This window comes from Bombina bombina, chromosome 4 (assembly GCF_027579735.1).
Source record: "Bombina bombina isolate aBomBom1 chromosome 4, aBomBom1.pri, whole genome shotgun sequence".
Lineage (NCBI taxonomy): Eukaryota > Metazoa > Chordata > Amphibia > Anura > Bombinatoridae > Bombina > Bombina bombina.
The window spans coordinates 532,321,047-532,393,135 of record NC_069502.1 but is presented as its reverse complement, the minus strand read 5'-3'; positions in this window follow the sequence as shown (position 1 = coordinate 532,393,135).

Sequence of the window (72,089 nt, the reverse complement as noted above, 5' to 3'; positions counted from 1 at the left end):
TGCATATCTAAATATACCCATTGATCAATGTTCTTAAAAGAATACACACAAACCACATTTTGAAGAGCAGCTGTTGACAAATCTAAACAAACACATGTGGCACATCGAGCCATTTGTGCAATGTACAGTAATCTTGTTTAGGACACAACACATATTTATCACAATACAAAACAAAATTGATTATTACAAATATATAATCATGGTGCTGTTAGAGTATGCTGATATCTATAAAGTAACTCCAACAGTGAATATGTGAATTATATATCAATATTGTTTAATCCAAAGAATGTAAAGATGAATGAATCTATTTTGTCTTAAAGGGACAGTGACATGATTAATTTAAATCATTGATTTCTCTGTTCAAACTGTTCAAAATGATTTAACATTGACTCCTATTATAATTTGAATGTTGCTAAATTTTAATCTTAAAGGCAGATAAGCAATATTGGATTCAATAAATATTGTTTGTTGAAGGTATCCACCAATCATCAATAAAAACCCAGGTTGGTCAACCAAAATTGAGATGCAGATAAACGTACATTCTTGATTTTAAAATACATTTAGCAATAGAATATGTCACATATGATGATAGTATTATATTTAAATGTTTATTAATATTGCATACTCTATCTGAATGACAACATTAATAATTGTAGCTCAGTATCCCTTTAATATAAAATTAAATTGATTTGACAATGTTGGTGTTAATGAATTCTCTACTCCATATGTTGATGTAATGAATGGTATTGAGCATGCAATTCAAATCTAATATGTTATTTAAGTATATCCGAAGAATTATTTAAATTTTCATCTATTAAAGGGACATTACATATAAATATTGAACAATGTGGATTTAGTATGTAATGTTCTGTCCATGTTTCTAAGACAAATGTCAATTAAAATGAGACATACCATACTGTGACAAGCCCTGGCTTGAGGATCCAGCAGCAACATCCATATCTGTAATATATTAAATGAGGATTGCATATCATTAATACAAATCATGCCATGTTTAAAATTTTTACATTATTAACAAATCAATTTAAAACTATTAATCCTTTGGTAGTCCCATGAGTTAATTGTTTCCTCAATTAAATTCATGATAAATATATCCTGGACTCTTATTTTCAATCATTTGTGTTGTTTACTGTATTTTTAATAATTTTTTGGTGTTATTTCATAATCATCAATTGATGGCCATATGTTATAATTTATTTGTATTCTTCGTTTTTTATTAGCTATAATATTGAAAATAAGAATACTTTATTCTTCACTAATATAATAATTCACATTTAATTTTGACCAACATGTGTAAAGCAATGCCACTTACAGCAAAGCCATGTTAACGTGGATGAGAAATTCCATTTTCGCGATCATTGCGCAATGATTCCAAGCGGAATTACGCATCCGTCATTTGACCAAAATGTATAAAGCAATGCCACTTACAGCAAAGCCATGTTAACGTGGATGAGAAAATCAATTTTCGCGATCATTGCCCAATGATTCCAAGCGGAATTACGCATCCGTCATTTGACCAACATGTATAAAGCAATGCCACTTACAGCAAAGCCATGTTAACGTGGATGAGAAATTCCATTTTCGCGATCATTGCGCAATGATTCCAAGCGGAATTACGCATCCGTCATTTGACCAACATGTATAAAGCAATGCCACTTACAGCAAAGCCATGTTAACGTGGATGAGAAATTACATTTCCGCTCTGTGACGCATATTCTGTAGAGCGCAAGAAACATCATTCCTATTTCATGTGTCACTAATCTAAAATCAGATATCTAAACATCATATGTAGTGTATGTTGTGAGATCTGTATAGGTTTAGTATCTGACTATATACACATATTTGGATAAAAATAACAAATAGTAAGATATTATATGAAGTTGGATAATTACCTTGTTCAGATTCTCTATCTCCTCCCAGGCCACCGGACGGAGAAGCATCTGCCCTGGCCCCCGCGTCAGGACTTTCAGATCCCGCAGCTGGGAGGGAAGAAGAGGAGGCCGAGGATGGCGAGGATCGAAATCTTTTGGGGACCCGGAGATTGATGAGCTCGCATAAAGTCACCTCATAAGGGAGTAGGTACAGTTTCCGCGGGCCTCTCTTTTGCCACCTCTTTTACGGGCTTGTACCCAGTCCCTTATGAGGTTGACTTTTTTGGATAACCGCAACCTCATATCTCCGAATCTCCTCATGATCTGATCCTGGGTCCTCTGGACGTCACACACCAATCTAACCGCAATGGTGATAGACTCCCAGAGGGCCTTCTTAACAGGCGCATCTGTCAACCTCCTCTTGTTCCCAAACAGCTGGGGATAAAAGTCCTTGACGGCGTGGACCAGTGCAGCGCTCTCCTCCTTGGTGAACCTGGGAACTGACATGCCTGCTGGGTTTTCCAAAATATATATTATTATAATATATACTGCCTGCAGGCATTAGAGAACTGACAAAGATGGCAACGTGTAATGGACTTTTATATGGTGAAGTAAACATGAGATGCACCATGGGACAAGTTATCTGTACATCTGATTGGATAAAAGTTTGAAATATTGTTATAATGTCTGTGAGACCATCCTGACTCAAGTTGTGTTTGTGTGATGAACTCGGATTGGCCGTTCCTTAATGTTTCATATCTTAGTAACTTCCTTACACATACCGCTTGGTGGTGCTGTTACTTCATGTTACTTCATTTTTCATGTAGACTTATTTGTAACTCATGGGCCTGTCATGCGGATATGTGTGACGCAGATTTAATATCCGTGATCCGTTAAATATTAATGATTAAATCCTCTTTAAAATCTAATACTGTCACATTATTAAATGTTGTAGACATTTCTCGGTTTAATAACGGTCTGATTCTTTAATACAAATACACATTTAATATTGTATGTCTTTATTGTTCTTAAAATAAATTTGTTGACTTATTGAGAATTATTGACATTGCTCTATTAAATGTCTTTATAACGCACATTGATTGTGTGCTATTGCGTGATATTAGACTAATGTTTAAAGATGCTAATCTGGTGTTTCAAGATGCGTTTCCCACGCAATATTTCTTAATGTTCAAATTCAGGTTAGAATGTCATTAACTTTGATAATCTGTTTATAAATGTTAAACTACATGTTTGTTTGTTATTAGCAAATAAACCTCGAGCTTGTATTTCTCTGAAGTGCTCATATATGTTATTGTGCAATGGCGTCTTTAGTTTTAAATAGACATTACAAACAAACAATTGTATCAAATGATCTGTAGAGATAGAAGATTGTTTAGACTTTAAAATGTAAATCAATTTCTCTTAGTATTTATATATCCTCAACAGAAGAAATTTCAATGCACATGGTTGAGCCAATCACATAAGGCATCCACCAATCTTCATCTACTGAGCCGATCTCGATATGCTTTTCAAGCAAAGTATGTCAAGATAGGAAGATAAGTAAATACACTATTTAAAGCTCTTAAAGGGACACTGTCCAAACAAATTTAGCATTGGTGATTCAGATTGAGCATGAAATGTTAATCAACTTTATAATTTAATCCGATTATCAAATGTTAACAGTTATCTTGTTATCTTTCTTTGCAAATCAATAATGATATTTTATATTACGGACAATTGTTTCCAAAAAACCTGGGTTGTCCTTGACGATTGTTGGATCAATTATTCCAAACAAAACAAGCAAGTTCTGTCCAGAGTACTGAAGCAAATAAATTATCTTTTTAATGCCTTTATTTTAAAGTAATGATAGCAACATCACAAGGAGCATTCATAATACAAGACAATTTTTAAAGTTGCTTAAAATAGAATACTCATTCAGAATGTATAAATCATTAATTTTTTAACTGTCTACCTTTAAGTATATTTTTAGTTCATGTCCCTTTAAAGAAACATTTCACAATAATGCTTAAAATATCAGAAACCTAGGCACCTTCCTTTTGCTAAATTAGTCTAACATATGAGTAAAGCAAATTTAGATTAACTTCTAGATTGTTTTACACACTGACTGAAATATATTTATTAAAGGAGGTATTTTTGAGCCTTCAGCTTAGAGGGACATTAAGCTATATGTTATGTATGCATTTTGTATAATATTCGAATATTTGACCAACTTAATATGTTTTGTTATTCAATCATTATATTGTAATTATATATATTCTTGGATTAAATACATATCTACATAGGCTATTTTGATGCTGATTGTTGGTTGCATATAGATGCCTTATGTAATTGACTAAGATATGTGCATTGATGTATTTTTTGAAAAGTATATTTAAAGACTGAATGTAATTCTATATTACTTTATAAATATGTTTAAATTCTTTTATGATATTTTTAAAAATCTATACACAATATACTTTGTGAATGTCCCTTTAAGGACCCAAACATTTGGAATGTTGATTTAACATTGACAAAATAAACTAAAGGGGACTTAAAATTATATATAGATATTTGATGTCTAACCCAAGAGGTAAGATTTTTAAAAATACATAATATTACTAACTATAGTTAAATGACTCCACTAGAAAATTACATAGATTAACCTGGCATCCAATAACTAGCTTGTGAAAAATATCAAGTTAAATGACCTACCATTTATACAAGTAAAGTTTTAAATAATTTATCAAAGAAATGTTTAGAGATACCTAAGGAAGATACAAGATCTTATAAAATTAATTTTACATTCAACAACAATGTCACTTTAATGTAATTGAACCACTTCCCCTTCTTAAAAGTTAAAAAAAAAAAATTTTTGACTACATATCCAAAATTAATTTAATATCTACGATTTTCAAAAGAAAAGCATCGAAGGATCTCACTCCCCAATTAATGTTATAAAAGATAGTTTAATGTAATATTCTCGGAATCAGTTGATTTTCTAATATTAATGCATTATTTGATCTTATGCATGTGCTTGTCAAATAGCCAACTACCAGTCATGGGAGTCAAACTTTTTTTTATTGACAGATTATATTGATATTTATTATAATCTGTTCAAAAGAATGTATTTAATAATAAAATGTTTATTATTAACATGTAAAAAAAAAAAAAAAATGTTTATTGAAAAAATAAAAATATTCCTGGAAGTCATCAGATGCCAATCTGAAATGACAAATAAAAAAATGGAACAAAGTTAATACACACGTTGTCAAATATTCATAAAATACATTTACAATCATCTTGTGTCTATGCTCTAACTTTGTTCAACATTTTTGAAAGATATTTATTAAATTGATTTAAAAAAAATACAAAACATACACCATTATATTGTTGAATCAAAATTCTATTTAAATATCCAAATTTCTAATTATACATAATAATGTATATCACATTTCAACAATATATGTATGCTGAACATAAATGTAATATTTCATGTCCATTCAAATACCTCTATATCAACTATATTATGTATTCCTTTTTCTGATTGTGATCCCTAAATATCTAATGATGAAATAAGTATGACTAATGTATGTAAGCTAACAATAATCAACATTCTTCCTGTGATTCTTAACTAGCATGCACCAACCTGGATAATGCATGGTCTTTGAAAGTCAATTCAGGGGTAAACAGTTGATCTTCAATAGGTGTCTTATTCATCAGTTCATTAAATAGAGGACTGGGAAATACCATCTAAAAAAGTAAAATCATCTAAGTGTCTGATTGTGATCCCTAAATATCTACTAAAGAACTAAATATGACTAATGTATGTAAGCTACTAATATTCAACAGTCTTCACTAGCATGCATTGGTACACCAACCTGGACAATGCATGGTCTTTAAAAGTCAATTTAGGGGTAAACAGTTGATCTTCAATAGGTGTCTTATTCATCAGTTCATTAAATAGAGGACTGTGAAATACCATCTAAAAATTAGAAAATCATCTAAGTGTCTCCAATAGGATGTCTCCACAGCCTTATTCTATCAAATAGTTTGCACTTACCATGTGAACATGTCTTTGTATGGTTTTCAAGGTCAGCAGAATTGAAAGATAATGCCAGACATGATCCCATTGGTATACTTCAATTTCAATCTTGGCTTTTTCCCACTGTCAGTCTGGGCAATCTTCACTGTCAGGCTTCTAATTGTTCCCTTTCAGTCTTTAGATTAAGTCATCTCCCTAATGGAAGAAATATTTTAAATAAAATTCATACAAGTGTGTGAATCAGTTCTGTACCCCTCTCCCACCCCCCATTTCATAATAAATTTCTGTCACTAGCTTACTAAGCGTGTGTAGCAACTTGTGTTATTTTCTATCAAGTGTGAAGATGAGTCATATTGAGCAGAACAAACCTCTAATGTGTGACATTGAACCATAGTCATTCTAGAGGATCCCTTTCTGAGTATGTACATTTTAAGTAATGTGTAAACTAAATACTATTTTTGAAAATGTATGCCATATGATGTATTTGTGTACAATTCATGCCAGCAACAGTCCATACATTTCTACTTACCATCTGATGTCCTCTTTAAAAACCAGGTGGCAAAGACTCGCTACAGGACCCAATGCCCAGAGCATCACCTATATTAATAAATGAAAAAAAAAAAATTAACATTTGATGAACAATCCTAACATGTTTGCACAATTCTCTACTTGTCATTTCCCTAGAGTTCACATCTATTGAAAATACTACAGTCTAACTTATATTCTTTACCGTCTAAAGTGGCGGTTGATGACGTCTGCTCTGACATCGAGTCCCTCGTCCTGGAATTCCCCCTCTAGAACAGGATCATCCTCCTCATCTCTGAGGAGGTCTCTGTCCACCGGGACGGCCTGCAGCATCCCAGCCCGCTGTGCAATATTATGCAGGACGCTACAGGCTACAACAATCTTAGCCACCTTCTTTGGGTTGTACCGTAGTGCTCCTCCAGAACGGTCCAGGCACCTGAATCTCATCTTCAGGAGCCCGAACATCCTTTCAACCACCGCCCTGGTTCTCTTATGAGCCCTATTGTAGCGCTCCTCAGACACATCAGTCGGGCTACGCAAGGGGGTAATGAGCCAAGGCCGGCTCATGTACCCAGAATCACCTATAAATTATGAACAGAACATAATTCAAACAGAATCCTTAAAATAGTATATTGTTTTAAAAATAAATTTGGGTACACGATAATCCATATAAAAAAAAATTTCTGAAAAATCCAAAAATCAAGTTCTATATTATTCTGTATCTTCCCATTTCAGCTAAGACATGCTACATATGCGTATTTCTCCTAAACCAAACCTTGTGTAAAATGCTAAATACATGGTTACATTGCATTCTCTATCTGAGCATTTAAGGTAAGACATGCTACATATCTGCATTGAACTAAAAGTAGACATTAGCGGAAAGAGACAATGACATGGTTAAATTGCATGAGCTAATATCTTCCCATTTCAGCTAAGACATGCTACATATGCGTATTTCTCCTAAACCAAACCTTGTGTAAAATGCTAAATACATGGTTACATTGCATTCTCTATCTGAGCATTTAAGGTAAGACATGCTACATATCTGCATTGAACTAAAAGTACACATTAGCGGAAAGAGACAATGACATGGTTAAATTGCATGAGCTAATATCTTCCCATTTCAGCTAAGACATGCTACATATGCGTATTTCTCCTAAAACAAACCTTGTGTAAAATGCTAAATACATGGTTACATTGCATTCTCTGAGCATTTAAGGTATGACATGCTACATATCTGCATTTAACTAAAAGTAGACATTAGCGTCGGAAAATAAGAAATGGTTAAATTGCATCCTATAGCTGAACATGACGCTAACATTTTAAAACTACAGTGGCAATTGTCAAACTAATTAACCATGTTGTGCACAAATACTCACCAATGAGATAACCAGGGGGCATTTGTCTTTCCTCAAACTGTCTCCACAGGGACGACAGAGAGAGGATGCGGGCATCATGACAAGCACCTGCAAAATTCGCACACACATGCATAATCCTCATCCGTGCGTCACAAACATACTGCACGTTGAGGCTATGAAAAAGTTTGCGATTTCTGAAGGGCAAGTCATCAATTGGAGCATGCAGCGCAATGTGGGTACAATTTATGGCTCCCAAGACATTGGGCAATTGAGCAATATCAAAGAATTCCCGCTTCAGGCGCCTCCAATCACCATCATTCTGTGGGAATCCTATGTATTGCTTACTGATACGTACCATGGCGTCCAGAAAGTTATCAAACATCACAGAGAATGTACCTTGAGCCAGGCCATGCATGTACAGTTCTCCGGATTGAAAACTCCCGGAGGCCAGGACGTATAGACAGCTTAGCATCTTACTCATGGGGGGAACAGCAGTCCTTATTTGTATACGTGGCTCCAAATGAGGTTTAAGAAGCTCGTAAAGGCCAATGAGCTGTTCGCGATCGAGCCGATACTTATCAAAAACCTCAAAGTCACTCATGTTTTCCAAGGTGGGTCTCACCCTGTAGACACGAGGACCTCGAACCAGACGACCCCTTCGTCTCGGTCTGAGCCGCCGAGGCTGCCTGATTCGACCAACAGCTAGTTCGCCAATAGCAGCACCAGCAGCGTCTACCATGTCATCGTCATCCATCTTTCAAAACAGCGTAACAAGGTAAGCACTTTATCTGATGTGGATCACAAGTGATGCATTGGCCATGTTGTTTGTGGGATTTATAGTACTATTAGTCCAATGGTAGTGAGTTTGTAATGATTGCTAATTGTATTCACCTGTTTGTATGTGAGCCGCGCGAATGCTTTCACAGTGGGCTTTTTTTTTGGATGAAATGTTGTTTTCACCCAATGAATCTCAATGTGAAAGTGTCAAATATCACACATACAGTGCATGTTTGTAATGTTTGATTATATGCGTAATCAATATTTCTTAAACGCGATCTTATAGTAACAAGCACACGTCCAGGCTAACATGAATGAAAGTGCATAGTTGTGTATAATGTGCATCGAATGTGATCGATCAATGTTGCTGCAACATTGTTTGTAAACAATAAAGTAACATCTGTCATCTGTAGTATTGTATATATAAATGATTGTCGAGATGTCAATATTGTACGCGTCCCTTTAAAATCACAATAATAATTCCGAACTTCCCGTCTGCCATCTGTAGTATTGTATATATAAGTGATTGCCGAGCTGTCAATATTGTACGCGTCCCTTTAAAATCGCAATAATAATTCAGAACTTACCGTCTGCCATCTGTAGTATTGTATATATAAGTGATTGCCGAGCAGTCAATATTGTATGCGTCCCTTTAAAATCTCAATAATAATTCCGAACTTCCCGGCTGTCATCTGTAGTATTGTATATATAAGTGATTGCCGAGCTGTCAATATTGTACGCGTCCCTTTAAAATTGCAATAATAATTCAGAACTTCCCGTCTGCCATCTGTAGTATTGTATATATAAGTGATTGCCGAGCTGTCAATATTGTACGCGTCCCTTTAAAATCTCAATAATAATTCCGAACTTCCCGGCTGTCATCTGTAGTATTGTATATATAAGTGATTGCCGAGCTGTCAATATTGTATGTGTCCCTTTCAAATCGCAATAAGAATTCCGAACTTCCCGTCTGCCATCTGTAGTATTGTATATATAAGTGATTGCCGAGCTGTCAATATTGTATGCGTCCCATAAAAATGGCACTAATACTGAATAACTTCCGGCTGTCATCTGTAGTATTGTATATATAAGTGATTGCCGAGATGTCAATATTGTATGCGTCCCTTTCAAATCGCACTAATGCTGAATAACTTCCGGCTGTCATCTGTAGTATTGTATATATAAGTGATTGCCGAACTGTCAATATTGTATGCGTCCAATAAAAATGGCACTAAAACTGAAGCACTTCCGGCTGCCATCTGTAGTATTGTATATATAAGTGATTGCCGAGCAGTCAATATTGTATGCGTCCCTTTCAAATCGCACTAATGCTGAATAACTTCCGGCTGTCATCTGTAGTATTGTATATATAAGTGATTGCCGAGATGTCAATATTGTATGCGTCCCTTTCAAATCGCACTAATGCTGAATAACTTCCGGCTGTCATCTGTAGTATTGTATATATAAGTGATTGCCGAGCTGTCAATATTGTACGCGTCCCTTTAAAATCGCAATAATAATTCAGAACTTCCCGTCTGCCATCTGTAGTATTGTATATATAAGTGATTGCCGAGCAGTCAATATTGTATGCGTCCCTTTAAAATCTCAATAATAATTCCGAACTTCCCTGCTGTCATCTGTAGTATTGTATATATAAGTGATTGCCGAGCTGTCAATATTGTACGTGTCCCTTTAAAATTGCAATAATAATTCAGAACTTCCCGTCTGCCATCTGTAGTATTGTATATATAAGTGATTGCCGAGCTGTCAATATTGTACGCGTCCCTTTAAAATCTCAATAATAATTCCGAACTTCCCGGCTGTCATCTGTAGTATTGTATATATAAGTGATTGCCGAGCTGTCAATATTGTATGCGTCCCTTTCAAATCGCAATAAGAATTCCGAACTTCCCGTCTGCCATCTGTAGTATTGTATATATAAGTGATTGCCGAGCTGTCAATATTGTATGCGTCCCATAAAAATGGCACTAATACTGAATAACTTCCGGCTGTCATCTGTAGTATTGTATATATAAGTGATTGCCGAGATGTCAATATTGTATGCGTCCCTTTCAAATCGCACTAATGCTGAATAACTTCCGGCTGTCATCTGTAGTATTGTATATATAAGTGATTGCCGAGCTGTCAATATTGTATGCGTCCCATAAAAATGGCACTAATACTGAAGCACTTCCGGCTGCCATCTGTAGTATTGTATATATAAGTGATTGCCGAGCTGTAAATATTGTATGCGTCCCATTCAAATTGCACTAATACTGAATAACTTCCGGCTGTCATCTGTAGTATTATATATATAAGTGATTTGCGATCTGACAATATTTCTTAATTGTCCCATTGAAATTTCCATAATAATGCTGTTCCAAACTGTTGTTTACGTATATGTTGTATTGTAGTATTGAGTGTTAAAGTTCCTAAAGGGGCGGTACAGTGGTGAATCTGTGATGTGTATGGTTGAATCTTCTAATGACGTCATGATATTATTAACCTGCCTATGTAGTTCATAAATCCTCATTGTGTTGTTGTATTTGACTACATTGTTATTGTGTGCTGAATAAAATCTAAATGTGTGCTTTGTGGTTGCGTGATGGGTGATGCGTGTTATGTACATATACGTATATATTGTGATTGTGTCCCACATATGCTGACTTCTATATAGCGGTCTGGCATTGTTGTTCCTTCCCATAAAGTGACATCTGTAATCTGGTGTAATGATGTTCTTGTTGTACGTAATTCCTAATGGTTTCTGGTGATGGAATCATGATGTTAAAAGTACAGTAAAATCCATATGTTGTGTTTTGTGATTCCTCTAGAGAATGTAATGTGTTTTTCCCCCATCATTTGAATGCACATGTATGAGTGAATGTTAAAAGTAATATTTGTGCATCCATGAGTGATCATGTGTTAAGCCTATGTAGATATGCAGTTGCTGAAAGCATATGAGTTGAATAACTGAAATGCAATAATAAAGGTAAATGAGAGGTGTTTCCCATTGTGTACTGTTTGTGAATCCAGAAATGTTTAATGAATTTGTTTTAAAGTTTAAATGTAATTTTATTTAAATAATAATGTGTTACTAGTGATGTTGATTTGTAGTTGATGTAATCTAAAAGTGTGAAACAATTTAATGGTGTTGTGAATATTCAATAATTAAAATCCATAAATCCACCATAGGGAAATAGTCATTTCTTGATCTATTTATCATAGCTGGGTCTAACGCTGGTATTTGGAGTTTTTCTGTCTACGCTATTTGCGTGCGTTAGGGAAATGAGGGTTTCGCGTGCACGAGCACGTCTTCCCAATAGAAGTCTTTTTTCTAAGACTGGTTTTCCTTGTAAAGTGAGTGACGTCATGAGCTTGTGTGAAAAAGTAACTAAATTGTGTTCTTTTTGTAATAAATACATATTTTTTGTATGTCATGTGGTGTATATTGTTTGTATGCATCGATGAGTGTATTTTGTGATAATGTTATTAGTTAGATGTAGGTATATGAGGGTCTTTTCCCGTGTGTCAATGTAAGTCAATGGGAAAATGGATTTGTGTTGTTTTTTTTTCAAACACCCGAGATCTCGCAACTTTAATCCTTTGTATTTTGATGAAAAATTATTAAATATGAAAAATAAACATAGTGTAGTGTTTGTATGACTGTAAGTGTAGTTTGTGTAATATTTTTTATTTGATTCGTGGATGGTTTTTTTTGTCTGTATATGTTTACTACTGGGTCTGAGGTGTCGGTAGAAATTTCAGCGTTAGGTGATTTTGGAGTGTCGGTAAATAAACTCTAAATACCGGAGTCCGTAAGAAACCCGCGTTAGGGGCCTCTAACGCTGGTTTTCACGGCTAACGCCGAACTCTAAATCTAGGCCTTTGTATTGCTGACATTTGACAAAGGTGTTTTGTAAACACCGAAACGTTATGTCTTTTTAATTTTTGCATATTTATTAAAAGTTTAGGCATCCCTGACAATTTCCATGATTTTCATTTATAAATATTTGGGTGTTTGGATCAGCAATTTCATTTTGATCTATCAAATAACTGAAGGACACAGTAATATTTCAGTAGTGAAATGAGGTTTATTGTATTAACAGAAAATGTGCAATATGCATCAAAATGAAATTAGACAGGTGCATAAATTTGGGCACCCCAACAGAAATATTGCAATAATATTTAGTAGAGCCTCCTTTAGCAGAAATAACAGCTTCTAGACGCTTCCTATAGCCTGTAATTAGCGTCTGGATTCTGGATGAAGGTATTTAGGACCATTCCTCCTTGCAAAACATTACTACCTGATGAAAAAGCCAAGAGCTTTGCGGCAGAGAAACGCGTTGTACAGCTCTAATAAATACTTTTCCTATACCACACTTAGACTCTTTTCATATGATATATTATTTTTGGAGAAGTATTTGTCCGACACACAGAAACTTAACAGATTATATTGGTCTGGTTTTTACTCCTCCCAGTGCAGCGTCAACGGCGTTGTTTCTCACTCCCTGCTAAGAGTATCACCTTCCTCCACACGCTGGTCACAGGAGAGCAGTATTCGGCTGTGAGTGCTCAGCGATTTGGCTTGTTACTAACAAGACTGGTCCCTCCAGTGATTCGGCTTGTCACTAATAAGACTCGTCCTTCCAGCGTACTGACTGCTGTATAAAGGTCAGCCTGCTCGAATGCACTTCTTGTAATAAGAGTGCCACCTTGTTTGTGAGTACCTGTCCACTTACCTTCTCAGCACCGTCTCACATTTGTTTGTGATTAGCAAACCATGAGACGCTTTCTTGTTTTTGTTTTCACCTTCTAGATTTCCTGATTCACCATCGGTCTCAAGAAAAGCTGCCCATCTTTGAACTTTTTCATTCACCATGGATATCCACGTATATTATTATATGAACGTTTTTTCTTTTATTGAATATCATTATTATACACACATTGTACATTTTGTCATATTGTGTTGCTTTATATATGTATACACAATTTGTGTTAATCACGATATTGTGATTCTAAGTTATTAGGAATCATTTTTGTACTTCAGATTATTTATCACTTTTTTTATTCCTTAACACATTTTGTATGCACTCTCATACCGGACCGGGTACACATCCCATGACCCTGCAACATGCTCAGCCCTGGGTGCCACTGGCACTCACAGGAAGCTGTGCTGTCCCCAGAGCCACAAGCAGTTAACCCCAGACAGGTCTGGGTGCAAGAACCATAGGGAAAATTACAAAACAAATTAATACAACACACAGAGAAAACCCAGCACTCACTTACAAGCTCTCAGCTAAGATTTAAAAGCAAAAATGGAAAGGTTAGTCACCGCATCTGGCCAAATGGGACAAACTCAGGTACCACGTCAAGGTCCTCTCCAATACCTGAGACCCTAAAACAGCCACACAATGCAAGCTTTCAAATCCAAACAAACTGAAACAAGGGAAGGGTGCACAGGAATATGGGGACAGCACAGCTTCCTGTGAGTGCCAGTGGCACCCAGGGCTGAGCATGTTGCAGGGTCATGGGATGTGTACCCGGTCCGGTATGAGAGTGCAGTTCCCTTCCGTGTTTTGTATATGTCTAGGGTGGTTACATATTCCTGTGCACCCTTCCCTTGTTTTCAGTTTGTTTGGATTTTAAAGCTTGCATTGTGTGGCTGTTTTAGGGTCTCAGGTATTGGAGAGGACCTTGACGTGGTACCTGAGTTTGTCCCATTTGGCCAGATGCGGTGACTAACCTTTCCATTTTTGCTTTTAAATCTTAGCTGAGAGCTTGTAAGTGAGTGCTGGGTTTTCTCTGTGTGTTGTATTAATTTGTTTTGTAATTTTCCCTATGGTTCTTGCACCCAGACCTGTCTGGGGTTATCTGCTTGTGGCTCTGGGGACAGCACAGCTTCCTGTGAGTGCCAGTGGCACCCAGGGCTGAGCATGTTGCAGGGTCATGGGATGTGTACCCGGTCCGGTATGAGAGTGCAGTTCCCTTCTGTGTTTTGTATATGTCTAGGGTGGTTACATATTCCTGTGCACCCTTCCCTTGTTTTCAGTTTGTTTGGATTTGAAAGCTTGCATTGTGTGGCTGTTTTAGGGTCTCAGGTATTGGAGAGGACCTTGACGTGGTACCTGAGTTTGTCCCATTTGGCCAGATGCGGTGACTAACCTTTCCATTTTTGCTTTTAAATCTTAGCTGAGAGCTTGTAAGTGAGTGCTGGGTTTTCTCTGTGTGTTGTATTAATTTGTTTTGTAATTTTCCCTATGGTTCTTGCACCCAGACCTGTCTGGGGTTAACTGCTTGTGGCTCTGGGGACAGCACAGCTTCCTGTGAGTGCCAGTGGCACCCAGGGCTGAGCATGTTGCAGGGTCATGGGATGTGTACCCGGTCCAGTATGAGAGTGCAGTTCCCTTCCGTGTTTTGTATATGTCTAGGGTGGTTACATATTCCTGTACACCCTTCCCTTGTTTTCAGTTTGTTTGGATTTGAAAGCTTGCATTGTGTGGCTGTTTTAGGGTCTCAGGTATTGAAGAGGACCTTGACGTGGTACCTGAGTTTGTCCCATTTGGCCAGATGCGGTGACTAACCTTTCCATTTTTGCTTTTAAATCTTAGCTGAGAGCTTGTAAGTGAGTGCTGGGTTTTCTCTGTGTGTTGTATTAATTTGTTTTGTAATTTTCCCTATGGTTCTTGCACCCAGACCTGTCTGGGGTTAACTGCTTGTGGCTCTGGGGACAGCACAGCTTCCTGTGAGTGCCAGTGGCACCCAGGGCTGAGCATGTTGCAGGGTCATGGGATGTGTACCCGGTCCGGTATGAGAGTGCAGTTCCCTTCCGTGTTTTGTATATGTCTAGGATGGTTACATATTCCTATGCACCCTTCCCTTGTTTTCAGTTTGTTTGGATTTGAAAGCTTGCATTGTGTGGCTGTTTTAGGGTCTCAGGTATTGGAGAGGACCTTGACGTGGTACCTGAGTTTGTCCCATTTGGCCAGATGCGGTGACTAACCTTTCCATTTTTGCTTTTAAATCTTAGCTGAGAGCTTGTAAGTGAGTGCTGGGTTTTCTCTGTGTGTTGTATTAATTTGTTTTGTAATTTTCCCTATGGTTCTTGCACCCAGACCTGTCTGGGGTTAACTGCTTGTGGCTCTGGGGACAGCACAGCTTCCTGTGAGTGCCAGTGGCACCCAGGGCTGAGCATGTTGCAGGGTCATGGGATGTGTACCCGGTCCGGTATGAGAGTGCAGTTCCCTTCCGTGTTTTGTATATGTCTAGGGTGGTTACATATTCCTGTGCACCCTTCCCTTGTTTTCAGTTTGTTTGGATTTGAAAGCTTGCATTGTGTGGCTGTTTTAGGGTCTCAGGTATTGGAGAGGACCTTGACGTGGTACCTGAGTTTGTCCCATTTGGCCAGATGCGGTGACTAACCTTTCCATTTTTGCTTTAAATCTTAGCTGAGAGCTTGTAAGTGAGTGCTGGGTTTTCTCTGTGTGTTAAATATATATATATATATATATATATATATATACAGGGAGTGCAGAATTATTAGGCAAATGAGTATTTTGACCACATCATCCTCTTTATGTATGTTGTCTTACTCCAAGCTGTATAGGCTCGAAAGCCTACTACCAATTAAGCATATTAGGTGATGTGCATCTCTGTAATGAGAAGGGGTGTGGTCTAATGACATCAACACCCTATATCAGGTGTGCATAATTATTAGGCAACTTCCTTTCCTTTGGCAAAATGGGTCAAAAGAAGGACTTGACAGGCTCAGAAAAGTCAAAAATAGTGAGATATCTTGCAGAGGGATGCAGCACTCTTAAAATTGCAAAGCTTCTGAAGCGTGATCATCGAACAATCAAGCGTTTCATTCAAAATAGTCAACAGGGTCGCAAGAAGCGTGTGGAAAAACCAAGGCGCAAAATAACTGCCCATGAACTGAGAAAAGTCAAGCGTGCAGCTGCCAAGATGCCACTTGCCACCAGTTTGGCCATATTTCAGAGCTGCAACATCACTGGAGTGCCCTAAAGCACAAGGTGTGCAATACTCAGACATGGCCAAGGTAAGAAAGGCTGAAAGACGACCACCACTGAACAAGACACACAAGCTGAAACGTCAAGACTGGGCCAAGAAATATCTCAAGACTGATTTTTCTAAGGTTTTATGGACTGATGAAATGAGAGTGAGTCTTGATGGGCCAGATGGATGGGCCCGTGGCTGGATTGGTAAAGGGCAGAGAGCTCCAGTCCGACTCAGACGCCAGCAAGGTGGAGGTGGAGTACTGGTTTGGGCTGGTATCATCAAAGATGAGCTTGTGGGGCCTTTTCGGGTTGAGGATGGAGTCAAGCTCAACTCCCAGTCCTACTGCCAGTTTCTGGAAGACACCTTCTTCAAGCAGTGGTACAGGAAGAAGTCTGCACCCGTCAAGAAAAACATGATTTTCATGCAGGACAATGCTCCATCACACGCGTCCAAGTACTCCACAGCGTGGCTGGCAAGAAAGGGTATAAAAGAAGAAAATCTAATGACATGGCCTCCTTGTTCACCTGATCTGAACCCCATTGAGAACCTGTGGTCCATCATCAAATGTGAGATTTACAAGGAGGGAAAACAGTACACCTCTCTGAACAGTGTCTGGGAGGCTGTGGTTGCTGCTGCACGCAATGTTGATGGTGAACAGATCAAAACACTGACAGAATACATGGATGGCAGGCTTTTGAGTGTCCTTGCAAAGAAAGGTGGCTATATTGGTCACTGATTTGTTTTTGTTTTGTTTTTGAATGTCAGAAATGTATATTTGTGAATGTTGAGATGTTATATTGGTTTCACTGGTAAAAATAAATAATTGAAATGGGTATATATTTGTTTTTTGTTAAGTTGCCTAATAATTATGCACAGTAATAGTCACCTGCACACACAGATATCCCCCTAAAATAGCTATAACTAAAAACAAACTAAAAACTACTTCCAAAACTATTCAGCTTTGATATTAATGAGTTTTTTGGGTTCATTGAGAACATGGTTGTTGCTCAATAATAAAATTAATCCTTAAAAATACAACTTGCCTAATAATTCTGCACTCCCTGTATATATATACAGTGGGGAAAAAAAGTATTTAGTCAGCCCCCAATTGTGAAAGTTCGCCCACTTAAGAAGATGAGAGAGGCCTGTAATTTTCATCAAATGTATACCTCAACTATGAGAGACAAAATGTGGAAACAAATCCAGACAATCACATTGTCTGATTTGGAAAGAATTTATTTGCAAATTATGGTGGAAAATAAGTATTTAGTCAATATCAAAAATTTATCTCAATACTTTGTTATATATCCTTTGTTGGCAATGACAGAGGTCAAACGTTTTCTGTAAGTCTTCACAAGGTTGTCACACACTGTTGCTGGTATGTTGGCCCATTCCTGCATGCAGATCTCCTCTAGAGCAGTGATGGTTTGGGGCTGTCGCTGGGCAACACGGACTTTCAACTCCCTCCAAAGGTTTTCTATGGGGTTGAGATCATGAGACTGTCTAGGCCACTCCAGGACCTTGAAATGCTTCTTACGAAGCCACTCCTTCATTGCCCGGGTGGTGTGTTTGGGATCATTGTCATGCTGAATGACCCAGCCACATTTCATCTTCAATGCCCTTGCTGATAAAAGGAGGTTTGCACTCAAAATCTCACAATACATGGCCCCATTCATTCTTTCATGTACACGGATCAGTCGTCCTGTTCCCTTTGCAGAGAAACAGCCCCAAAGCATGATGTTGCCACCCCCATGTTTCATAGTAGGTATGGTGTTCTCTCTCCTCCAAACACGACAAGTTGTGTTTCTACCAAACAGTTCTACTTTGGTTTCATCTGACCATATGACATTCTCCCAATCTGCTTCTGGATCATCCAAATGCTCTCTAGCATACTTCAGACGGGCCCGGACATGTACTGGCTTAAGCAGGGGGACACGTCTGGCACTGTCGGATCTGAGTCCCTGGCAGCGTAGTGTGTTACTAATGGTAGCCTTTGTTACGTTGGTACAGCTCTCTGCAGGTCATTCACTAGGTCCCCCCATCTGATTCTGGGATGTTTGCTCACCGTTCTTGTGATCATTTTGACCCCACGGGGTGAGATCTTGCGTGGAGCCCCAGATCGAGGGAGATTATCAGTGCTCTTGTATGTCTTCCATTTTCTAATTATTGCTCCCACAGTTGATTTCTTCACACCAAGCTGCTTGCCTATTGCAGATTCAGTCTTCCCAGCCTGGTGCAGATCTACAATTTTGTTTCTGGTCTCCTTCGACAGCTCTTTGGTCTTCACCATAGTGGAGTTTGGAGTGTGACTGTTTGAGGTTGTGGACAGGTGTCTTTTTTACTGATAACAAGTTCAAACAGGTGCCATTAATACAGGTAATGAGTGGAGGACAGAGGAGCCTCTTAAAGAAGAAGATACAGGTATGTGAGAGACAGAAATCTTGCTTGTTTGTAGGTGACCAAATACTTATTTTCCACCATAATTTGCAAATAAATTCTTTCCAAATCAGACAATGTGATTGTCTGGATTTGTTTCCACATTTTGTCTCTCATAGTTGAGGTATACCTATGATGAAAATTACAGGCCTCTCTCATCTTTTTAAGTGGGAGAACTTGCACAATTGGTGGCTGACTAAATACTTTTTTTCCCCACTATATATATATATATATATATATATATATTTATATATATATATATATATATTAAACTCTCAGTTATCCGGAACTTAAGCAACCAGCACTCTCAAGCAACCGAAAAAAAAATAAAAAGGAAATATGTTAGAGCATAAAGCCAAACAGTCCAGATCTAGATATGAGTTTGAAACTGTTCCAATTAACAAGACCTATTCAGGAGCTGGGGTAAATAGACTAATAGACAACATCAGTAATTGTATCTATTGATGTCTCAGGACTCTAATCTGCTACACTAACCCTTCCCAGCCGTATCGTACACATGCAATACCTCTCCGGTGGCCTTCTACTAACTGCTGCAGGGTGGAGCGCCTGTACTGCCGGTCCAATGGTATACCTTTCCGGTCAGGAGTGTGTTTCCTGTTGAAGTCCGCCTCAGAGTGATGATTCCTCCTGTGTCACTTGCATCTAGTGTGCACCCCTAACTCTCCCCAACCGGCTCCTGCCCATATGATCCACAAATCACTAATGATTAAATAGATTAGCCCCAACAGAAAAATGCAGGGATAATCATAGGATACAAAATTAAATTGAAAAAGCCAGCACTGATTCAAAGTAGAAAAATACAGTATAAAACCAAAACGTTTATTGATCACTGGATAAAAGCATAATCAGAACTGGATACAGTACTGTACATCTGACATGTTTTGGATAGAACGCCTTAAACATAGATGTCACATCTACTGTTCCTGATTCTACACTATCTTCCTCTTGTGGACCATACAAATTACTGAACAGTGTCTGATTAGACACCTGCAACCAAATTTTCACTACCCACAAGTGTAAACATCTACTGTATTGTGCTCTCATCCAACACAAAGCAGCTTGCCGAAAGTAAGCGCAAACATGTAGTGCTTAACCTCAAGTCATGCAACTATCTGTGACATTAACGCTCAGTCTCAGAAAATAAAGGAGTTTTATGTTTAGTTGGAGAGTGACAAGAGTGTAGAGAAGCGTCATACTCTTCATACACCAAGAATGGAAGTGCTTGACCAGGCCCTGTATGAATGGTTTTCACTGAAAAGGTCTGAGGGTACTTGTATTTCAGGACCCATGTTGCAGGAAAAAGCAAGAGAATTTAATGAGAAAATGAATATTGAAAGCAAGTGTTCATTTTTAAGTGGCTGGCTTACCCGATTCAAGGTTTGTCATGGCATCCGTAAGCTGGACTTGTCAAGTGAGCAGAAATAAGCTAATTTTGAAGCTGCAGCTTCATTTCCTGATGCGTTTAGCAAATTGGTTGCAGAAAATGGCCTGACCCCAGAGCAGATTTATAATGCAGATGAGAATGGTTTAATGTGGAAGTGTCTGCCCAATTCTACTTTAGCTGGTTGTAATGAGAAGTTAGATCACGGGTTCAAGCTAAATAAAGAGTGTAGATCACTGTGCTCATTTGTGCAAAAGCTCGGGAAATCATAAAATAAAATTTTGTGTGATTGGTAAATTTGCTAAACCAAGGTGCTTTAAAAGGCATAACTAACCTCCCTGTAGATTATCATGCACAAAGTAACAGTTGGCTGAACGCAGACATTTTTAAGTGGTTTAATTATTTGTTTGTTCCCAGTGTTAAAGAAAATTTACGACAGAAAGCAATACCAGAGGATAGTAAAGTTCTGTTGCTCCTAGATAACTGTCACGCACATCCTTCTGCTTCAGAGCTTGCTAAAGTGAATGTAAACTTTCATGAATTATTATTAAAAATAGTATTAAAAACAGGGACACTTTTAATCATGGAAGTTTACATTGCAGAGCATTTTTACAAATACTTACATTTCTTTTCAGCAAAGCCGGATCAGCAATTCCCCGCTCGCTGCTCCTCTGTACTTACGTCACAATGAAGAAACTGGCTTCCTCCAATCATGGCTTCCCCCTGAGAGCATCCATCTCATGAGGCCACGGCATGATTGGAGGAAGCTGGTTTCAACATTGCTGTGTAAGTACAGCATGAGAAGCAGGCGGGGGATCGCCGATCCGGCTTTGCTGAAGAGAAAGGTAAGTATTTGTAAAAATATGTTGCAATGTAAACTTTAATGAATGAAAGTGCCCCTGTTTTTAATAGTATTTTTAAAAAACTAATTCATGAAAGTTTACATTCACTTTAACCCCTTAATGACCGAGGACGTGCAGGGTACGTCCTCAAAAAAAAGGCAGTTAACGCCTGAGGACGTACCCTGCACGTCCTCGGTGTGGAAAGCAGCTGGAAGCGATCCTGCTCGCTTCCAGCTGCTTTCCGGTTATTGCAGTGATGCCTCGATATGGAGGCATCCTGCAATAACCTCACAGGGCCATCCGATGCAGAGAGAGCCACTCTGTGGCCCTGTCTGCACCGGACATCGATGGCCGGTATCGTTGGTGGGTGGGAGCCGAATTGGGAGGCGGGTGGGCGGCCATCGGTGTACCGCGTGACGTCAAGGGGGGCGGGATCGGGGGCAGGACCATTGGGGGCGCGCACGGGCGCGCGCACGTGCACGGAGGGTGGCGGGCGGGCGCGTGCACGGGGCGGGAGCGGGTGGGAACCGCTACACTACGGAAAATCTTTTAATAAAACCTGCCTAATCTTGTTTGTGCAAAAGCACAAAAAGTGATCGTGGAGGGGTGGGGATTGGTTTTGTGTGTGGGGAAGCTACACTACAGAAACTTTAAACAAATTTAAAAAAAAACCATTTTTTTCTTCTAAACTGGGTACTGGCAGACAGCTGCCAGTACCCAAGATGGCGCCCATTAAGTTAGAGTGGGAGGGGATAGAGCTGTTTGGGGGGGGGGATCAGTGAGGTTGGGGGCTAAGGGGGGATAGTACACAGCAGCATATGTAAATATGCTTAAAAAATCATTAAAAAAAATATATAGCTTTTATTTTAGTACTGGCAGACTTTCTGCCAGTACTTAAGATGGCGGGGACAATTGTGGGGTGGGGGAGGGAAGAGAGCTGTTTGGGAGGGATCAGGGGGTCTGATGTTTCAGGTGGGAGGCTGAGCTCTACACTAAATCTAATATTAACCCTGCAAGCTCCCTACAAGCTACCTAATTAACCCCTTCACTGCTAGCCATAATACACGTGTGATGCGCAGCGGCATTTAGCGGCCTTCTAAATACCAAAAAGCAACGCCAAAGCCATATATGTCTGCTGTTTCTGAACAAAGGGGATCCCAGAGAAGCATTTACAACCATTTGTGCCATAACTGCACAAGCTGTTTGTAAATGATTTCAGTGAGAAACCTAAAATTGTGAAAAATTTTATGTTTTTTTTAATTTGATCGCATTTGGCGGTGAAATGGTGGCATGAAATATACCAAAATGGGCCTAGATCAATACTTGGGGTTGTCTACTACACTACACTAAAGCTAAAATTAACCCTACAAGCTCCCTACATGCTCCCTAATTAACCCCTTCACTGCTGGGCATAATACACGTGTGGTGCGCAGTGGCATTTAGTGGCATTCTAATTACCAAAAAGCAACACCAAAGCCATATAAGTCTGCTATTTCTGAACAAAGGGGATCACAGAGAAGAATTTACAACCATTTGTGCCATAATTGCACAAACTATTTGTAAATAATTTCAGTGAGAAACCTAAAGTTTGTGAAAAAAATTGTGAAAAAGTGAACAATTTTTTTTATTTGATCGCATTTGGCGGTGAAATGGTGGCATGAAATATACCAAAATGGGCCTAGATCAATACTTTGGGTTGTCTACTAAAAAAAAATATATACATGTCAATGAATATTCAGAGATTCCTAAAAGATATCAGTGTTCTAATGTAACTAGCGCTAATTTTGAAAAAAAAAAATGGTTTGGAAATAGCAAAGTGCTACTTGTATTTATGGCCCTATAACTTACAAAAAAAGCAAAGAAGATGTAAACATTGGGTATTTCTAAACTCAGGACAAAATTTAGAAACTATTTAGCATGGGTGTTTTTTGGTGGTTGTAGATGTGTAACAGATTTTGGGGGTCAAAGTTAGAAAAAGTGTTTTTTTTTTTCAATTTTTCCTCATATTTTATAATTTTTTTATAGTAAATTATAAGATATGATGAAAATAATGGTATCTTTAGAAAGTCCATTTAATGGCGAGAAAAACGGTATATAATATGTGTGGGTACAGTAAATGAGTAAGAAGAAAATTACAGCTAAACACAAACACCGCAAAAATGTAAAAATAGCCTTGGTCCCAAACGGACAGAAAATGGAAAAGTGCTGCGGTCATTAAGGGGTTAATGGCAACTTTTCCGTATGCTATATTCCAGCTAATGTTTCAAGTCTGATCCAACCAATGGATCAAGGAGTGATTCAAAATGTAAAAATGTTTTACAGGCGTGACTTCATGTGGAAAATGATACATTTTGACGGGATGATTCTGGACTTTCAAAAAAAAGTTTAATCTCAAAGATGCTATCTACACTGTCACTTGTGCTTGGAATTCTGTGAGAAGTAAAACATTATGGAAATATTAGAGAAAGTTGTGGCCAGCTGTAATATCTGAAGAATGCTCCTCTGTCGACTTTGTGGGAGTTCCAAACAACAGTGCAGCTGCCTGTAGCCAAGTTTAGGATGAAATCTATGAGTTTGTTGACTCTGCTAATGACAAAATTAATTTTTTTTGGGATGAACTTGACGACTGACTTGTTGTGGATGAAGCTATTCCAGTAACGCATACACTAAATACAGAAAACATCATAGAAGCTGTTATGAATTGTGGAAAAATGAATGTTGCAGAGGAGGAAGAGAGTGATGACGATGGGTGCGAGGTGGAAAATATCTTGGCAGAGAGCTACTGAAGCATTTAAACTGCAACAGCTTTTGCAGAACAGCAACCCTTCTTCACTTCTCAGCATGTTATGCAGCTGCACATCATGCAAAACCTAACTTGGCATGAGAGGCGTAGGGCTTCAAAGCAAGCTATTTGTTAATTTTTTGATAAAGCTGCATGCAAGATTGCCAATACAGCATTGTCTACTGATGTAGATCCAAAACCATCTACATCCACATTACGTTAAGTTTATCTTTACAGTATTTGTCTTAATTTGCTTTTATTTACTGTAACATTTTAACTAAAATGGATCTAGAATGAAAAAATAGAGGGCACCAAATGGTGTAAATCAAACAGGTAACCAGTTGGTACAGGTGCAGGTACAGGTGAAATCTTACTCACGTGGTGGAGGCCGGAACCAATGGGTCGTCCGGCAGACGCCTAGGCACACTAAGGGTTAATAGTATCCTTGTCCCAATTAAGAGGGAGCCTAGAGATGTTCTTTGGTGCCACAGAAGATGTCACAGTGTTCAGTGATGATCCGCTCTCTTTGAGGCACAATGGCAGTAAAGAGAGATGAATATTAAAAGTTTATTTTAAAAGGTTAAAACAGTAGCCACTTTTAAACTTTTAATATTCATCTCTCGCTGCTGCTTGTTCTTGTTGGCCCAAATTTACTGCCATTGTGCCGCAATGAGAGCGGATCATTACTGAACACTGTGACATCTTCTGCACCAAAGAACATCTCTGGACTCCCTCTTGGATGGGACAAGGATACTATATACCCTTAGTGTGCCTAGGTGTCTGCCAGACAACCCATTGGTTCCGGCCTGCCAATATTGCACTACTGTGCTCTCCACCACGTGAGTAAGATTTCACCTGTACCTGCACCTGTACCTGTACCAACTGGTTAGCTGTTTGATTTGCACCATATGGCGCCCTCTATTTTTTCATTCTAGACCTATCTGCTTTGTGTCGTGGTGTGACACACCAGAGGAGCTGCCTGGAGCCGTGATATCTTCTGTCATTTGGATAATCATTTTCACAGGACATTTCATTTTATTTTATTATATACATCACATTGTAACATTGTTACTCTTTGTAAATTTCAATTGTTAAATTTTGCTATATATTATTGGTTTGAATAGTTTATTTGCTTCTTTAGTATATACTTCTCTGGAATCATAGCAATTTATTTATACACACACCATTATATATTACACACACCATTATATGTTTGTCAATACTAGCCTATATGCACACACTTTCTGTATATATATACTTGTATATTGATCATCAAGTAGATTCACATTAGTTTTCTCCTTTGGCGCCTCTTATAGCTACCAGCTTGGCGCAATATAAGTTAATTATTCGCTTGCTGTGTATCTTATTTATTTTAACTAAAATGCATAATACAGTACTGTAAAACTGTGTTACATAAGGTTAAGTTTATATTTATTTGTCTTAATTTGCTTTTATTTACTGTAACAACATTTTAAATAAAAATGCATAATAAAACTGTTACATTAAATTAAGTTTGTCTTTATTTGTATTCATTTGCTTTCATTTACTGTATTTAAATATTAATATCAAGTAAATACAGTGTTTATAGTATAGTATGGGTTATAGAACAAGTTAGGCCGATTTTTAATAGTAACTCTCAAGCAACCAGAAACTACACTTATCCAGAATCTACCAATCCCCATGGGTTCCGGTTATCTGAGAGTTATCTGAGAGTTTAAAAATATACAATTTATGAGTCGCCAGATCCTATTGAGCATGTGCAAGAATTCACAGACTATACGTATATGCATTTGTGATTGGTTGATTGCTATCACATGGTACAAGGGGAGTAGAAATATACATAACTTTGAAATTTGTTATAAAAAAATCTACTACTCATTTGAAGTTCAGACTAAGTGCTATTGCATTGTCTTGTTATCTTGTATTTGTTGATTATGCAAATCTAATGTGTTGACTGGTCCTTTAAGGTCTTATCTTTCGACTAACTTTTATTCATAACTTGAAGACTCGCCAGAAACACAGGCCCACAAGCTCCCTACGGAGCTTTTTAAATGGGGCCCCCATGTCTCAGAAATTAAACAATTAAAAACGTAAAAATTACAAGCTTATGAGACTAACAAAAGATGGAGGCCTCCCTGCTAGATATCATACATTCATGCTTTGAGTGTCAATAAAAATAAAAGACGCAAAATAAAAATTTTCAAGTTCAACAATATTTCAGACAAATCATATACCAATGGAACCTCATATTTTCTTATATAAACCTCCCAATTTGACTATAAGCCGCTCTTGGACTAATACATAATAGTTGGAGTCATTGGAGGTAAATTATAATGATACAGAGCCACGTTTGGGCATGGTGACTTAACATGGTGACTTAACATAAAGAAATATAAATACCATGAATCTTAGGCCAGCATTAATATATTGCTATACTGTGTGTCATATCCCCTTATATATTAAATCTTAGCAAATATTAATTTCCCCTTGTTAAAATGTACTACCCATGTAAGGGCTGCTAGCTGCTGAATTTAATTAGAAGGGGGATTGTGAGGGGCCATGAATAGAAAGGTTGCTTGTGGGTTTACTTTCAGAAATTAATAGGCATAATCGGTAGGCGACCGTCAACAGATGAAGCAGAAGTTTGACCATAATACTCTAGTGAGGTGCCAGATGAATTTTAAAGTTATAGTTATGCATTCAGATTTTTAACACATGTACAGATGTACTAGATTATGTTTCTAACCTATGTCATATCTCTAATTTTTGTGGAGAGACTATGGAGCGACAAAGTTAAGCTCAGTTTACATTTTTAATTGTGTGATATTGCCAACTTATATTAAAGATATAATTGCAGAAGTATTAAAATTAGTGATTATACTTTTTGAGATGTGCTATCCAGGCCGCAGATAACACATTCATCAGTATAGGATAGGTTAGAGCGACCAACCTTCATTCAAAAAAAACCTGTCAGCAATATATGATATTAAGAAGAGGGCTAGGTTAAAGCAGGCAATATGTGGTAATAAGTCATAGTTCAATAGTACTTGTCCCTCAGAGCTGCATTGATCTATCAAAGTGTGCGTCCAGATAGGGTTCAAACTAGACTGCATATATGGGAATGAACAATACTATACCTGACTACATGTTTCCTTACTAATATAAAAAGGGAGCTTTCAGTTAAAGGGACTTGGCAACCAGATGTCTATTGCCCATAACAGGTCTAGTATTGTTTGAACAGGAAACCTATGAGAAGCATCTTAGTTAAAACACACAGCAAAACAAAACAAAACACAAACATATGTGCGTTGTAAGTCTCTTCACTCCAATAGAACTAATAACATAGGGTATACATAAGAAGAAAATGTAATGGAATATAAGCAAGAATGGTCCATAACAAGCAATAAAGTCTCAGACTGAAAATCTTCACAGACCCAGAACCTTAATTATCGATTTCAGGACTCATACTAACAAGGATATACCTGAGCAGGAGTAGCATCTCCCTCTAGACCTCACAAGCCTAGTATCACTATCACTATCCAGGGCTCAATAATATTAGTCCTGGTTCTCACTGCATACTTATCTGACTCCATGTCGTACTATCTGGGGCACAATGCAGTCCAGTGAGCTTTCCGACAGCCTGATCCACTGTGTGAATTTATTGCAGCATAACTCAAATCTGTGCCAGCCTCCATTGGATTATATAAGGTCCAATGTACCCATTATCAGCCATCTATTCAGGTGCAATGTATCTGGCGAAAATGCTTGCACTGTACTTCCAATTCTTGTCGGATGGGTGGCATCTTGTTGAAGTAAGATCTTGAGTGAATTGTGAGGGGGTCTATGTTTAGTTGGGTTTTCCACATCTAGTGAGTAGCAAGCCGGAGTAAAAGCTGATATCAAATGTCGAGATACTAATGTGTCATCATCCGTAGTCTGTGCATCACTATGGCCAGTGATGAGGCTCTCTGTGGGGCTGTTATCATAGGAGGGGCCAAATGTCTCATGGATAGTTTGAAGAAAGGCTTTGTAGTGAAAATCCAGCAAGTCGCTTAGTTCATTTAGCAGAGTGACGATCTCCATATTAGGTAGGTGGTGAAAGTATAGTTTTGATAACAGACCAGTAGCTGTTCACCCCTGAATAAACAGGGTGCCGAGGTTTTATAACTAGGCCAGCCCAAGTCCTCAACGGTCCGGATCAGGTCCCAGTCTTTACATATATTTTGAGTTTGGTATCAACCAAATCAGCTGGTCATAAAGGTGCTATATCTGTTCTTACTTAGAAAGGATCATATATTAGTTATAAGATAATCGACAAATTATCCTCATTTCTCTGGGAGCTTTTAAAAATGTGACCAGAGATGGCCGCCGGCCGGATACAACCCCCAAGTTGAGATCTTTTATAACTTTAAACTTGTTAATTTTTGCTACTGGGCTTAATGACAGGCCTTTTTTTATAGAAAATTAATGTGTGCTAAATTTAAAGGAAAGTTTGAGAGGTTTACAACCTAGAATTCATCTTTATCATGGGTACTTAAAAGCCCCTCTATCGTCCTCTCCCAGGTCTCCCTCTCTTTTCTTGTCTCTCCTAATCTGCAGCATGGTGTTAGTCATGGCAAAGTGTTGTCGGCTATGTTAAAGATGGCGGTGCACTAACTTCTGAGATCCGCTTTACTCTAGGAATCTCTTATTGAGAAGGGGATTAGAGTGGTTATGGTTGCTTGTTCCTAACCCTTTTCTTCTTCATGCAGTACCTCCGTTATTATAGAGGTTACTCCGCAGTCTCAATTTTGGGTTGGCTTTATTAGTTCAGCTTTCTGCCCCTCTTTTATTTCCAGCTACTTTTTCCATAGAGGCATCCCACTGTGGGATTCAAATAATCCGGAGCGGACCGTAGTAACTCACAATCTCAGGTCCAGTGTATGCAAACGGAAAGAGCCTAGAGAAACAGCTTTGTTTTAATTAGTAGGAGATTGCTCTTTTTTTCTATGGAAATGAGGGAAGTCCTCTCCAGGGAATTACTCATGTAGTTCAATGGCAATTACTGCAGAGGTGTCCGTTTTATTTAATGTTATAGGGAATGTATGAACTGATGTGTTGGTACAATAGACCATAGGAGGTGTTTTAGGACTTTAACTAGTTTGTTTTTTTCAGGAATCTAGCATTTCTGGCACCATTTTCTCAACTTCCTTTTAACCCCCCTAGGGGATTTTGGTGCTGCTCAGTATTTTGCCGGTACATTTCATACTGTTCTGTATTATGGTTTTTTAATCCTTTTTACTATAGATCAGTTTTATAGCTGATTTTTTTATTTAGGATTCTTGCTTAATACATTTCATTTATGTAGATGTTGAGTGCTATTCAAAATTGTTTTTCTCTACTTTTAGTTAGAGTATAAACTGGTCTTTGCTGTCATCTGGTGACCGTTTTTGGTATCTGGTCTCTTTTTGAAATGTCTCTTACATGAGTTCATTTCTGCTTGATTACACCTTACATGGTTCTGTGTATCTCAAGGAACTTACGTCCTTCTAATGTATTTTTATGTACTCTGGACTTATTAGTGTAATACCTTTTTTACTTTAAGATGTTTTCTGTCTAGGTCTGTGACCTCATTCATCTTTATGTTTTAGGGTTAATAGCTTATTTCTGCATATTTTACCCTAAATGACTTATATGTATTTTATTAGTGATGTTCAATAATATTCTTATTTTTGTTTGCCCTAATATGTATAGGGGATCTACAGTAAACATGGTGTGTCCATATATTATATATATATATATATATATATATATATATATATATATATATATATATATATATATATATATCTTTATGTCCTTGTGACTCTAGGGGTTATGTAATGTTCTCCTTTCTCTCTATCACCGGGTTATTTCCTAGGTGTAATACATATTATTTACTTAGTGATCTTAGGACACTAACGTATTTATTTTTGCTACCCTATTTTGTATATAGGGTTCTAAAATAGTTTCAATGCTCCCAATCCGGTCTGATCTTGGAAGTTAAAGAGGACCTCATTGAGATCACTCCTTAAAAGCCCTCTGGTGGTGCAGGAACAGAGAAACAGGCCCTGAATCAGAAGTCACAGGTTCAAATTGAGGCATGGCCGTGACAAAAGTCTACTACTCATTTGAAGTTCAGACTAAGTGCTATTGCATTTTCTTTAGGAATGGGGAAGTAGACCTGTGTCTTCTGCTGACTCTAAATAAGTATGAAGGAGCCGCCCCGATCCAGTCTGGGATCAGTTGGGGGGCAGGTTTTTTCTTTTTTTCAGCTGGTTTGGATTTGCAGTGTCGAGATCCTTGGGCCATAGAAAAAGCTCTCCTGGGTTCCAGAATAAGGGATCTATCTTCCCTGGGAGTGTTTATTCCTATTGCCATAGAGGAACAGGATCAAGGATTCTATTCAAACCTCTTTGGTTCAAAAAATCATCCTTTAATTTGGAGACTATTCGTTCCATTCTTCCCTTGGTCAGGAAGGTCAGTTCTCATGACAACCATAGACCTGAAGGAACGTATATCTCCATGTTCCAATTCACAGGGATCATCACCAGTTTCTTAGGTTTGCCTTTCTGGACAAGTATTTGCAGTTTGTTGCACTTCTGTTTGGTTTTGCCACGGCTCCCAGAATATTCACAAAGGATCTGGGGGCTCTATTGTTAGTGATCAGATCCCAGGGAATTGATGTGGTGCCTTACCTAGATGTCATCTTGGTTCAGGCGTCATCTTTTCAACTAGCAAAATCTCTTACAGAGATGTTGTCTTTTCTACGTTCCCACGGGTGGAAACTGTTAGGCTGGGGAGCTGTTTGGGGTTCTCTAAAAGCTCAGGGACTGTGCTCAATTTTCTTTAGCCCGGTTTACAGATTCCAGTCGGACAACATCACTTCAGTGGCTAACATCCAACCAGGGAGGAACTTGGAGTTCATTGGCCATGAAGGAGGTGACTCGTATTCTGCAGTGGGCGGAAGCTCACAATTGTCTCCTATCTGCCATCCACATTCCAGGAGTGGACAATTGGGAGGCGAAAATTCTGAGCAGACAGACTTTTCTTCCCGTGGAGCGGGCTCTCCATCTGGAAGTGTTCTCAAGGATAACCCTCAGGTGAGGGTTCCAGAGTTGGATCGGATGTCATCTTGTCAAAACGCCAAGCTTCCTAAGTACGGATCTAGGTCAAGAAATCCTCAGACCGCTCTGATAGGTGCTCTGGCGGTTCCTTGGACTTCAGTCTAGCATACCTGTTTCCTCCGTTTGCTCTCTTTCCACGAGTCATTGCTTGTATCAAACAGGAGAGAGCATCTGTGATTCTCTTAGCTCCTGCCTGGCCTCGCAGGATCTGGTTCGCGGATGTGGTGAAGATGTAATCTCTTCCACCTTGGAGGTTTCCTCTGAGGAAGGGCCTCCATCCAGATCTAGATTATCTGAAGCAGACTGCTTGGAGATTGAACGCCTAGTCCTGTCTAGACATGGTTTTTCTGAAGCGGTCATTGATACTATGCTTCAGACTTGTAAACCTGTTACTTACAGATTTTATCATTAAAGGGACACTGAACCCATTTTTTTTTCTTTTGTGATTCAGATAGAGCATGCCATTTTAAGCAACTTTCTAATTTACTCCTATTATCAAATTTTCATCATTCTCTTGCTATCTTTATTTGAAATGCAAGAATGTAAGTTTAGATACCGGCCCATTTTTGGGGAACAACCTGGGTTGTTCTTGCCGATTGGTGGATAAATTCATCCACCAATAAAAAAGTGCTGTCCAGAGTACTGAACCCAAAAAAGCTTAGATGCCTTCTTTTTTAAATAAAGATAGCAAGAGAACGAAAAAAAATGTTAATAGGAGTAAATTAGAAAGTTACTTAAAAAAAGAAAAAAATTGGGTTCAGTGTCCCTTTAAGTATTTCGAAAAACAGAATTTATGTTTACCTGATAAATTACTTTCTCCAACGGTGTGTCCGGTCCACGGCGTCATCCTTACTTGTGGGATATTCTCTTCCCCAACAGGAAATGGCAAAGAGCCCAGCAAAGCTGGTCACATGATCCCTCCTAGGCTCCGCCTACCCCAGTCATTCGACCGACGTTAAGGAGGAATATTTGCATAGGAGAAACCATATGGTACCGTGGTGACTGTAGTTAAAGAAAATAAATTATCAGACCTGATTAAAAAAACCAGGGCGGGCCGTGGACCGGACACACCGTTGGAGAAAGTAATTTATCAGGTAAACATAAATTCTGTTTTCTCCAACATAGGTGTGTCCGGTCCACGGCGTCATCCTTACTTGTGGGAACCAATACCAAAGCTTTAGGACACGGATGAAGGGAGGGAGCAAATCAGGTCACCTAAATGGAAGGCACCACGGCTTGCAAAACCTTTCTCCCAAAAATAAAAAAAATTTCTCCCTCAGAAGAAGCAAAAGTATCAAACTTGTAAAATTTGGTAAAAGTGTGCAGTGAAGACCAAGTCGCTGCCCTACATATCTGATCAACAGAAGCCTCGTTCTTGAAGGCCCATGTGGAAGCCACAGCCCTAGTGGAATGAGCTGTGATTCTTTCGGGAGGCTGCCGTCCGGCAGTCTCGTAAGCCAATCTGATGATGCTTTTAATCCAAAAAGAGAGAGAGGTAGAAGTTGCTTTTTGACCTCTCCTTTTACCTGAATAAACAACAAACAAGGAAGATGTTTGTCTAAAATCCTTTGTAGCATCTAAATAGAATTTTAGAGCGCGAACAACATCCAAATTGTGCAACAAACGTTCCTTCTTTGAAACTGGTTTCGGACACAGAGAAGGTACGATAATCTCCTGGTTAATGTTTTTGTTAGAAACAACTTTTGGAAGAAAACCAGGTTTAGTACGTAAAACCACCTTATCTGCATGGAACACCAGATAAGGAGGAGAACACTGCAGAGCAGATAATTCTGAAACTCTTCTAGCAGAAGAAATTGCAACTAAAAACAAAACTTTCCAAGATAATAACTTAATATCAACGGAATGCAAGGGTTCAAACGGAACCCCCTGAAGAACTGAAAGAACTAAATTGAGACTCCAAGGAGGAGTCAAAGGTTTGTAAATAGGCTTAATTCTAACCAGAGCCTGAACAAAGGCTTGAACATCTGGCACAGCGGCCAGCTTTTTGTGAAGTAACACAGACAAGGCAGAAATCTGTCCCTTCAGGGAACTTGCAGATAATCCTTTTTCCAATCCTTCTTGAAGGAAGGATAGAATCCTAGGAATCCTAACCTTGTCCCAAGGGAATCCTTTAGATTCACACCAACAGATATATTTTTTCCAAATTTTGTGGTAAATCTTTCTAGTTACAGGCTTTCTGGCCTGAACAAGAGTATCGATAACAGAATCTGAGAATCCTCGCTTCGATAAGATCAAGCGTTTAATCTCCAAGCAGTCAGCTGGAGTGAAACCAGATTCGGATGTTCGAACGGACCCTGAACAAGAAGGTCTCGTCTCAAAGGTAGCTTCCAAGGAGGAGCCGATGACATATTCACCAGATCTGCGTACCAAGTCCTGCGTGGCCACGCAGGAGCTATCAAGATCACCGACGCCCTCTCCTGATTGATCCTGGCTACCAGCCTGGGGATGAGAGGAAACGGCGGGAACACATAAGCTAGTTTGAAGGTCCAAGGTGCTACTAGTGCATCCACTAGAGCCGCCTTGGGATCCCTGGATCTGGACCCGTAGCAAGGAACTTTGAAGTTCTGACGAGAGGCCATCAGATCCATGTCTGGAATGCCCCACAGCTGAGTGACTTGGGCAAAGATTTCCGGATGGAGTTCCCACTCCCCCGGATGCAATGTCTGACGACTCAGAAAATCCGCTTCCCAATTTTCCACTCCTGGGATGTGGATAGCAGACAGGTGGCAGGAGTGAGACTCCGCCCATAGAATGATTTTGGTCACTTCTTCCATCGCCAGGGAACTCCTTGTTCCCCCCTGATGGTTGATGTACGCAACAGTTGTCATGTTGTCTGATTGAAACCGTATGAACTTGGCCCTCGCTAGCTGAGGCCAAGCCTTGAGAGCATTGAATATCGCTCTCAGTTCCAGAATATTTATCGGTAGAAGAGATTCTTCCCGAGACCAAAGACCCTGAGCTTTCAGGGATCCCCAGACCGCGCCCCAGCCCATCAGACTGGCGTCGGTCGTGACAATGACCCACTCTGGTCTGCGGAATGTCATCCCTCGTGACAGGTTGTCCAGGGACAGCCACCAACGGAGTGAGTCTCTGGTCCTCTGATTTACTTGTATCTTCGGAGACAAGTCTGTATAGTCCCCATTCCACTGACTGAGCATGCACAGTTGTAATGGTCTTAGATGAATGCGTGCAAAAGGAACTATGTCCATTGCCGCTACCATCAACCCGATCACTTCCATGCACTGAGCTATGGAAGGAAGAGGAACGGAATGGAGTATCCGACAAGAGTCTAGAAGTTTTGTTTTTCTGGCCTCTGTCAGAAAAATCCTCATTTCTAAGGAGTCTATTATTGTTCCCAAGAAGGGAACCCTTGTTGACGGAGATAGAGAACTCTTTTCCACGTTCACTTTCCATCCGTGAGATCTGAGAAAGGCCAGGACAATGTCCGTGTGAGCCTTTGCTTGAGGAAGGGACGACGCTTGAATCAGAATGTCGTCCAAGTAAGGTACTACAGCAATGCCCCTTGGTCTTAGCACAGCTAGAAGGGACCCTAGTACCTTTGTGAAAATCCTTGGAGCAGTGGCTAATCCGAAAGGAAGCGCCACGAACTGGTAATGTTTGTCCAGGAATGCGAACCTCAGGAACCGATGATGTTCCTTGTGGATAGGAATATGTAGATACGCATCCTTTAAATCCACCGTGGTCATGAATTGACCTTCCTGGATGGAAGGAAGAATAGTTCGAATGGTTTCCATCTTGAACGATGGAACCTTGAGAAACTTGTTTAAGATCTTGAGATCTAAGATTGGTCTGAACGTTCCCTCTTTTTTGGGAACTATAAACAGATTGGAGTAGAACCCCATCCCTTGTTCTCTTAACGGAACGGGATGAATCACTCCCATTTTTAACAGGTCTTCTACACAATGTAAGAATGCCTGTCTTTTTATGTGGTCTGAAGACAACTGAGACCTGTGGAACCTCCCCCTTGGGGGAAGTCCCTTGAATTCCAGAAGATAACCTTGGGAGACTATTTCTAGCGCCCAAGGATCCAGAACATCTCTTGCCCAAGCCTGAGCGAAGAGAGAGAGTCTGCCCCCCACCAGATCCGGTCCCGCATCGGGGGCTAACATTTCATGCTGTCTTGGTAGCAGTGGCAGGTTTCTTGGCCTGCTTTCCCTTGTTCCAGCCTTGCATTGGTCTCCAAGCTGGCTTGGCTTGAGAAGTATTACCCTCTTGCTTAGAGGACGTAGCACTTTGGGCTGGTCCGTTTCTACGAAAGGGACGAAAATTAGGTTTATTTTTTGCCTTGAAAGGCCGATCCTGAGGAAGGGCGTGACCCTTACCCCCAGTGATATCCGAGATAATCTCTTTCAAGTCAGGGCCAAACAGCGTTTTCCCCTTGAAAGGAATGTTAAGTAGCTTGTTCTTGGAAGACGCATCAGCCGACCAAGATTTCAACCAAAGCGCTCTGCGCGCCACAATAGCAAACCCAGAATTCTTAGCCGCTAACCTAGCCAATTGCAAGGTGGCGTCTAGGGTGAAAGAATTAGCCAATTTGAGAGCATTGATTCTGTCCATAATCTCCTCATAAGGAGGAGAATCACTGTCGACCGCCTTTATCAGCTCATCGAACCAGAAACATGCGGCTGTAGCGACAGGGACAATGCATGAAATTGGTTGTAGAAGGTAACCCTGCTGAACAAACATCTTTTTAAGCAAACCTTCTAATTTTTTATCCATAGGATCTTTGAAAGCACAACTATCCTCTATGGGTATAGTGGTGCGTTTGTTTAAAGTGGAAACCGCTCCCTCGACCTTGGGGACTGTCTGCCATAAGTCCTTTCTGGGGTCGACCATAGGAAACAATTTTTTAAATATGGGGGGAGGGACGAAAGGAATACCGGGCCTTTCCCATTCTTTATTAACAATGTCCGCCACCCGCTTGGGTATAGGAAAAGCTTCTGGGAGCCCCGGCACCTCTAGGAACTTGTCCATTTTACATAGTTTCTCTGGGATGACCAACTTGTCACAATCATCCAGAGTGGATAATACCTCCTTAAGCAGAATGCGGAGATGTTCCAACTTAAATTTAAATGCAATCACATCAGGTTCAGCTTGTTGAGAAATGTTCCCTGAATCAGTAATTTCTCCCTCAGACAAAACCTCCCTGGCCCCATCAGACTGAGTTAGGGGCCCTTCAGAAATATTAATATCAGCGTCGTCATGCTCTTCAGTATCTAAAACAGAGCAGTCGCGCTTACGCTGATAAGTGTTCATTTTGGCTAAAATGTTTTTGACAGAATTATCCATTACAGCCGTTAATTGTTGCATAGTAAGGAGTATTGGCGCGCTAGATGTACTAGGGGCCTCCTGAGTGGGCAAGACTCGTGTAGACGAAGGAGGGAATGATGCAGTACCATGCTTACTCCCCTCACTTGAGGAATCATCTTGGGCATCATTGTCATTGTCACATAAATCACATTTATTTAAATGAATAGGAATTCTGGCTTCCCCACATTCAGAACACAGTCTATCTGGTAGTTCAGACATGTTAAACAGGCATAAACTTGATAACAAGTACAAAAAACGTTTTAAAATAAAACCGTTACTGTCAATTTAAATTTTAAACTGAACACACTTTATTACTGCAAATGCGAAAAAACATGAAGGAATTGTTCAAAATTCACCAAATTTTCACCACAGTGTCTTAAAGCCTTAAAAGTATTGCACACCAAATTTGGAAGCTTTAACCCTTAAAATAACGGAACCGGAGCCGTTTTGAACTTTAACCCCTTTACAGTCCCTGGTATCTGCTTCGCTGAGACCCAACCAAGCCCCAAGGGGAATACGATACCAAATGACGCCTTCAGAAAGTCTTTTCTAAGTATCAGAGCTCCTCTCACATGCGACTGCATGCCATGCCTCTCAAAAACAAGTGCGCAACACCGGCGCGAAAATGAGGCTCTGCCTATGCTTTGGGAAAGCCCCTAAAGAATAAGGTGTCTAAAACAGTGCCTGCCGATATTATTATATCAAAATACCCAGATAAAATGATTCCTCAAGGCTAAATATGTGTTAATAATCAATCGATTTAGCCCAAAAAAAGTCTACAGTCTTAATAAGCCCTTATTTACAATCGTAATAAACATGGCTTACCGGATCCCAGAGGGAAAATGACAGCTTCCAGCATTACATCGTCTTGTTAGAATGTGTCATACCTCAAGCAGCAAGAGACTGCTCACTGTTCCCCCAACTGAAGTTAATTGCTCTCAACAGTCCTGTGTGGAACAGCCATGGATTTTAGTGACGGTTGCTAAAATCATTTTCCTCATACAAACAGAAATCTTCATCTCTTTTCTGTTTCTGAGTAAATAGTACATACCAGCACTATTTCAAAATAACAAACTCTTGATTGAATAATAAAAACTACAGTTAAACACTAAAAAACTCTAAGCCATCTCCGTGGAGATGTTGCCTGTACAACGGCAAAGAGAATGACTGGGGTAGGCGGAGCCTAGGAGGGATCATGTGACCAGCTTTGCTGGGCTCTTTGCCATTTCCTGTTGGGGAAGAGAATATCCCACAAGTAAGGATGACGCCGTGGACCGGACACACCTATGTTGGAGAAATACCTTTTTTTTATTATTATTTTTTGGTTCAAATCTAAGGGTTTCTCCTGGAGCCGGGTGAGGATTCCCCGAATTTTATCCTTTCTTCAGGATAGCCTGGAGAAAGTTTGTCAGTCAGTACTCTAAAGGGTCAGATTTCTGCACTAGCTATTCTTTTGCACAAACGTCTGGCAGATTTACCAGATGTTCAAGCTTTTGTTCAAGCCCTGGTCAGAATCAGGCTTGTGTTTAAACCTGTTGCTCCTCCTTGGAGCCTTAATCTAGTTCTTAAAGTTTTGTACCAAGCTCTGTTTGAGCCGATGCATGTTGTTGATATAAAACTGTTATCTTGGAAGGTTTTGTTTCTCCTTGCTATTTCTTCTGCTCGCAGAGTTCAGAGCTTTCAGCTCTGCAGTGTGATTCCCTGTATCTTATTTTTTCATGCAGATAAGGCGGTTCTTCGTACTAAATTGGGATTTCTTCCTAAGGTGGTGTCGGATCGAAACATTAATCAGGAAATTGTTGTTCCTTCTCTATGCCCTAATCCTTCTTTTTGTAAGAAATGTCTTTTGAATAACTTGGATGTTGTGCATGCTCTAAGATTTTACCTACTAACTACTAAAGATTTTCAGATCTTCTGCGCTGTTTGTGGTTTTCTCTGGAAAACGTAAGAGTCAGGTCACTTCTACTACCTTTTCCCTCTGGTTCAGAAGTTCGATTTGTTTCGCTTATGAGACCGCAGCCTCCTGAGAGAATTACAGCTCTTTCCACTAGGGCTGTCCCCGCATCTTGGGTTTTCATAAATTAAGCTTTTGTGGAACAGATTTGCAAGGTTGCAACATGGTCGTCTTTGCATACTTTTTCCAAATTCTACAAATTTGATATTTTGCAGAGTCGGCTGAGGCCTCTTTTGGGAGAAAGGTTCTTCAAGCGGTGGTGTCTTCTGATAAGGTGCTCCTGCCTTGTTCTGCCTCCCTTTTCATTCAGTGTCCTCTAGCTTGGGTATTGGGTCCCACTAGTAATTGAAATGACGATATAGACTCTCCATGCCATAGGAGAAAAAAAAATAATGCTTACCTGATGAATTTCTATATTTCCGGACATGAAGAGTCCACGACCCGCCCTCTTTTTAATTATAATTTGGCAGGTTTTTTTTTAGTAAACCCCAGGCACCTATATACCCCTGTGTTTCTTCTTTTTTCCATTTTCTTTCGGCTGAATGACTGGGGATTATGGGTAAGGGAATTAACACTTAACAGCTTTGCTGGGGTGCTATTTGCTTCCGCCTGCTGGCCAGGAGCTGAATATCCCATTAGCAATTGGAATTACATTGTGGACTCTCCATGCACGGAAAGAAATTTATAAGGTAAGCATAAATTATTTTTTTTCTTTAATAATTTTATATATCTCAATCTCCAAGAGTAAGGGATTAGTTTGAATCCTCAATCTTTTCCCTAAAAAAAGATAAACAATTAGTAGCGGTAGGAGAGACACAACATCGACACTTCAAATCAGATTCTCTATTAATAGGATCTTTAGTTAATAGTGGTGCAGACCCTCAAAAAATGTATTTAATCAAAAAGTAGAAAAGAAACCATGGGACTTTGTAAAATCATATATAAAGGGGGGGGATTCATCAGTCTTTTTATAATCAAATTTATGTGTGGAATTCATATGCACATATTCATATAAAAAAAAAAATCCTGTATAAATTTGATTATAAAAAAAGAAATGTATGCTTACCTGATAAATTTATTTCTTTTACGATATGACGAGTCCACGGATTTCATCCTTACTTATGGGATATCGCCTCCTGGTCAGCAGGAGGAGGCAAAGAGCACCACAGCAGAGCTGTATATATAGCTCCTCCTTTCCCTCCCACTCCAGTCATTCGACCGAAGTTAGGAAGACAAAGGAAAAGCCAAGGTGCAGAGGTGACTGAAGTTTAACAAAAATAAAGACCTGTCTTAGAAAATGACAGGGTAGGCCGTGGACTCGTCATATCGTAAAATAAATAAATTTATCAGGTAAGCATGAATTTCCATTTCTTTTACAAGATATGACGAGTCCACAGATTTCAGCCTTACTTATGGGATACAATATCAAAGCTATAGGACACAGATGAAAGGGAGGGACAAGACAGGAACCTAAACGGAAGGCACCACTGCTTGAAGAACCTTTCTCCCAAAAGCAGCCTCGGACGAGGCAAAAGTATCAAATTTGTAAAAGTGTGAAGAGACGACCAAGATGCAGCCTTTCAAATCTGTACAACAGAAGCATCATTTTTAAATGCCCAAGAGGAAGCCACAGCCCTAGTAGAATGAGCCATAATTATTTCAGGAGGCTGCTGTCCAGCAGTCTCATATGCAAAACGGATGATACTCTTCAGCCAAAAAGAAAGAAAGGTAGCCGTAGCTTTCTCGCCCCTACGTTTCCCAGAAAAAACAACAAATAATGAAGATGATTGACGAAATTCTTTAGTCGCCTGCAAGTAAAACTTCAGGGCACGGACCACGTCCAAGTTATGTAACAGACGCTCCTTCGTAGAAGAAGGATTAGGACACAATGAAGGAACAATAATCTCCTGATTAATATTTTTGTTGGAAACAACCTTAGGAAGAAAAACAGGTTTGGTACGTAACACTACCTTATCGGAATGAAAAATAAGGTAAGGAGAATCACATTGTAATGCCGAAAGTTCAGAAACTCTGCGAGCAGAAGAAATAGCAACCAAAAAATAAAACTTTACAAGATAACAACTTAATATCTATGGAATGCATAGGTTCAAACGGAACCCCTTGAAGAACCTTAAGCACTAAATGCAAGCTCCAAGGAGGAGCAATAGGTCTAAACACAGGCCTGATACTAGTCAGAGCCTGACAGAAAGATTGAACATCCGGAATATCTGCCAGACGTTTGTGTAGCAAAATAGATAAAGCAGAAATCTGTCCCTTTAAGGAACTTGCTGATAATCCTTTCTCCAATCCTTCTTGAAAAAAGGACAAAATCCTAGGAATCCTAATCTTACTCCATGAGTAGCCCTTGGATTCGCACCAATAAAGATATTTACGCCATATCTTATGGTAAATCTTTCTAGTAACAAGCTTACGTGCCTGGATCAATCAATGACCGGATCAGAGAACCCTCGCTTAGATAAAATCAATCGTTCAATCTCCAAGCAGTCAGCTGCAGAGAAATAAGATTTGGATGATGGAAGGGTCCCTGAATGAGAAGGTCCTGCCTCAATGGAAGCTTCCACGGCGGCAGAGAAGACATGTCCACCAGATCGGCATACCAAGACCTGCGAGGCCACGCAGGAGCGATGAGAATCACTGAAGCCCTCTCCTGTGTGATCCGAGCAATCACCCGGGAAAGGAGAGCAAACGGTAGAAACACATAAGCTAGGTTGAACGACCAAGGCACTGCCAAGGCATCTATCAATGCGGCCTGAGGATCCCTGGATCCGTATCTCGGGAGCTTGCCATTCTGATGAGAAGCCATAAGATCCAGCTCCGGTCTGTCCCATCTGAGAATCAGATTGGCAAAGACCTCCGGATGGAGTTCCCATTCCCCTGGATGAAACGTCTGTCTGCTCAAAAAATCCGCTTCCCAGTTGTCCACTCCTGGGATATAGATTGCTGACAGATAACAAGAGTGAGCCTCCGCCCACCGAATTATCTTTGATACTTCTGCCATCGCTAAGGAACGCCTTCTTCCTCCCTGATGATTGATGTAAGCCACAGTCATGATGTTGTCCGACTGAAACCAGATGAATTTGGCCGAAGCCAACGGAGGCCAAGCCTGAAGTGCATTGAATATTGCTCTCAACTCCAGAATATTGATGGGAAGTAGAGACTCCAACCGAGTCCACACACCCTGAGCCTTCAGGGAATTCCAGACTGCACCCCATCCTAGTAGGCTGGAGTCCGTTGTCACTATAACCCATGAGGGTCTGTGGAAGCACGTCCCTTGGGACAGATGATCCAGCGACAACCACCAAAGAAGAGAGTCCTTTGTCTCCTGATCCAGATCTATCTGAGGAGACAAATTTGCATAATCTCCATTCCACTGTCTGAGCATGCACAGTTGTAGAGGTCTAAGATGAAAAGGAGCAAACGGAATGATGTCCATTGCCGCCACCATCAATCTAATTACCTCCATGCAATGAGCCACTGATGGCCGAGGATTGGACTGAAGGGATTGGCATGTATTCAGAATCTTTAACTTTCTGACTTCTGTAAAAAAGATTTTCATGGATATAGAGTCTATTAAGAGTTCCCAGGAAGGGAACCCTTGTCTGTGGAATTAGTGAACTCTTTTCTGGATTCACCTTCCACCCGTGAGTCCTTAGAAAGGATAGAACAATGTTGGTATGAGACTTTGTCAGCTGATAAGACGACGCCTGGATCAGAATATCGTCCAGATAAGGCGCCATCACAATGCCTCGGCCTGAGAACCGCCAGCAGAGACCCTAGAACTTTTGTGAAGATCCTGGGTGCCGTGGCCAGCCCGAAAGGAAGGGCCACAAACTGAAAATGTTTGTCCAGAAAGGCAAACCTCAGGAACTAGTGATGATCTCTGTGGATAAGAATATGAAGAACTGAAAATGTCCTTTAAGTCCACGGTAGTCATATATTGACCCTCCTGGATCAATGGAAGAATTGTCCGAATAGTCTCCATCTTGAAGGATGGAACTCTGAGAAACTTGTTTAGACTCTTGAGATCTAAAATGGGTCGGAACGTTCCCTCTTTTTTGGGATTTGAGTAAAACCCCTGCCCCTGTTGCTGTATTGGAATGGGACAAATTACTCCCATAGTGGAGAGGCCTTTTACACGACTTAAGAACGCCTCTCTTTTTATCTGGTCTACAGACAACCGTGAAAGAAGAAACCTTCCCCTTGGGGAGGAATTTTTTAACTCCAACTGATACCCTTGAGACACGATTTCTAGTGTCCAGGGATCCTGAACGTCTCTTATCCAAGCCTGGACAAAGAGAGAAAGTCTGCCCCTACTAGATCCGGTCCCGGATCAGGGGCCGCCCCTTCATGCTGCCTTGGGAGCAGCGGACTTCTTGGGTTGTTTACCCTTGTTCCAAGCCTGGTTGGGTCTCCAGGTGGGCTTGGCTTGAGAATAATTCCCTTCCTGTTTAGCGGAAGAGGAAGGGGGGACCCCTTTGAAATTACGAAAGGAATGAAAATTACTCTGTCGTCCCCTTTGCTTAGATGTTTTGTCTTGAGGGAGGAGATGACCCTTACCTCCCGTAATATCAGAAATAATTTCTTTCAAATCAGGCCCGAATAGGGTCTTTCCCTTGAAAGGAATAGCCAAAAGCTTGGATTTAGAAGACACATCCGCAGACCAAGATTTTAACCATAAAGCTTTTCGTGCTAAGATGGAGAATCCTGAACTCTTAGCCGCTAGTTTGGTGATCTGAAAGGAAGCATTCATAATAAAAGAATTAGCCATCTTAAGGGCCTTAATTCTGTCCTGTATTTCCTCTAAAGAGGTCTCAGTTCTAAGAGACTCGTCTAAAGCGTCAAACCAAAAAGCAGCCGCAGTCGTGACTGTTATAATGCAGGCTGCCAGTTGCAATAAAAACCCTTGATGAACATAGAGTTTTTTGAGAAGATCCTCCAACTTCTTATCCCTGGGGTCTTTGAAAGCACAACTGTCCTCAATAGGAATAGTCGTATGCTTTGCCAGGGTAGAAATAGCTCCCTCCACCTTAAGGACCGTCTGCCAAGAGTCCCAAATGGTGTCAGCTATAGGGTACATTTTCTTAAAAATAGGGGAAGGAGAGAACGGGATACCCAGTCTTTCCCATTCCCTTGTAATAATTTCCAAAATTCTCTTAGGAACCGGACAAACATCAGAATAAGAAGGGACCTCTACGTATTTGTCCATCTTACTCAATTTCTCTGGTGGGACCACAATAAAGTAACAGTCATCTAGAGTCACCAAGAACTCTCACAGCAAGACGCGAAGGTGCTCAAGCTTAAATCTGAAGGACATGACGTCCGAATCTGTCAGGGGCAATGCACTTCCTGAGTCAGACAGTTCCCCTTCAGACAGGTCCTCCCTACCCCCCCAATTCAGAGCCCTGGGAGGGTACATCGGAGATAGCCATCAAAGCATCAGAAGTCGCAGGGACCACATGGGTCTCTGTCCTACTACGTTTGCCTTGTAAAACTGGCAACTTAGATAAAACTTCTGTAAGAGTGGATGACATAACTGCAGCCATATCCTGCAGAGTGAATGAAGTGGACGCAGTTGAAGAACACGGCGTCGCCTGAGCGGGCGTTAAAGGTTGTGACGCTTAGGGAGAAAGATGTGGCACACCCTGAGTCTCATCAGGCTGAGAAACATCCTTAGACATACTCGCATTAAAGAAAATTTGTTCTTTAAACTGTAAAAGCCTCTCAGTACATGAGGGACAAAAAGGTATAGGGGGTTCCACATTGGCATCTAAACACATAGAACATGTACCTTCCTGAAGGTCAGCCATGATAAACAAACTAGCAATAGCAATATTGGTCGTTTTAATGTGATTAAAAAACAAACACTTTTAAACATTTTGTTGAAAAAAACGATGTACTGTGCCTTTAAAAAATAAAACTGTATATTTTTTTACTGCACCGCAATAATATGTAATAACAAGGTGCACCACAAAACCTCTTTTAAAGATTGTCCGGTATGCTGTACAGACAAAATATGTGAAATTAAGCACTAGCACCTCGCCACAGCTCTGCTGTGGCGCCTACCTGCCCCCACGAGTCCTGACAGACCTCCGAGAACAGCGCTCCCAAGACCGCTTGAGCGATTGCTAACACAAGCTGTCTTAGGCCACACCGGAGCTCTGAGAACCTCTTCAACAGTCAGGGTCCGGATAGCAAGTGCGCGTCTCAGCGCGCAAAATGCTAAGCCCTGCCCATCGTGGGCGGAATTAAGTCCCCAGCCTTAATTAACCTTCCTCATAAAGACCGCATGGGAATAAAAATGTTGGAATTACCGACCTGGTCAAAGCCATGCAAATATAAGTTAAAAGTTGCCAAATGGGCCCCCACAAAAAACACTCTCATGTTCCCACCATTAAATCAAAAGTTAATGCAGAACACTTAGTAGCCACACTCTCCCTGCGTCAAGCCCCTGAACACATCCAACTGATTAAACATTTATTAGGGTCCTGATAGCACCTGATAAACTTTACCTAATAAAGAGGGGATACCCATGCACACACTCTTACCCTGTGCAAATTGATTAGCCCTTCCCGGTATAGGGATCAGTACCAGTCCTTTCTGAGATACTACAGTCTCCCCAGAAGTAAAGGACTGTACATACCTTAATACTGAACGCAGTATGAGGCTGTCCAACACAAAGATGTTCTTTCCTCACCTCCAGCAGATCTGTGTGGACAAACAGGGTCTTAGATAATATCTGCTAAGACCATCAGCAGGGCAGCAAACAATATGGGAGTCGCTTGAATTAGAATGAAAGTCTCCCCAGTCCATTGCTTAAAGCCTGTAGCTCCACTAAATAGCACACACTGGTACCATTTAAAAATAATAAACACTTGATTGAAGAATCTAAACCAACACCTCACTTTACCTCTTCCTATCACTAACACAGGCAAAGAGAATGACTGGGGTGGGAGGGAAGGTTTGGAGCTATATATAAAGCTCTGCTGTGGTGCTCTTTGCCTCCTCCTGCTGACCAGGAGGCGATATCCCATAAGTAAGGATGAAATCCATGGACTCGTCATATCTTGTAAAAGAAAGAGTGCTGAATCCCCTCGCTTTATATAGGATTTTCCAAAGTCGTATGGTTTCTTTTCTTTTCTACTTTTTAATTAAATATATATATATATATATATATACTGTGTGTATATATATATATATATATATATATATATATATATATATATATATATATATATATATATATATAAAATGTAGAAATGACTGCAGCACTCCTGATATAATTAAATAATTTTAATAACAAGCAGTGAACATACAGGCGACGTTTCGGGTGTGTGCCCTTTCTCAAGCCAAGTGATTAGTACATAATCCAAACCAACCTTTTAAAGGTAGTGCATAAAGTGAAAAACAGGTGCAATATATCACACATTACAATTACCAAGTTTCTTAAAGAGACAGTCAAACAATGCAAGAATTGCAAATTTCAATATGTGTTTCTTAAATTTTTTCAATGATAATTATGTGACATATATTTTTTTTATGGTAACCATTACATTTCACAAAAATAAGAAAACATTTTATTCATGAATTATGTGTTAAAGATTTGTTAGTGCATATTAATAAAATGAGTTTATTTTTTTGAACATAATTTACTTAAATAAAAAAAGAAGAAAAAAACTAACAAATAAAATCTAATCTTTCAGAACATGATTCCAATGCTGATGGATATAAAAATTATTTAATTATATCAGGAGTGCTGCAGTCATTTCTACATTTTCTATCAATATCTGTTTGAGGTGAGACAGAGACTGCTTGCACCCATTAACACAAGTGAATTGGTGCTGGACTTTCTACTATTTATATTATTCATTCACCAGTCATTAGCACAATTCCAAACTCTGTTTCAATACAACAAGCTATGGAAATTCAACAGGACGTGTTTACCTTTTCTGATGTGGAGGCTACAGCTATTGCTACCCTGGTGAAAGGCCCACGAGAGTTCTTGGCTATCCCGGACACAGATTTGAATTCCAAACAGTGGGAAAGAGAAAAAAAGAAAGAGGTAAATTGGGAGTTACACTCGTCTACTCTGGCAGAATATTACAAATTACGCCGGATCCCAAGAGGCCTGAGGGTGTCACTGAGACCGACACTCTTTATGGAGGACAAAGAATATTGTTCTACTTTTGAAAAAATACTAAATAAGTGTTCCTTTGATCTTATGATACTAACAATACAACGTATACAAAAAGAGATACAATCCAACCAACAAAAGATACAAGCATTGGAGATCGGTCTGCAAGAAAAACTATCACTTACTGATTTTAACACCTTGAAAGCAGACATGGAAACAAAGTTGGAAGAGTTCCGGAAAAATAATGAAGAGAAAAAAAGAAACAAATTCTCCAGAGATGCGGATGATTACCTGAACGGTCACGTGTACAGATGGGAGTCTCGCGAGACAAGAGTGTACAGAGGTGACGTCAGACGCCAAAGCCGCCGAGGGAGAGAGAGATACACACGATCGGAAGCCAGTGACACTTCTCGGAGCAACTCAGTCGGGACAACACCACAGTCCGAATCTTCTTCTTCTTTTTTCCAACAGGTACCACGTCAAGACGGAGGCGAAGGGGCGGTCGGAAATATCAGCGGAGTCGCAAGTCGGCCACCGAGAGGACGTCGGGTGAAACGATCAAGATTTACATAGAGATCAATGGACAACAAGAGAAGGAACCATGCTGAATTTAATATATTGAATTTATAGTATTGCAACTGACAATACCAATATGGTTATTGTATGATATTTGTCCCATATTCAGCCATGTGTAGCTTTAACTGTTATAAAAATAATTTTTTTTCCCCTTATTATATCCATCAGCATTGGAATCATGTTCTGAAAGATTAGATTTTATTTGTTAGTTTTTTTCTTCTTTTTTTATTTAAGTAAATTATGCTCAAAAAAATAAACTCATTTTATTAATATGCACTAACAAATCTTTAACACATAATTCATGAATAAAATGTTTTCTTATTTTTGTGAAATGTAATGGTTACCATAAAAAATATATATGTCACGTAATTATCATTGAAAACATTTAAGAAACACATATTGAAATTTGCAATTCTTGCATTGTTTGACTGTCTCTTTAAGAAACTTGGTAATTGTAATGTGTGATATATTGCACCTGTTTTTCACTTTATGCACTACCTTTAAAAGGTTGGTTTGGATTATGTACTAATCACTTGGTTTGAGAAAGGGCACACGCCCGAAACGTCGCCTGTATGTTCACTGCTTGTTATTAAAATTATTTAATTATATCAGGAGTGCTGCAGTCATTTCTACATTTTCTATCAATATCTGTTTGAGGTGAGACAGAGACTGCTTGCACCCATTAACACAAGTGAATTGGTGCTGGACTTTCTACTATTTATATATATATATATATATATATATATATATATATATATATATATATATATATATATATATATATATATATATATATATATATATATATATATATATATATACATACATACATACACATATACACACACACAGATTATGTCCAATAGTGGCCGGAGGGGTGGAAGTGTATATACAGTACATATCCAGAAGTAACACTGCTGCTCTCTAAACAGGGATCTTTCACTTCCCAATAAACAGCTAGATGTGTACAAAAAAAGGAAAGAGAGCGCACCTGCAACTCATTAAAAAACATTATTTATTCATTAATGTGTTATGTAGACAGAATATAACACAATAAATATGAAAATATAGCATGTCATTGAATATAACCATAATCCGGTATCAGACAAGCCGCCATAGTCCAACTTAGTCACCTCGGAATTCACATGACCGACTAGTGGTAATAGCGATCCTAGTGCTCTATATCATGGTTTAAAAAAATACAGAGAAAATGCCTTATCCTTATATAGAACAGAAGATAAGGAAGCTCACAAGAAGATAAACAAACAGACATTGTGCTAGTGAAAATATTGTAAAAGAAACACTTTTAAAATAAGCATTACATGTAAACTATTAATAGGTTCAAAAGATGAGTTTGAAGAAAAATCTTAAAACCAATAAGGTTCTCAGGAAAAAAAAAAATCTCTTAACTACTAGACTTACTTTGACTAGATCTAAAACAGAGATCTGAATGTCAGAGACCTTATAAGAAGAATATTTTGTAAAATTGAATAATTAAAATACTAGATTTAAGAACTCATAGGCACCCTTAGAGGAGTATTGCGCCCCTGGTGTTCCACACTAGCCCTTGCAGGAAAAAAGCAGCAACACCAGTCACTGCAGATCGAACACCCACAGAGCACTGAGGCCTAGGGACAGGAGCACCTGCTGCTCCACCAGCCCCATATCCATATGCCCGTACTGCTATACCTTGCTGCTTCCCAGTCTGCCAGGAGTATTAGCAATCATGTACGTGCAGTATATAACTGCATGCTCTCTTCAATGCACTTTAACCACACACAATAAGGAAAATGCTGTAAAGCTAGGTCCTCCCCTCAGGCTGCTGCATAGCAAGAAAGGATCCAGCCACAGTGGGCTGAATTTTAGGTGTGGATGGCAACATTAAGTGGCAGTTGGCAGGGGGTACTTTGGGGCACTGATGGGTGTATTGGGATCTAAACCTGGGCGCCATGACCTAATTTGAAAGCTGGCACCCGGCTTTGTCAAGTCCTGTTAAAATTAAAAAACAAATAAGCTGTGAACTCTGCTTTTCAACAAAAGATAATTTTATAATTGAACTAAATTGGAAATTTGTTTACAATCAAAAGCTCTACCTAAATCAAGAAAGTTTTATTTTGACTGCTGTAAGTCAAATTTAAATTCCATTTCATCTCAACAAGGGTATTTTTTAACAAATGAATGTTCCTATGCTTATTTGGGCATCAGTTGTACGCAAACATGTAATCTTCGTTAGTTTCAATATCAATTTAAAAAACATTAACCTTCTGTCTTACACAAAATATTTAGCATTTGTAATTGTTTTTCTTTTACGTAAAGGAAAGAATAGTTTTGAGCTATTTCTTTACCCAAAACTTGAAACATATTGTAATTAGTACAGAAACATCCATTTACTGCAAAAACTTGAACAATCACAGTTTCTTGTAATAAAACGATTGTGAATTCTATTGTTTAGAGTATATCCATATCTTAAGTAGATTTATATTGGATTCTACTTTCAACAATAGATTTTTGCTTGTTTAATAGAGAAAGTTATCGTGTGCATAATGATGAATAGGCCTGTTTGTATTTGGCAGCTTTTGAATGCAGCAGTCTGTTGTTTTTTTTATCACAGCAAGAAAATAAGTAATATCATTATTTTTGCTGTCAAAGCAATAACATGATTATAATATTGCTCAACCTAAGAATGACTGTTGTGTTTCTAACACTTGAGATACCAATTAAATGGTGTTCATTAAGCCATGCTTCACTGTCAACAAAATGCAGATTCTCACAGAGAGGAAAACTGCCTGAACATAGCAACAGGGCAAAAATGTAGATAGTGAGGTATTGACACAGAGGCTCATTTATCAAGCTCTGTATGGAGCTTGAAGGGCTGTGTTTCTGAAAACCACCAGTGAAACACCAGTTATGAAGCAGCGGTCTAAAAACTGCTGCTCCATAACCCTGTCCGCCTGCTCTGATGAGGCGGACAGGAATTGCTGCAATTCAACCTGATCGAACACGATCGGGTTGATTGACACCACCCTGCTGGCGGCCAATTGGCCGCGAGTCAGCAGGGGGAGGCGTTGTACCAGCAGCTCACAAGAGCTGCTGGTGCAATGCTGAATAGGGAGAGCATATTGCTCTCTGCATTCAGCAAGGTCTTGTGGACCTGATCCACACTGTCGGATCAGGTCCGCAAGAACTTTCATAATTCGGCCTCACAGGCTGTATATGAAGTAATTCCTTAAAGAAATTAGAGAGCGCTACCAGGGATATAGTAATCCTGGTGTAAAAGAAAGGGACTTCAGCACTCTTTTAAGCAATATACAATTTTTTTTATTAATTATTTCTATATACAGGCATATCCTGACATCATGGCAAAACACATATCCCTAAATGCAAAAGGAAAATAAAATATTCAAATCAACACATAATGCAAAATACAATAACACATACAACAATCTAAAAACTATAGGCAAATCTGATGTCCCAGATGAAATTGCTTTGCATGCAACACCCTGCTGCACCAAACCCTGTGAAATATAGGCCTCGTCTTGGCAGGTTGTCGTGGGGATATATGCATGCAGGTAGAGTTAGTAATATAAGAAGCCGTAGAGTAGCAATAACATAATTTATGCTTACCTGATAAATTTATTTCTCTTGTGGTGTATCATGTCCACGGATCATCCATTACTTGTGGGATATTCTCCTTCCCAACAGGAAGCTGCAAGAGGATCACCCACAGCAGAGCTGTCTATATAGCTCCTCCCCTAACTGCCACCTCCAGTCATTCGACCGAAGACAAGCAAGAGAAAGGAGAAACCATAGGGTGCAGTGGTGACTGAAGTTTAAAAATAAAATATACCTGCCTTAAAATGACAGGGCGGGCCGTGGACTGGATACACCACAAGAGAAATAAATTTATCAGGTAAGCATAAATTATGTTTTCTCTTGTAAGGTGTATCCAGTCCCCGGATCATCCATTACTTGTGGGATACCAATACCAAAGCTAAAGTACACGGATGAAGGGAGGGACAAGGCAGGCGCTTAAACGGAAGGTACCACTGCCTGTAAAACCTTTCTCCCAAAAATAGCCTCCGAAGAAGCAAAAGTATCAAATTTATAGAATTTTGAAAAAGTATGAAGCGAAGACCAAGTCACCGCCTTGCAAATCTGTTCAACAGAAGCCTCATTTTTAAAAGCCCATGTGGAAGCCACAGCTCTAGTAGAATGAGCTGTAATCCTTTCAGGAGGCTGCTGGCCAGCAGTCTCATAAGCTAAGCGTATTATACTTCTTAGCCAAAACGAAAGAGAAGTTGCCGAAGCCTTTTGGCCTCTCCTCTGTCCAGAGTAAACAACAAACAAAGCAGATGTTTGACAAAAATCTTTAGTAGCTTGTAAATAAAACTTTAAAGCACGAACCACGACAAGATTGTGTAAAAGACGTTCCTTCTTTGAAGAAGGATTAGGACACAGTGACGGAACTACAATCTCCTGATTGATATTCTTATTAGATACCACCTTAGGTAAAAACCCAGGTTTGGTACCCAAAACTACCTTATCTGCATGGAAAATCAGATAAGGGGAATCACACTGTAAGGCAGACAACTCGGAAACTCTACGAGCCGAGGAAATAGCTACCAAAAACAGAACTTTCCAAGATAAAAGCTTGATATCTATGGAATGAAGAGGTTCAAACGGAACCCCTTGGAGAACTTTAAGAACCAAATTTAAACTCCATGGCGGAGCAACTGGTTTAAACACAGGCTTGATTCTAACTAAAGCCTGACAAAACGCCTGAACGTCTGGAACATCCGCCAGACGCTTGTTCAAAAGAATAGACAGAGCAGAAATCTGTCCCTTTAAGGAACTAGCTGACAATCCCTTTTTAAATCCTTCTTGGAGAAAAGATAATATCCTGGGAATCCTGACTTTACTCCATGAGTAACCCTTGGATTCACAGCAATTAAGATATTTACGCCATATCTTATGATAGATTTTCCTGGTGACAGGCTTTCGTGCCTGAATTAAGGTATCAATAACTGACTCGGAGAAGCCACGCTTTGATAAAATCAAGCGTTCAATCTCCAAGCAGTCAGTCTCAGAGAAATTAGATTTGGATGGTTGAAAGGACCCTGAAGTAGAAGGTCCTGTCTCAGAGGCAGAGTCCATGGTGGAAGGGATGACATGTCCACCAGATCTGCATACCAAGTCCTGCGTGGCCACGCAGGTGCTATCAAAATCACTGATGCTCTCTCCTGCTTGATTTTGGCAATCAGACGAGGGAGCAGAGGAAACGGTGGAAACACATAAGCCAGGTTGAAGGACCAAGGCGCTGCTAGAGCATCTATCAGCGTTGCCCTTGGATCCCTGGACCTGGATCTGTAACAAGGAAGTTTGGGGTTCTGGCGAGACGCCATGAGATCCAGTTCTGGTTTGTTCCAACGTTGAACCAATTGTGCAAACACCTCCGGATGGAGTTCCCACTCCCCCAGATGAAAAGTCTGTTGAAATAGAAAATCCGCCTCCCAGTTCTCTACACCTGGGATATGGATAGCTGATAGGTGGCAAGAGTGAGTCTCTGCCCAACGAATTATCTTTGAAACTTCCAACATCGCTAGGGAACTCCTTGTTCCCCCTTGATGGTTGATGTAAGCCACAGTCGTGATGTTGTCCGACTGAAATCTGATGAACCTCATTGTCACTAGCTGAGGCCAAGTCTGAAGAGCATTGAATATCGCTCTTAGTTCCAGAATGTTTATTGGAAGGAGGGTCTCCTCCTGAGTCCACGATCCCTGAGCCTTCAGGGAGTTCCAGACTGCGCCCCCAGTCTGCGCCCCCAGACTGCGCATCTGTCGTTACTATTGTCCAATCTGGCCTGCGAAAGATCATACCTTTGGACAGATGGACCCGAGATAGCCACCAGAGAAGAGAATCCCTGGTCTCTTGATCCAGATTTAGTAGAGGGGACAAATCTGTGTAATCCTCATTCCACTGACTGAGCATGCAGAGTTGCAGCGGTCTGAGATGTAGGCGGGCAAACGGCACTATGTCCATTGCCGCTACCATTTAGCCGATTACTTCCATACACTGAGCCACCGAAGGGCGAGAAGTAGAGTAAAGAACACGGCATGAATTTAGAAGTTTTGATAACCTGGTCTCTGTCAGGTAAATCCTCATTTCTACAGAATCTATCAGAGTTCCCAGAAAGGAAACTCTTGTGAGAGGGGATAGAGAACTCTTCTCTTCGTTCACTTTCCACCCGTGCGACCTCAGAAATGCCAGAACTATGTCCGTATGAGACTTGGCAATTTGGAAATTTGACGCCTGTATCAGAATGTCGTCTAAATAAGGGGCCACTGCTATGCTGGGCCCCAATAAAGTTTATCACCAAAAAGTATGTAAAAAAAAACGTTTAAGCATTCCCAGCAAACGTTTAATATTTCAGCAATTTGAAAAAATAATAAGAGTGTTACCTCTAATAGTAAGCATGATACCAGTCGTTATTAAATCACTGTAATCAGGCTTACCTTAAATAAATCTGGTATCAACTGCATTTTCTAGCATATACATTTTTCTAGAAAAATTTAGACTGCACATACCTCATAGCAGGATACCCTGCACGCCATTCCCCAAGCTGAAGTTACCTCTCTCTTCAGTTATGTGTGAGAACAGCAATGGATCTTAGTTACAACCTGCTAAGATCATTAGAGACCACAGGCAGATTCTTCTTCTATTTTCTGCCTGGGATCAAAATAGTACAACTCCGGTACCATTTGAAAATAACAAAAACTTTTGAATTGAAGAAAAATAACTAAATTACACCACATCTCTCTAACTGCTTCCATGCTTGTCGAGAGCTGCAAGAGAATGACTGGAGGTGGCATTTAGGGGAGGAGCTATATAGACAGCTCTGCTGTGGGTGATCCTCTTGCAGCTTCCTGTTGGGAAGGAGAATATCCCACAAGTAATGGATGATCCGTGGGCTGGATACACCTTACAAGAGAAAAGTGTATATTTCCATGCGGGAATAAAGCCACAGCAGACATCCAAATTTTATGGTTGCTTTTTAGGCAGACAAGTATTCAGTGTTATTAATGCTTTTAGTATGCCAGTAAATTGTAAGCAAAGCAGTCAAGCAAAGTATACTCTATAGCATGAAGTCAGTATGCAAAGAAGGTAAGAGCTGAGTTGTAGTCAGAACAGTCCGGACAGCCAGCAAATTTAAAGCAAGCTCCACATATAACGTTTCTGTGTCAAAGCTACATAATACCTGTCACCAGATAAACTTCCTCGCTGTTTAAAGGATGTTGCATGTACCATGCCCTGAGTGTTCATTTCCCAGTAAAGTTCTGCTTCATGTTAGCAAGAAAAGTCCTGCAAGCAAACATCGGTCATCAGAGCCCCTATCAACCATCTACGCGCGTTTCACTCCCATTGGCTAATCAACGGGGCTTCATCAGGGCGTACTGGGACCATACTCATTTTATTTATTTCTCTTAGTCTAGCCTCTTAACGAATAGTGAAATATCATTGGGTAACTGTTTTCAATATACATAAATACTACAACTTTAGGGTATAAGAACACGTATATAACGTGTAACACTTATCCTCTGACGACGAAGTCGCATATGACTTTGAAACGCGTTAGGAACTTCTAAATGGGCGGACAGGGCCTAACTTCACGGCTATCTATTGCAAAAACGTTTTTAATAATTGTTTTATTTATATATTGCAAAAAATCATCTACTCTTTTACTGGTCTCACACACTGCTTTCTAGTCACACAGTGGTGCAGGTGACACCATTTGAGACTATATGCTATACTAAGGTTATGGTCAGACCGTTTCTGACCATTAAGGGACAGTATTATTATTGTCTAATTTTCTTCTTGACATATACAAGCCGCACTGGGACCTTGGAACCAAGCATAATCGTGTCTCTTTTACATGCCTAAATCTTACATCATAATTGATTGAGGTTTTACATTGTAAGCATATTTTATTACATAATAAATATTGGTCATTTGTACATACAGTATTATGCTAAGTGCTTCTTTTTTCTCCTCCCTGTATAAAATCCGGATGACTTCCTGAGGGGACAGAGATTCTCACCACCATTGTATATAAATCCTAAAGACCTCCAGAGGGGACAGATATTCTTGCCACCATTGGAGATATATATACACAAGACACAGCCTTCCTCATCTCTTCTATTTTCAACTGAGAGAGTCCATGATTTCCATTATCTCACCTAACAGCATCCTAAGAAGGAGACTTCTGGGCCAAAGGGATCACTAGGACATCTACTCTGGGAGGCACGGAGAACCTTCTTCCCTCTACCATCAGCTGAGCGAATACCTTACCTCATATGATTGGGGTAATAGTTGGTAAGCAGTAATTACTTATATATATATATATATATATATATATATATATATATATATACATACATACACATACACATATATATATATATATATATATATATATACATACATATATATATATATATATATATATATATACATACATATATATATATATATATATATATATATATATATATATATATATATAATAATAGAAGTAAACTGGAAAGTTGTTTAAAAATGTGTGCTTTCATGTCTCTATAAAAATGTAAATGTTAAAATTACGCAAAATTATAAGAAATTATTAATTGCTCAAATTATTCATTGATATAACCGGTGACAATAATCTGCATTCAGACATATATTACAGCCATAATCCATACTGAGTTAGCACCATGTATTATTTTCACACTATTCACTAGTTATTTACTTATATATTTAACTCATGTTAAAAAAAAAAAAAAAATTGTCTGGGGTTCTGGTTATATCATTTATGATATTTAGTCAGTTAACTAACACAGACTTAAAGTGAAGGTAAACTTACCTTGATCTCAATCTAGCATATCATTATTTGTTCCAAATAAATAGGACTTTCATTCATATTTTTTTTTTTTATTATTTGCGTGTAAATCAAGTTATCAACATTATAAATCAATTTCTGAAGTTTAAAAAAATCAACCTGTATTTTTTTTTTTCTGTCTGAATCACGTTTTTCAGTAAACCAATTGAAAATCTTTCCCTTAGGCGGCCGTCACCCGCATCCTTGCACACATGTGCATGGGGTATTCTTTATTCGGAAGCTATTAATCCAGGCTCGCTCCCGTTTCACACATGCGTATTGGTATTATTTAGGAATTAGAGAGTTGTGAATGTATACGCCAATCAGCCGTTGAACTACCCATGCGCTAATCGGTGATGTCACTTTCTTCTGCGCATGCGCAGTTGAACGGGCACATTGTGAACGTGCTTTAGAGAGACGTAGAGAGCGGGTGGGACCCCTCTATACGTCACAGAGCACAAAAACAGGAAATAGGGGTTGGGAGGAGTAAGAATACAAATGGTAGGGATTTATATATATATATATATATATATATATATATATATTAATACAGTGAGGCCCCGGTTTACGCACGACTCGGTATACGAAATTTCGGTTTACGAAATCGAAATTTGAAGAAAAATTGACTCGGTTTACGAATTTTTTTCGCAATACGAAACAAAATGCCGGTTTGCCCCCCTCGGTTTACGAATATTTTTCGCAATACGAAACCAGTGGCCCCTGTGCCCCCTGCATACTCAAGTATGATTGAATTAATGAAGTTTGGGTACCAGTGTGGAGGTGTTGGAGAGGTTTTGGAGCCATTTTGCAGCAAGTTGTTGAGCCTTTTGGAGTCATTTGCAGCAAGTTGTTAAGCCTTTTGGAGCCATTTGCAGCAAGTTGTGGAGCCTTTTGGAGACATTGGAGCCATTTGCGGCAAGTTGTTAAGCCTTTTGGAGCATTTTTTGGACACTTTATTTGAATTTTTTCGGACCTACGGAACGCATTAATTGATTTTCAATGCATTCCTATGGGAAACCGTGTTTCGGTTTACGAATTTTTCGCAATACGAAACGACCCGGAGAACGAATTAAATTCGTAAACCGAGGCCTCACTGTATTTGCAAATGCATTGATGTGTTACAAAGATAAAAACACTTTACCTTCACTTTAATTCCAATTGATTGGAATGCTGAAAAAAATACAAAAAAATATATAATTTCCACCCATCAAACTTTAATGAATATGAAGGGCGGCATAGAATGAGGTGATAGAGTAAAATGTAACAAAAATATTTTTGAATGCCAAAATAAATATAAATATTTTGGCAATAAAACCATATATTTACATATGGACACTGTTTCTAAAAATAAAAACTCTCAAAATACTTACAGTAAATATGAAAATCTGTATGTTCTATGCCCAAGTTCTAACTTAAAGGGCCATAGCAGTTGAAAAATGACATGATCTATCCATTAGAGTATGTAATAAAAACACTATCGACCCTACTCTTCTGTGTGTTTAACCCCCGCAAAGTACCGCTCCGGACCCACAGTGCACTGCTGGTCCCGACCGGAACCTGGCACTGATCCATTCAGCAGTACTAGTTCCACATGAGTCGTGGATCAGCGACGGGACCAGAAGGGCACCATGGATGCCCGCCACCACTTCTACTGTGTGTTTAACCCCTTTGTGGAGGTTAAATGCACAGTAGAGCAGGGTCGATAGTCATAAAATTAATTTTAAAGTTCGATTTAAGCAAAATTACATTACAATTATTTTTGGGGCATATCCTCCACTTTCCCTTATGTGTTTGATGGAGCTTGAGTCATTAACCAGATTCCACAGTTTGTTTGTTATCTAGGAAGGTTAAAGGGACAGTCAACACCAGAATGTTTGTTATTTAAAAAGATAGATAGCCCCTTTATTACCCATTCACCAGTTTTGCATAACCAAGTTATAATAATACATGTTTTACCTCTGTAATTACCTTTTATCTAAGCCTCTGCAGTTTGCCCCCTTATTTCAGTTCTTTTGACAGAATTGAATTAAAGCTAATTAGTGTTCACTCCTCTGTAAATTCATGTGCATAAGCTTAATGTTATCTATATGAAACACATGAGCTAACGCCCTCTAGTGGTGAAAATGAATTCAGATTATAGGCGGCCTTCAAGGTCTAAGAAATTTGCATATGAACCTCCTAGGTTTAGCTTTCAACTAAGAATACCAAGAGAACAAAGCAAAATTGGTGATAAAGTAAATTGGAAAGTTGTTTAAAAACAGAATTTATGTTTACCTGATAAATTACTTTCTCCAACGGTGTGTCCGGTCCACGGCGTCATCCTTACTTGTGGGATATTCTCTTCCCCAACAGGAAATGGCAAAGAGCCCAGCAAAGCTGGTCACATGATCCCTCCTAGGCTCCGCCTTCCCCAGTCATTCGACCGACGTAAAGGAGGAATATTTGCATAGGAGAAATCATATGATACCGTGGTGACTGTAGTTAGAGAAATTAAATCATCAGACCTGATTAAAAAAACAGGGCGGGCCGTGGACCGGACACACCGTTGGAGAAAGTAATTTATCAGGTAAACATAAATTCTGTTTTCTCCAACATAGGTGTGTCCGGTCCACGGCGTCATCCTTACTTGTGGGAACCAATACCAAAGCTTTAGGACACGGATGATGGGAGGGAGCAAATCAGGTCACCTAGATGGAAGGCACCACGGTTTGCAAAACCTTTCTCCCAAAAATAGCCTCAGAAGAAGCAAAAGTATCAAATTTGTAAAATTTGGTAAAAGTGTGCAGTGAAGACCAAGTCGCTGCCTTACATATCTGATCAACAGAAGCCTCGTTCTTGAAGGCCCATGTGGAAGCCACAGCCCTAGTGGAATGAGCTGTGATTCTTTCAGGAGGCTGCCGTCCGGCAGTCTCATAAGCCAATCTGATGATGCTTTTAAGCCAAAAAGAGAGAGAGGTAGAAGTTGCTTTTTGACCTCTCCTTTTACCAGAATAAACAACAAACAAGGAAGATGTTTGTCTGAAATCCTTTGTAGCCTCTAAATAGAATTTTAGAGCACGAACTACATCCAAATTGTGCAACAAACGTTCCTTCTTTGAAACTGGATTCGGACACAAAGAAGGCACAACTATATCCTGGTTAATATTTAAACACCAAAAAACTCTGAGCCATCTCCGTGGAGATGTTGCCTGTGCAACGGCAAAGAGAATGACTGGGGAAGGCGGAGCCTAGGAGGGATCATGTGACCAGCTTTGCTGGGCTCTTTGCCATTTCCTGTTGGGGAAGAGAATATCCCACAAGTAAGGATGACGCCGTGGACCGGACACACCTATGTTGGAGAAATTACATGCCCTATTTGAATCATGAAAGGTTTTTTTTGGACTTGATTGTCCCTTTAAAGAGACATGAATCCTAAAACGTTTATATCATGATTCAGATAGAGCACTGGTTTTCAAACCTGTCACCAGGCCTCCCTAACAGGCCACATTAGAGCACAGGTGAAATAATCAGCTGATTGGATAACCTTGGATGAGAGCAGGTAAAATAATCATGTTTACTAGACAACCTAGACCGTTGGGGAGGCCTTAAAACAGATTTGGAAACCAGTGAGCTAGAGCATACAATTTAAAAAAAAGTTCCAATTTAATTATATTATCAATTTTACTTCATTCTCATGGTATCCTTTATTGAAGGAGTAGCAGTGCACTACCTGGAGCTAGCTGAACACATTGTTAAGCCAATGATAAGAGGTATATATGTGGAGCCACCAATCAGCAGCTAGCTCCTGAGCATACCTAGGTACACTTTTCAACAAAGGATACCAAAAGAATGAAGCAAACTAGATAATAGAAGTACATTGGGAAGTTGTTTAAAATTGGAAACACTCACTGGCGATGTATAGTGATGTCACTGCTCATGTGTACAATAAAATCAAATACATTGAAGACAGAGGCATTTTCTAATTGCTTTGTTTGTAATGGTTCTTGTGGAGCCCCTATCTTGGCTAGAGAGATTTAAAAGATGCACGTGAGCACCATAAAACAGCACCAACTAAACCCTTAGGCACATGGAAAATACAGGTTTAAGAGTGCTCTAATGGAACCATAACTTTCTCTCATACCAGCTAGAGGGGCATGAGTCATTCATTTTAAACCAGGGAAGCTGTTTTTCTATAGCATGTTTGGTGATTTTCCACATTGGCTGTAAACTTCTTAAAGAAACAGACATCTTTAGATTGCCTTATAGAAAGTTTAATTATGATAGTAAAACAATTTTGTCTGACAATTATGAGTTTTCCAGTTTTCACATGCTAACAAAATTACAGGTAGCCCTCAGTTTACACCAGGGTAAGGTTCCAGAAGGAATAGTTGTAAATAGAAACGTTGTAAATTGAAACCCAGTTTATAATGTAAGTCAATGGAAAGTGAGGGAGTTAAGTTCCAGGCCCCTCTCAAAATTGACATACGGTAAGTAACACCTAATACATTATTTTTAAAGCTTTGAAATTAATACTTTAAATGCTAAACAGCATTATAAACCTAATAAACTATTCACACAACACATATATCATCAAACTAAGTTTAATGATCAAAAACATTTGGTAAACAGCATTATAAACCTAATAAAATAATCATACAACACAGAATGTATCATCAAACTAAGCTTAAGGAACAAAAACATTTTTTTACTTGCATTTTTCTGCAAAGAGTTCTCTGCATTGTTAGCATTTTAGATAATATCTGGGTCTGCAGCTATTCTATGCATTCCAGTCTGGACTGATTTATAGGCAATCAAAATGTAAGTTAGGAGCGCCAAGGCTAAAGATTTAAGTTAGTATTACAGAATCTGTAAAGGAGTGAGTAACTTCAGAAAATTGAGAAATAATCGTGATGGGCAAGATAAAAGTGCATATGCAGATTTAATATACAAACAAAGAGTAAAAACTATGGCAGAAAATTCATACCCACAAACATTTCATAAAAATCGGACATCTCCGATATATACAAATAAAATAAATAGCCCTAAACGTTGCCACCACATAAAGGACAGTCAGACGAGAAAGTCCAATAATGAGCCATACTGATTACTTAAAGGGACAGTCTACACCAGAATTTTTATTGTTTTAAAAGATAGATAATCCCTTTATTACTCATTTCCCAGTTTTGCATAACCAACACAGTTATAATAATATACTTTAAACCTCTGTGATTATCTTGTATCTAAGCCTCTGCAAACTGCCCCTTTTTTCAGTTCTTTTGACAGACTTGCAGTCTAGCCAATCAGTGCTATCTATATGAAATACGTGAACTAACACCCTCTAGTGGTGAAAAACTGTTAAAATGCAATCTGAAAGAGGTGGGCTTCAAGGTCTAAGAAATTAGCATATGAACCTCCTAGGTTAAGCTTTTAACTAAGAATACCAAGAGAAAAAAGCAAAATTGGTGATAAAATTAAATTGGAAAATTGTTTAAAATTACATGCTCTATCTGAATCATGAAAGTTTATTTTGGCCTAGACTATCCCCTTAAGAAACTGTGAATGCAGCTTATAAATGTCTTTGCAGCCTATGGTTAAAGGGACACTGAACCCAATTTTTTTCTTTCGTGATTCAGATAGAGCATGCAATTTTAAGCAACTTTCTAATTTACTCCTATTATAAAATTTTCTTCATTTTCTTGCTATCTTTATTTGAAATGCAAGAATGTAAGTTTAGATGCCGGCCCATTTTTGGTGAACAACTTGGGTTGTCCTTACTGAATGGTGGATAAATTCATCCACCAATAAAAAAGTTCTATCCAGAGTTCTAAACCAAACAAAAAGCTTAGATGACTTCTTTTTCAAATAAAGATAGCAAGAGAACGAAGAAAACTTGATAATAGGAGTAAATTAGAAGGTTGCTTAAAATTGCATGCTCTTTCTGAATCAAGAAAGAAAAAAATTGGGTTCAGTGTCCCTTTAAGAAACAGAGGTCTTTTTCATGAAATCATGAAAGTTTATTTTGGCCTAGACTGTCCCTTTAAGTAGTCCCAAAAAAAACATGTATCCAAGGCCGGGTTATATACTGTTAGCAGTCCCCGTAAGTGGGTGTCTATTACCTTAATTTTTTTCAGGGTAAAGTCCCGGTATAGTAGACTCACAGGTTGCTCCGCTTCCGTGGAGATCCGGGTGTGTAGCCATTATGGTCACATGTGTGGGAGCTGTCTGAATGCTTCGATCCTATTGGCTAGAAATGGTTTCTTTCAAAACCAAAGAGGTTTCTCAGCTGAATAATCTTTATATTCGCCGGTCTCTCGGCTTCAAGTCTCCCTGTATCAGGGTCCTAGCAAACAGCTGCGTTCTCTATATTAGAGATGTAGAATCTTCAGAATATAGATTATTTATACTGCAACTCATTAATAAAACATCAACGCGTTTCTCCCTTCGTAAGGGCTTTTTCAATATGAAGGTGTTGCGGTTCCAAGATTCTTTTAAAGGCTGTTCCAGTTTTCTTATTGGTTGGACTTTTTTAATTAGTATTAAAGGTGGTAATTGGAAGTCATCAGTTCAAATGAATACAGTGGTTTTGGCAACAAAATATGAATCTAACTGGAATCTGTGATGGTATAAAACAAACACACAGAAGGGCGCCTCCTATTGTAATAAAGTACAGATGGTGTACAAATATGTGATAACAGATGTTCAGGTACTCACAAGTGTGGCAGCACTCACTCATGCTTAGTAGTGCATACTGGAATCTCACAGTGTCCCAGCTCACTGTTCTTTTCCCACAGGTCTCAGGCTAGGCTGTCGTCTCCAACCGCAAACAAACATGGACAGACTCTCAGTCAAGTGATAAGTTTTAAAATAACTTTTATTAAAACAATGGTCTTTAAAAGCACAGTGTATACATATATCACTGTGTATTAAAATGCAACTAGTTTCTCAGCTAGCTTTCCTCAAGCATCCACATTTTTTTGAGGTTGGAGACTACAGCCTAGACGGAGACCTGTGGGAAAAGAACAGTGAGTTGGGACACTGTGAGATTCCAGTATGCACTACTAAGTAAGAGTGAGTGCTGCCACACTTGTGAGTACCTGAACATCTGTTATCACATATTTGTACACCATCTGTACTTTATTACACTAGGAGGCGCCCTTCTGTGTGTTTGTTTTATACCATCACAGATTCCAGTTAACCTCTTCTATTTGGGAAGGAGCTGCCGTGAATTCAAGAATAAAAGACCATTGGAAGCAAGTCCAAATGGACAACACTTTTTTCAGTGATTGATTCACCTATGGACTGATAAGTTATATAATTTTGTATATTTTATCACACTATATATACACTATATTTTTGTTGTATTTTGTAATCTGTTGACATTATAGGAGTGATCTAGCACTATATATATTCTGTGTATATTAGCGCCCCCTTGAGTGGTGACAGAGTATTGTCATCAGGTTGGTTACAGAAATATGAATCTAGGCAATTAACATGTAACAAATGAAGTATAATATAAGTGTTACGATAGTAAGAACAAAACCTCAAGTTAAAAATAAAGAAAAAATGTAATAATAAAAAATGTAATAATAAAAAATAAGATATAATTAGGCTAAGGGATATCTTAGTAGTGACAAATAGGAGTATTTAACTTAAGTGTAACAGCATATTTGAAGTGACCAGAAAAAGGAAATTTATGCTTACCTGATAAATTGATTTCTTTTACGATATGCCGAGTCCACGGGTTTCATCCTTACTTGTGGGATTTATCCTCCTGCTTACAGGAAGTGGCAAAGAGCACCACAGCAGAGCTGTTACATAGTTCCTCCCCTAACTCCTCCCTCCAGTCATTCGACAGAAGGTATAGGAAGAGAAAGGAAAAGCTAAAAGGTGCAGCGTTGACTGAAGTTTTGAAAAATAAAATAGATCCTGTCTTAAAATGACAGGGCAGGCCGTGGACTCGGCATATCGTAAAAGAAATCAATTTATCAGGTAAGCATAAATTTCCTTTTCTTTTACAAGATATGCCGAGTCCACGGGTTTCATCCTTACTTGTGGGATACCAATACCAAAGCTTTTAGGACACGGATGAAAGGGAGGGACAAGACAGGAACCTAAACGGAAGGCACCACTGCTTGAATAACCTTTCTCCCAAAAATAGCCTCAGAAGAAGCAAAAGTATCAAATTTGGAAAAAGTATAAAGGGAGGACCGAGTCGCAGCCTTACAAATCTGTTCAACAGAAGCATTGTTTTTGCCCATGTGGAAGCCACAGCTCTAGTAGAATTAGCCGTAATTTTTTCAGGAGGCTGCTGTCCATCAGTCTCATATGCCAGGCGGATGATGCTTTTCAACCAAAAAGAGAGAGAGGTAGCCGTAGCTTTTTGACCCCCTACGCTTTCCAGAATAAACAACAAAAAGAGAGGATGTTTGTCTGAAATCCTTGGTCGCTTGTAAGTAAAATTTCAAAGCACGGACCACATCCAAGTTATGTAATAGACGTTCCTTCTTAGAAGAAGGATTAGGACACAAGGAAGGAACAACAATTTCCTGATTAATATTCTTATTTGAAACAACCTTAGGAAGGAACCCAGGTTTAGTACGCAAAACCACCTTATCAGAATGGAATATAAGATAAGGCAAATCACATTGTAAAGCAGAAAGCTCAGAAACTCTTCCAGCAGAAGAGAGAGCAACTAAAAATAAAACCTTCCAAGATAACAGCTTAATATCTATGGAATGCATGGGTTCAAACGGAACCCCTTGAAGAACATTAAGAACTAAATTCAGACAACATGGTGGAGCAACAGGTTTAAATACAGGCTTGATTCTGATTAAAGCCTGACAAAAAGACTGAACGTCTGGGACATCCTCCAGACGCTTGTGTAATAAAATTGACAAAGCAGAAATTTGTCCTTTTAAAGAACTAGCAGATAATCCCAACTCCAATCCTTCTTGGAGAAAGGACAAGATCCTAGGAATCTTAATCTTACTCCATGAGTAACCCCTGGATTCACACCAATAAAGATATTTACACCATATCTTATGGTAAATCTTTCTAGTGACAGGCTTACGAGCCTGAATCAGAGTATCAATGACCGACTCAGAGAATCCCCGCTTAGATAAGATCAAGCGTTCAATCTCCAGGCAGTCAGCTGCCGAGAATTTAGATTTGGATGTTGGAACGGACCTTGAATGAGAAGGTCCTGTCTCAATGGCAGTTTCCACAGTGGCAGAGACGACATGTCCACCAGATCTACATACCAAGTCCTGTGTGGCCACGCAGGCGCTATTAGAATTACTGAAGCTCTCTCCTGTTTGATTCTTGCAATCACACGAGGCAGGAGAGGAAATGGTGGAAACACATAAGCCAGGTTGAACGACCAAGGTACTGCTAGAGCATCTATCAGTACAGCCTGGGGATCCCTTGACCTGGACCCATAGCGTGGATGTTTGGCATTCTGTCGAGATGCCATCAGATCCAATTCCAGTGTGCCCCATTGATGAATCAACGATGCAAACACCTCCAGATGGACTTCCCACTCCCCCGGATGAAAAGTCTGACGACTTAGAAAATCCGCCTCTCAGTTCACTACTCCTGGAAAATATAGATTGCTGATAGATGGCAAGAGTGAATTTCTGCACATTGGATTATCTTTGATAACTCTATCATCGCAAGAGCACTTCTTGTTCCCCCCTGATCATTGATATATGCTACAGTTGTGACATTGTACGACTGGAATCTTATGAACTTGGTCAGTGCCAACTGAGGCCACGTCTGAAGTGCATTGAATATTGCTCTCAGTTCCAGAATATTGATTTGCAATTGAGACTCCGTCGGAGTCCAAGTTCCCTGAGCCTTCAGGGAATTCCAGACTGCACCCCAGCCCAAGAGGCTGGAGTCCGTTGTCACTATAACCCATGATGGTCTGCGGAAGCACATTCCCTGGGACAGATGATCCTGTGACAATCACCAAAGAAGAGAGTCTCTGGTCTCTTGATCCAGATTTATCTGAGGAGATAAATTTGCATAATCCCCACTCCACTGTCTGAGCATGCACAGTTGCAGTGGCCTGAGATGAAAGCGAGCAAACGGAACGATGTCCGTCGCTGCTACCATTAATCCAATGATCTCCATACACTGTGCCACTAATGGCCGAGGAATGGACTGAAGAGCTCGGCAAGTATTTAGAATTTTTGATTTTCTGACCTCCGTCAGAAATATTTTCATGTCTACCGAGTCTATCAGAGTTCCCAAGAATTGAACTCTTGTTTGTGGAACAAGTGAACTCTTTTCTATATTTACTTTCCAACCGTGAGTTCTTAGAAATGACAACAAAATTTCCGTGTGAGATTTGGTAAGATGATAAGTTGACTCCTGAACCAAAATATCGTCCAGATAGGGTGCCACTGCTATGCCCCGCGGCCTGAGAACCGCTAGAAGGGACCCTAGCACATTTGTGAAGATTCTGAGATCTGTGGCCAACCCAAAGGGAAGGGCCACGAAATGATAATGCTTGTCCAGAAAGGCAAACCTTAGAAACTGATGATGATCCTTGTGGATAGGAATCTGAAGGTACACATCCTTTAGGTCCACAGTGGTCATGTATTGACCCTCCTGGATCATTGGTAAGATTGTTCGTATAGTCTCGATCTTGAATGATGTGACCCTGAGAAATTTGTTTAGACACTTTAAATCCAAAAAAGGTCTGAAAGTTCCCTCTTTTTTGGGAACCACGAAAAGGTTTGATTAAAACCCCTGTCCCAGTTTTGGAACTGGACAAATTACTCCCATGGAATAGAGGTCTTTTACATAGTGTAAGAACGCCTCTCTTTTTGTCTGGTCTACAGACAAATGTGAAAGATGAAATCTCCCTCTTGGGGGAAATTTTTTGAATTCCAGTTGATACCCCTGGGTCACAATTTCTAATGCCCAGGGATCATGCACATCCCTTGCCCAAGCCTGAGCAAAGAGAGAAAGTCTGCCCCGTACTAGATCCGGTGCCGGATCGGGGGCTGCCCCTTCATGCTGTCTTGGTAGCAGCAGCGGGCTTTTAGGCTTGTTTACCCTTATTCCAGGTCTGATTAGGTCTCCAGACAGACTTGGATTGAGCAAAATTTCCTTCCTGCTTATTGGTGGAAGGGGACGCAGAGGGTACTCCTCTGAAATTTCGAAAGGAACGAAAATTATTTTGTTTACCCCTCATTCTAAGAGGTTTGTCTTGAGGTAGGGTGTGGCCTTTACCTCCAGTAATGTCAGCAATGATTTCCTTCAATTCAGGGCCGAACAGGGTCTTACCCTTGAAAGGAATAGTTAACAAGTTAGACTTTGATGATACATCAGCAGACCACGATTTTAACCATAGCGCTCTGCGCACCAATATGGCAAAGCCTGCATTTTTTGCTGCTAATTTAGTAATCTGAAAAAACAGCATCTGTGATAAAAGAATTAGCTAGTTTAAGAGCTTTTATTCTGTCCAAAATGTCGTCTAGGGGCGTCTCTACTTTCAGAGACTCCTCAAGGGTGTCAAACCAGAAAGCCGCCGCCGTAGTTACTGGAACAATGCAGGCAGCAGATTGTAACAAGAAACCCTGGTGAATAAATAATTTCTTTAGAAGACCATGTAATTTTTTATCCATAGGGTCTTTGAAAGCACAACTGTCCTCAATAGGTATAGCTGTACGCTTAGCTAGAGTAGATATTGCTCCCTCCACCTTAGGGACCGTTTGCCAAGAGTCCTTAATGGAGTCTAATATGGGAAACATTTTCTTAAAATTATTAGGGAAAGAGAACGGTATGCCTGGTCTATCCCATTTCTTTCTAACAATTTCCGAAATTCTTTTGGGAACCGGAAAAACATGAGTGTAAGTAGGAACTTCTAGATATTTATCCATCTTACACAATTTTTCTGGAGGAATTGCAATAGGCTCACAATCATCCAGAGTCGCTAGGACAACTCCTCCCCCCCCCTGAGTAACAGGCAAAGGTGTTCAAGTTTAAATTTAAAGGACGCTAAGTCTGTATCTGTCTGAGGTAACATATTCCCTGAATCTGAAATTTCTCCCTCAGACAATAATTCCCTAACCCCCGATTCAGAGCATTGTGAGGGTACATCGGAAAAGGCTACTAAAGCATCAGAGGGTTCAGTATTTACGTTAATACCTGGCCTACTGCGTTTACCCTGCAAACCTGGCAGTTTAGATAATACCTCAGTGAGAGCAGTTGACATAACTGCAGCCATATCTTGCAAAGTAAAAGAATTAGACGCACTAGATGTACTAGGTGTCACTTGTGTGGGTGTTAAAGGTTGTGAGACTTGAGGAAAATTACATGGCATATCCTGATTCTCTTCAGACTGAGAATCATCCTTAGACATACTTTTATTTCCATACTTTTATTTACTTTAAAAAAATAATACAATTTTCTAAATAATGACCCCTGCACCTCGCCACCCTACCTGCCCCCAGATAACTGCCAAACGAACCGACACCAATCCGTATAGTGTAAAACACAGATAGGGCCCAACCGGAGCTAATGTCTGCTGTCTCCTTCAGGGTAAACTGCGCATCTGAGGCGCGAAATAGGCCCACAATGGACGTCGCACTAAGAAATTCAACTACCGCATGGGAAGCGGTTAAAACCGCCATGTGGTCCCCAAACGACTATTTATCAAATTTTTATAATACAAGTCTATCCTTTTTTGTCATATTTAATTTGCTGTATTTCGATGGTTGGCTCTTTTTAAGGTCTTTATGTACCTTCAATTCAAAAGTCTCAAGGTTACTCCCTTTAGCAAACATACGCCTAGATTTAGAGTTTTGTCGGTAACGACCCGCGTAGCTAACGCTGGCTTTTTTCTGGCCGCACCTTTTAAATACCTCTGGTATTGAAAGTTCACAGAATGGCTGTGTTAGGCTCCAAAAAGGGAGCGTACAGGCATATTTACCGCCACTGCAACTCTCGATACCAGAATTGCTTACGGACGCAGCCAGCTTCAAAAACGTGCTCGTGCACGATTATCCCAAAGAAAACAATGGGGCTGTTTGAGCTGGAAAAAAAACCTAACACCTGCAAAAAAGCAGCGTTCGGGGGGGCGGAGCTAACCGCCATAGCTATTGGACGCACTGATCAGGAGCTCCTGATTTCAACACCATAAAATACGAATTCTCCCTGACAAAACTATTCTACTTAGCTTATAGCTAGTCAATACTGCTAAAAGAGGAAGCCGGGGATACGCGGATAAAGAATTGGAGGCTGTGTGCCTCATATTGAGCTGAGAAACGGTGAGGGGGTTTCCTATCACAAGCTGCAGCGCCATTTTGGAAGTCATTTTGGAAGCGGCTGTACTATTGCCCGTGTTGGAGCCCCAAGTATTGTACGCTGACATCAGAAACCTACTGGAGGAGTACGGGAGGAGAATATGTGTGAGAATGGATGCTCTTACTGCTAAAGTTCAAGCAGCGCGAGCACGCAGCGCTACCACGGCTGAGGAACAAGATACACCACCGGAGTTACAGTGTGACGCAACACCTAAGGATTCCCAGCCGCGCTCCCCAGAACTGATGCTTGAGAGTGCAGGTCCCAAACTGGAGCCCGGTTCATTCTCTGTTGCCGCAAGTGGGTTGTGGACCCGGGAGACCACACAGCACGACAGCCTGTATATGGGGGCAAGCTCTGGGGTGCACTACAGAGCTCACGCGGTGTCCCTCTCGCTTCATCCTGGCTTTTCACAGCAAGTCTGTGAGGAATTAGAGCAGCTATCTCCCTGGAGTTCAATCCAACAGCAGCTGCAGGTTCAGCATTCTATCCACTTCTGCTCTGCTCCCACGAACCACAGAGACGGCATTGGTTGAGACATAGGACTATGTTTACATTGTGATGCTGTAAGCAACATTCATATGTATTTGCCCGCTTATCAGTGCTATATTATTATCCCCTGCTGTGCATTAGATGATAAGTTAAGAAGGCTCACAGTAGCCTGAGATGTGCGCATGAGGAACGGGACAATGCTGTTTTACTGTTCACCAAAAGAGAACATTAGATATGGATTCATACTCACAGGACATAAAAGTTATTCTATTGTTGAAGCCTGGAGACTTAAATCTCATAAACTACTTGAGCTATGATATTGACTGCCATACAATGCTTTATTTTATATTACATCATTACTCACTAATGCTTAGTATCAATGTTATTTTGATAGATAGGAAGAAAGTCTACATACCATATCAGTATATTACCATGTATGATCAACTTAGAGCTCTGTCTATAATGTACATTCTAGTTAAGACTGTCCACATGCTTAGGTGTCCTTAATTAGACAGACATAATGTTAAGTTATTCTATCTATATCTCCAGGCCCTATGTTATGAATGTAAGCTAACAATAGTAAGATCTGTCATTTTTCGCTATCCCTCTGCCCCCCCCTTCCTCTCCTCCTTCCTCTCCTCCCTCTTCCTTCCCCCCCTCCTCCTCCCTTCCCCTCCCCCTCCTCCGTCCCTTCTCTCCTCCTCCCTCCTCCTTTCCCCCCCTCTTCCCTCCTTCTTTTCTCCTTCCCTCCTCCTTCCCCTTCCTTCCCCACCTCCCCCTCTTCCCTCCCACCTCCTCCTCTTCCCCCTTCCTTCCCCTTTCTCCTCCCTTCCCTTATCCTTTCCTCCTCTTTCCCCTTCCCTTCCCTCTTCCCCACCTTCCCCTACCTCCCTTCCCCTCCCCCTCATTACTTCTGTGCGGTTGGGGATGATTCCCCTTTTTCTGCACCCTTTTGGCAGAGTTTAGTAGCCTCTGCCCTACCTGTAGAGCCATGACCTAGTTTTTCTTTCCCCCTGCAACATGATAGAATGGCTCTCAGGGGTTCAACACAGGATCATTGATTTTATAGTGATTTCCTGTTTTCTGTAGTCTGCTTAAGATAATAGTTTAGAGATTGCCTATGTTTTAACGGAGGCTCAGCATCAATGGTTATCAGCTTATAATAATTACTAAGAGAGGCTATACTCCATACTTTTCCAAATGATGATCTCTACAGAGCTACCCTGATGCCTTTACTATGCTTTACTGTATTGATATTATATATACGCTTCATATTCTGTATTTATCCCACATAAGTTGAAATTGCAATCTTTACTATTATCTACTTTGCCATATCCTCAATTGTTTTGTTTAGCTTTGGGTCCCACGATTGGACCTGCTTGTCTGAGGATCTCGCAAAACTCACAATTTTTAAAAAATGAGGTGCCCACTGTGTAATGTCATGTCAGAATAATATAAGTTGTATAATATATTCTGATGATGAGACTGTTGTCAATGCGATATCTAACCTCAATAAAAAACTATATAATAAAAAAAAAAAAAAAAGCAGCGTTCAGCTCCTAACGCAGCCCCATTGTTTCCTATGGGGAAACACTTCCTACGTCTGCACCTAACACTCTAACATGTACCCCGAGTCTAAACACCCCTAACCTTACACTTATTAACCCCTAATCTGCCGCCTCCGCTATCGCTGATCCCTGCATATTATTTTTAACACCTAATCTGCCGCTCCGTACACCCCCGCCACCTACATTATCCCTATGTACCCCTAATCTGCTGCCCTAACATCGCCGACCCCTATATTATATTTATTAACCCCTAATCTGCCGCCCCCAACGTCGCCTCCACCTAACTACACTTATTAACCCCTAATCTACCGACCGGACCTGAGCGCTACTATAATAAATGTATTAACCCCTAATCCGCCTCACTTCCGCCTCAATAACCCTATAATAAATAGTATTAACCCCTAATCTGCCCTCCCTAACATTGCCGACACCTAACTTCAAGTATTAACCCCTAATCTGCCGACAGGAGCTCACGCTACTCTAATACATTTATTAACCCCTAAAGCTAAGTCTAACTTTAACCCTAACACCCCCCTAAATTAAATATAATTTAAATCTAACGAAATAAATTAACTCT